The sequence below is a fragment of the Dromiciops gliroides genome, chromosome 2, assembly GCF_019393635.1.
Source record: "Dromiciops gliroides isolate mDroGli1 chromosome 2, mDroGli1.pri, whole genome shotgun sequence".
Classification (NCBI taxonomy): Eukaryota; Metazoa; Chordata; class Mammalia; order Microbiotheria; family Microbiotheriidae; genus Dromiciops; species Dromiciops gliroides.
Window position 1 is genome coordinate 576572953 of NC_057862.1, and position 72089 is coordinate 576645041.

Sequence of the window (72089 nt, forward strand, 5' to 3'; positions counted from 1 at the left end):
GGAGAATGAAGTATTCCAGGAGCAAACTATAGTAAAGAAAGAGATTTGAGGTGGAGGAGGATAGTTGAGTCTTCCACAGAGGAGAAAGGGAAAGGGGAGGAAAGTTGTACTTTAGAGCTTAAATACAGATTTGAGGCTCTTCCTGTCAAGGTAGATGTTCTGAAGAAGGAGAAGTTGCTTGTCCTCCCAAGAATGACATGGTAGGGTGACAGAATATATCAGTCATGAACATTATCTCCACATTATCAATTAATGCACAGAGAAAGAAGAGAAGGGTTAGTTAGTTGGTTCTTCCTTGTTCAGAACTACTGAGGCAGGTACTATTAGACTTCTAATAATAGAGAGATCTATTTTCTTCCTGGAGAAGATATCCAAAATATGAAAGAGAACTTTTCAAGACTTAGCATGAATGCCAACTATCTATTTATGATTATTCATATGGCTGCAAATGATTTTACCAAATGGAACCCAAAAAGTATTGTCAATGAGTATAAAATCTCAGGCAAGAAACTGAAAACTAGAGGGCTACATTGTTTTCTCTCTGTTGCCCTATGAAAGGAGAGATTCAGAAGATATACAGTAATTTAGGAATTGAACAACTGACTAAGAAGGTGATATCTGAGAATGGGGTTTGGCTTTCTGGATCACTACTTGAATATGCAGTTGACAGATTCTTGGGTAGAGATGTGAGTATACCTAATAAAGAATGGATTTTTTGGATATTTTGCAAATCTAATCAGAAGACCTTTAAACTAAGAAGGACACAGGATTGAGAAGACCACTTATACCCCCAAGTTAGACACTATAGAAAACATTCACAAATATTTTTTCTTTCTGCTTTTTTTTTTTTTGGTGGGGCAATGAGGGTTAAGTGACTTGCCCAGGGTCACACAGCTAGTAAGTGTCAAGTGTCTGGGTTGGGATTTGAACTCAGGTACTCCTGAATCCAGGGCTGGTGCTTTATCCACTGTGCCACCTAGCTACCCCACAAATATTTTAAAAAATAGCTATCTAGAAAGTCAGAAGAGACAAAACACAAGAAATAAGCCAGTAGTAAAATCTCCAACCCAAAATGTCTATACACAAATACCCAAGGTTTAGGCAACAAACAAAAGGAACTAGAAGCCCTAATGAAAGGGATGAAGTAATATTTTAAATTAAGATGGTATATTCATGTAAGAAAATATAGGAACCAGAAGAAGGAAGAATGACAAAGAGTATTTGGGTAAAGGTCAAAAGAAAGAAGAACAGAAGTAATATTGTAACTGGAATACACTACAGACCAGAGGAATAAAAAAGAAAAAATAGTATTTGTCTGAAGAAATGATGTGACTGTACTGAGAACTCATCAACTTTAAATCTTAAATGTATAGACAATGGAAGCAAGGAAGGCAATAGAAAATGAATATGAGTTGCTGTCCTATAAGAATAGTGTACTAAACTGAGGGGGGAAAAAGGAGGATTAAAAAGAATTAATACCTTTGCATAAGGTGGACAGTATAATTATAACTGATGACAAAGAGAATTGAGTTTCTCAACTAACTTTGTTTCTCTCTCTCTCTCTCTCTCTCTCTCTCTCTCTCTCTCTCTCTCTCTCTCTCTCTCTCTCTCTCTCTCTCTCTGCTAAGGAGAATGAATTTTGTACTAGAAATGACAGAAAAAAAATCTTGCCAGAATTGATACCCAAGATGGATGAGGAGATTGAGAAAATGTAGAGCTGTCCTTGATGAATTCAAATCATCTGGGAACTTAAAGAACTGGCAGGTGTGGTTGTTGAGTTACAGTTAATGATACTTGAAATATTATAAAAAATAGAAGAGGCATTGTAACATTAGAAAAGGATCTGTATCGTTGATTTTCACAAATGGAAGAAAATAGAGTCTGCAAACTTCCTAGAGAAAATCTAAAACAGGGATCATGGAAAAGATCGTTGTTGAACCCTGGGAAAGGGGAGCAGTGATTACAAAGAGATATCACAACTTCATCATAATTGGGAAATGCCTGACTAACCAACCACATTCCTTTTTTGACTGGATTACTAACTTAGCAGATGAGGGAAATGCTGTGGATATACTTTATCTAGATTTTAGCAAAGCCTTTACAAAGCATCTCATTCTATTCTTCTGAAGAAGGACAAGAGATGGGGATTCAGTGATAAAGTCAGACAGAATCAGTATCTTCAGGTTAAAAAACTAACTGGGGGAAGCTAGGTAGCACAGTGGATAAAGTACTGGCTCTGGATTCAGGAGGACCTGAGTTCAAATCCCAACCCAGACACTTGACACATACTAGCTTTGTGACTCTGGGCAAGTCACTTAACCCTCATTGCCCTGCCCCCCAAAAACAAAAAATAACCAACTGGTTGGAGAATTAGACATTTATTCTGAAACTTGTGACCTCTCAAATTTCTCCAAAATAGGAATAATGTGTGAGAGATAAAGTAATCCCAGCCATCTTCATGGTCTAGGACAGAGCTTCTTCAATTTTTTTTCACTCTCGACCTCTTTTCTCTTGAGAAATTTTTACACAATGCTGGGTATATAGGCATATAAAATAGGTATACATAACCTTTTACTATTGCCAAATTTGCAACCCCCACTTTCAGTTACTTGACCTCATATGGGGTAGTGACCCACAGTTTAAGAAACTTGGGTCTAGGATACCAAAAAACCCCACAGAGTCGGTAACAATTCAATGAACTAACAACCAAGAAAGCTAATTAATACCTAGCTACTAATGAGCTCACTCAGCACTCCCTTCCCCACTCTGCACCACACTCCAACAGCAGAACTTCATAAGCCTACCAACAACAGCTTGCAACAGAACATAACACTACCATTTCCTCCTCCCAGTGCAGTTTAAATCCAAAGAGCAGAAACTCATTTAGGTTTAGACTGTAGCACTGCAGCACAGGGGCACTGTGTGCCGCAACAGAACTCAGACAGAGCACAGAAGAACAGAAGGAACTTAGGAAGGACCTGGGGAACATGTGACTGTGTGGCACTCCACTAAGACTAAGGAAAAGAGCTGGGACCAATTCCATCTCCCCAGAAGTCACTTGGAACAGAGAATGAGGCTGGTGAACCATAAATTGCTAGCTTGGGAAAAGGCTAAGATAGCTTTGAGTTCCAGCCTGCAGGAGAGCATGAAACCGCAGCAGGATGTTCCTGAATAGATTACAAAAGAAATATTAATTGAAAAACCAGAATTTATGACTTATCCAGTAGGCATAAATTGTTGTTTATTTGTTTAGTCACATCTGACTCTTTATGACACTGTGGATCCATAGCACACCAATACTCTCTATGGGAATTTCTTGGCCAAGATACTGGAGTTGTTTGTCATTTCCTTCTCCAGTAGACATAAATAGCATATAAAATCTTAAATCCACAGTGGCAAGTCTCAGCAAAGAAACAAAAGAGAATAACTGACTGGGAATGCAAATGCTTGAAAGTGAAGGACAAACTGGAAGAAGACAAGCAAAAAAGTGGTAACATTAAAAGAAAACACCTCCATTGAAGGGAACCATTAATCTCAAACACAGGATGCATAGAGACAACATAAGGATTTTAAGTCTTCCAGAAGAACAAGACAAATCAAAAAACCTGAAACAACACAATAGCAGAATACAAAAAAAATTGCCCCAGAACTTCTTAACACAGAAAACAAAGTACCACTAGAAAGAATTCACATTGTCTCCAGAAAAAGCAACAAAAGTAACAACAACAAATAGATAATTTCAGGAACTCTGGACTCTTTGAAAACCACAATTAAAAAGACTGGACATTATAATTTATAAATTATAAATGAAAAAATGCCCAGATCAATTAGAACCAGAGGGAAGACTAAAAAGACAGAATCACTGATCACTTCCTGAAAGAAACCTCAAAGGGAAAAATCCCTGGAATGTCATAGCCAAAATCTATACCTTCTATCTCAAAGAAAAAAATTCTGTATTTAGTGAGAAAGAAAAAATTCAAGTACCATGGGTACACAATTAGGATTATAAAAGACCTGTCAGCTTCTACCAAAAATGATGGGGTATCTTGAGAACAATATTCTAAAAGGCAAAAGATATAGGCTTACAATAAAAAAAAAATCTTAACCTGAAAAGGTGAATATAATTCTACAGTGGAAAAAATGCTTGATAGAATAGAAGATTTCAAACATTTTCTGATGAAAAGACAAGAGCTGAGCAGAAACTTTAAAATACAGACATAAGAGTCTTGAGAAATCTAGAAAGGTAAGTTTATTCAAGCAATTGAAAGATGCTGTATGATTATAAAGGGCTAATAATCTAATGAGAGAAAAGAAAAGTTTACCTTAAGAACCTTAATTCTTCAAAGGGTATTAAAGAATTTGATTAAGAAAAACGTATCTTCAGCTTAGACACAGACACACACACAAACCACTAAACTGGACAAACTGGTTTACCCAACACCACCACTGATAGATATATAAGCCCCAAAAGTTATAGAAGTCTAAAGCCTAAAATTCTAGCTGTGATGTTTAAAATCTAATGTGTGGTCGCCTTAAATTAGAAAAGCTTTAGCACCAGTCTTTGGGCATTAAGCATTTATTATAGTATATTAGGGGTTAGCAAAGAGAGAAAGAGATCTTCATTTAGCTATCTAAGAGAGAGAGTGTGTTTCTCCAACAGCCAGTTCCTGAATGAAAAGACTGCACTCCTTCGCCGCTTCTCCCAGAAGCCCCCTGTGAAATAGGAAGCAAGGCTGTCCACATACACAGCTCCAAGCTAATTGGCTGGTAACTTTGATTGACATGACTACAGGCAGTTCTATAGATGTAACTTCTGGACACGGGGCAACTTCCGGATGCTGGGTAAATTCCAGAGGCCAATCCGACCTTCAAAACCCCAGAAAGGTCACCTCATGCTTTCTCCTCAGGCAGAGCTTCCCTGCAATGTCTTTCTCATCAGGTTGGTGGTGCTCTAATTCTCACAGAAGGAAAGGACTAGCATCCAAAAATATTTGCAGCAATTCTTTTATTATAGAAAATTACTGGAAACTAAGGGAGTACACATCATTTGGTGTATGGCTGAACAAATTATGTTATATGAATATAATAGAATATATTGGACCATAAAAAATAAGTCCATAAAACCTGGAAAGGCTTGTATGTACTGATATAGAACATAAAATTGTACAAAGTGAGAATTACTAAAAAAATAAATAAATAAACAGAAAGTAAAAGAAGGCAAACCTGACGTTTGAAGGTAGTTTAAATTCATAAAGGGAAGTACAAACTAAAGTTGTTTCAGGGTCTTCATGATCCTATTTGAATTTTTCTTGGCAAAAATACTGGAGGGGTTTGGCATTTCCTTCTCTAGCTCATTTTGCAGATGAGAAATATGAGACAAATTGGGTTAAATGACTTTCCCAGGGTCACACAGCTGGTAAGTATCTAACGTTGGATTTGAACTCAGGTCTTCCTCACTCCAGGCTCTATCCACCGTGCCACCTAGCTGTTCCACCAACTAAAGACTTTCCATTAAATAACCAGGAAATAACTTTTGTATGATGGGCATTGATTTCTTATACAAAAAGTCCTTTTCCAATACTTCATTGTTATATGGAGGTGACCCTAGGTTCTTGACCTCTATACCTACAGACCATAAGCAATGGCAGGTTCATTCTACTTGGAAGAACTTTATTTTTATTTTTATTTTATTTTTTTGGGTGGGGCAAGGAGGGTTAAGTGAGTTGCCAAGGGTTCCACAGCTAGTAAGTGTCAAGTGTCTGAGGCCGGATTTGAACTCAGGTCCTCTTGAATCTAGGGCTGGAGCTTTATCTATTGCACCACCTAGCTTCCCCCTTGGAAGGACTTTAAATATGCATCATAAAACTGCCTCAGACAGCAAATATTTGGTGTCCTGACTAAGTGTAGAGAGATGGCATCCAGGTCAGTACTGTATTACAATGTAAGCTTGGTTGCATTTAAGGGTATTAAAGAATAGGACTTAGCTGGCAAACATATGAACCAGGAAAGAGACAATGACTTTTTTCCTTTAGCATTTAGTTTTGTTCCAATGCCCTTCCCTCAGTGTTCAGGAGGTAGTTTAAAAAACAAAATTAAGCCTGAGGGCACAAACTAGCTAGTATTAACTCTTTGTGCCAAAGAAATTGAATATAGGTCAAAGAATATCCTTCTGGACAGTTGGTCAGTCAATAAACCTTTATTAAGCAACTACTCTGACATGCTGTACTGAGCACTAGGGATACATAAAGAGGCAAAAGAGAGTTACTATCCTTGAGAAACTCACAGTCTAATGGGGGAGATAGCAAACAAATATGTGCTAACTACTTGGATATAGGATAAATAGGAAATGAAGAGAGGGAAGGCACTAGAATTAAGATGGTTTGGGAAAGGCTTCCTGCAGAAGATGAGATTTTAGGTGGAACTTTAAGGAAGCCAAGGAAGCCAGTAGGAGATTGTGAGAAAACAATTATTAATAATGAATTTCTGGGGGCCCCACAGATCCCTTTTCTTTCCCCTTCCCCACTTCCCACACTTTCAGAAAGGTCAATTCTTAGGAGGAAGTTTTAATACTGTTTAGGGTAAACCCAATGTACAACAGGAATAGAGATAGACTCTTTTGTAGATAGATCCCAGTGAACTGATGGGATTAAACCACAAGTGGATAATGGACTTTGCCTTGAGCAATTTAGGGGGGTAGTCTTTTGGATACTTTCTCCTGATGTCATTTGTAGAGATGATTTTAATATGGACCACCCTCAAGTCATGTCAACCAATGGAATTGAATGATACTAACCAATTAGCTTTGATCAATGTATAGTGACCCTCCTCTATCCAAAGAGGATAAAAGCTGAGACCATTCAAGGGACACCATTCTTCTTGGCATTCTTGGCTTCCTGCACCTGCTGTCAGTTGGCACATGCTCTTACGACAGGGTAGGTTGGTAGGTCATGTGCTCTCTGAGAGACAACATGGCACTGGGGCTTCTCTGCTTGTGTTAACTGCCACGTAGTCAATTCTTTACTTATATTCAATATTAATTAATAAAAAAATACTGCCTAAACAGGTGCAATAGCATTATTATATAAATAGCCATTAATATACAAGTAGCAATAATTTTATAAAGTATTCTGTAGCCCCAAATAATTTAGCTAACACAAGATGAAGAGGGAGAATGCTGCAGGCATGGGGAGCAGCAGAGAAGAGGGCCAGATGGTGTTTCTTGCTCATGGAACAGCAAGGAGGCTAGTGTCAAAATTGATGAATATGTGGCAGAGAGCAAGGTGTAAAAAGTTTGGAAAGATAGAAGGGAGCTAGGTTATGAAAGGCTTTGAATGTCAAAATAGGGGATTTTATTGGATCTTGGAGGCAATAGGGAGTCACTAGATTTTATTGAGTAGGGAGGTGACAGGGATGAACCTGTGCTTTAGGAAAATCACTTTAGTGGCTGAATGAAGAATGGATTGAGGTATGGAGATCCATCAGCAGGCTATTACAATAGTCCAGGTGTGAAGTGATAAGGACCTACAGTGGATTGGTAGCATTGTTAAAGGAGTGGGACATAACAGAGAAATGTTAACAAAGGTGAACTCAACAGGTTTTGGCAATAGATTGGATATGGCTGGTGAGAGATAGTGAGGAGTTGGAGAGGAGCAGCCATTCCAAGCAGCTAAAGCTCAGGAAACAGCTCAACAAGGAGAAATTCCTGGTTAGAGACTATATTTCTATTATGTTTATTTTTAATTTTTTTTGCACAGGGCAATGAAGGTTAAGTGACTTGTCCAAGGTCACACAGTTAGTAAGTGTCAAGTGTCTGAGGCTGGCTTTGAACTCAGGTCCTCCTGAATCCAGGGCCAGTGCTTTATCCACTGTGCCACCTAGCTGCCCCCAGAGACTATTTTTCTTACAGAATTTACATATCCAGAACTAATTATGTATCTAGCAGAGAATATGGGGCACCTGAACCCAATGGAAATATCTAGCATAATGCCTGGCACATAGTAGACTCTTAATAACTTCTGTCTGTCTAATTATCTATCTATCTATCTATCTATCTATCTATCTATCTATCTATCTATCTATCTATCTATCATCTATGCATCCATCCATCCCTCTAATCTATCTATGGATCTGGAGGTCTAAATTGCTCTTTCCATGCATGTGGTCCTGCTCTATGTGTTCCTAGTGTGCATATGCATAGGGAATATTCACATATACATAGGGAATATATACATATGTATTAGACATAGATGGAGGGCATTGGTGTGAATCAGTTATGTTGAATTATCTCAAAAAATGAAGGGGTGAGAAAGAGAGATGTACAGGAAGAAGGGGGAAAGGAAGAAGTAGAATGGGGAAATTTTTCTCACATAAAAGAGACACACAAGGAAGAACTTTTCCTATGGAGAGGAAAATGGGGGGGCGTGGCAGACAATTCTTGAACCTCATTTTCATCAGAATTGATTCAAAGAAAGAAGAATATACACGCACCTATTCAATTGTAAAAAGCAATGTAACTTACAACATAGGGAAATAAGAGGGGAAGAGCATAAGAGATATGGCAGGGGGATAATAAAAGGGAGGGCAGATTAAAGGAGACAGTAGTTACAAGCAAAATAGACTTTTTTTCAGTGAGGCAATTGGGGTTTAGTGACTTGCCTAGGGTCACACAGCTAGTAAGTGTTAAGTGTATGAGGCCAGATTTGAACTCAGGTCCTCCTGACTCCAGGGCCGGTGCTCTATCCACTGCGCCACCTAGCCACCCCCAAAATAGACTTTTGAAGAGGGATGTGTTTGTGTGTATATGTGTGTGAGAGAGAGGCAGAAGATAATGAGATAGAGGGAAATGCATAGTTAGTAAACATAACTGTGAATGAGAATGGGATGAGCTCACCCTTAAAAATGAAGTAGATAGCAGAATGGATTAGAAACCAGAATCCAGCAATATGTTGTTTAGAAGACACACACTTGAAACCAAAAGATACACACAGAGTTAAAATAAAGGGCTGGAGCAGAATCTAATATGCTTCAGCTGAAGTAAAAAAGGCAGGTATAATAATCATGATCTCAGACAAAGGATAATCAAAAGTATACCTAATTGGGGGCAGCTAGGTGGCACAATGGATAGAGCACCGGCCCTGGATTCAGGAGGACCTGAGTTCAAAACTGGCCTCAGACACTTAACACTTACTAGCTGTGTGACCCTGGGCAAGTCACTTAACCCCAATTGCTTCACACCAAAAAAAAAAAGTATACTTGATTAAAAGAGATAATCAGGGAATCTACATTTTACTAAAAAGTACCATAAATGGTGAAGTGTTGTAAAAAAAAAATTTATAGGAAATTTTTCTGATAAAGACCTTATTTTTCAAATATATAATGGGTATAGAAGTTAGTAAAATTTATAAAAATAGCAACCAATCCCCAATTGATAAATGGTCAAAAGATTTGACCAAGCAGTTTTTGGAAAAAGAAATCCAAGTTATCTATAGTCATATAAAAATGTTCTAAATCATTGATGATTAGAAAAATGAAAATTAAAATAACTTTACCACCTCAGATTGGCTAACATGACAGAAAAGGAAAATGACAAATGTTGGAAGGGATGTGGGAAAATTGGAACATTAATGCACTGTTAGTAAAGTTGCAAACTGATCCTACAATTCTGGAGAACAATTTAGTACTATGCCCAAAGGATTATAGAACTGTGCACACCATTTGCTCCAGCAATACCACTATTAGGTCTGTATCCCAATGAGGATAAAAGGAAAAGGAAAAAGACATATATACAAAATATGCATAGCAGCTCTTTTTTGCGGTGGCAAACAATTGGAAATTGTGGCAATGTTTATCAATTAGTGAGTGGCTGAACAAGTTGTAGCATATGATTGTGATGGAGTACTATTGTGCTATAATTAATGACAAGGGGGATTGCATTGTGAAAACATGAGAAGACCTATATGAACTGATAAAAAAAATGAAGTGACCAGAACTTAGAGATCATTGCACACAATAAGACCAATATTGTAACAATGATCAACTCTGAAAGACTATGATCAATACAATGATCCAAGACAATTTGAAAGGACTCATGATGAAAAAATGTTATACACCTACAGAGAGAGAATAGATAAATTCTGAGTGCAAATTGAAGTATATTTTTCTCATTTTATTTTTCTTGCTTTTTTGTGATATGATTAATATGGAATTATGTTTTCCATTATTTCACAAGTATAATTGATATCATATTGCTTGTCTTCTTAGTTTATAGGGGAGGGGTGGGAGGGAGAAAGAGAATTTTGAACTAATTTTTTTCCCCAAAAAGAATGTTTAAAATAAATAAATGATAATTTAAAAAAAATATAGCCTACAGGGATTCTTACGTATGGATTAGTACCCTCCCCACCCCGATTCTATTTCAGTTTGACAACAATGATTTAAACCTTTTCTTTTCCCCACTCATAACTTGTTGAGTACTTCTCCGTTTAGATTTTTCAGGGTAAGTGGATAAAACACTGGCCCTGGATTCAGGAGGACCTCATTTCAAATACAGCCTCAGATACTTGACATGTACTAGCTGTGTGACCCTGGGCAAGTCACTTAATCCTCATTGCCCTGCCAAAAAAAAAAAAAAAAAGATGTTTTAAGGTATATCTGCTTAGTATTTTTTTGGGGGGGGGGCAGGGCAATGAGGGTTAAATGACTTGCCCAGGGTCACACAGCTAGTGTCAAGTGTCCGAAGCCAGATTTGAACTCAGGTCCTCCTGAATACAGGGCCAGTGCTTTATCCTCTGTGTCACTGCTTAGTATCTTTGTGACCTTAACTTCTCTAGTCCTGAACTTCCTTATATATAAAACAAAGTGGTAGCATTGAATGATCTTTTATATTCCTTGCTAGTTCTGAATTCTATGGTTCTTTGCTTTTTCTGCTTTATCACCTCAGAAACTTGTTTCTCAGGAGGATAATTTTATAATATGAGTATCAATGACTGAATTAATACCTAATAAAAAATTGAAACAATACCTTATGTGAAAATAAGTATTATAGCAATGATAATTTTACGTACCAGGCTGTTTGAACACCAGAGAAGGTGTTGGGAAAAGGGTACATTTTTAGTCCCTTTGATCAAAAAACCATAAGTGGCTTGAACCAAGGAAAAACACAGTGAATAAACTTCAGGACCCTACATATAGCATCATATAGGAGGGGTCTAACTAGCATTACAATTGGTTGATTCCATGACATAGTTAGATTTTCACACTCCCTCCCACTGTCACATATCTCCAAATCTAGGGCAGGCTTGGGGAACATGAGGCTCTCCTGTACTCATAGTTAATAACTTGCCTGGCTCTGATTTGTCCTAGATTTAAGATACCTTGTCATTTTCTGTTGGGTTCTAAGTGCAAGGTTCAACTACAGAGTAATCATTTATTTACCTAATGATCTGGGCGTAAAACCTACATTTGTTTTTTTCTCTTTGTAGGAGAAGGGGAAGATTTGAACCATGAAAATTTTCTCAGTCTATTTTGTATCTAGTCCTGCTCATGAAATTCTTCAAAAAGCTATAAGATAAATAATTCATTAATTTAACAAGATTACTCAGTCATTGTTAAAAATTTCTTAAATAATCCAATTGGAGCAGGATGACATATTAGATACACAACCAGTCTTAGAATTAAGAACTGGGTTCAGTCCCACCTCTGACAAATAATAGCTATGTAACTGGTCAAGTCATTTAACTTGTACTTTAGCCAACTCTATCAAACTAAAAATTACAGCAAAGTTACAATCTGCCTTGGTGCAAGGATTTTCCATAGCAGGATTTCTCTACCCAAATGAAATCATTGCTCCCAGAATTATCTCTCCCATTCTTTCCTCCAAAAGGAAATACTTAAAAAAAAATCTACCAGAGCTATTTTGTCACAGCAACAAAAGTAAATTATAATTAATGGGTATTGGCAGTGATGTAGACGTTACTACACTAACATTTTACCTCACTTAGAATTATTGAATTATAGAGTTGTAGACTGTTAGAGTTAGAAATGAGTTTAGAGATTATCTGATCTAAATTCTTCATTTTTCAGATGAGAAAAGCAGGCCTAGAGAAGTTAAGTGAATTGCCCCAAATCACAGAGCTCGTTAACTTGAAAACATACTGCAGTTACATTTGGCAATAGGTAACAGGGTGAGCTTAAATTATTTAAATTCACTATACTTTTCAAGTTACATTTTAGTCAGCTTTTATCTTTTCCCTGATAAGACTTTTGCTCTAATAATTAACGAATTAGAAAAGGAATTATATAAAGTTTAATTTCCTTTCCATACCCTCAGTCTAAGGCCAGTGTGAACAAGCAGAAAAGGCAGGAGACACAAGAAGCATTAATAATAAACTCCTGTGAAAACTGATAGAGAAGTGGAAGATACCAGATGAGATAATATGTGTAAGAGTGCTTTGGAAAACTTAAAGTACAATATAAATGCTTGTTGTTGCTATTGTAGATGTAGTAGAAAGAAGCTGGGGCAGGAGGCCTGTGTTCTTTTTACAGCACTGCAGCTTACTAGCTATGTGACTATGTACAAGACAGAACTTTTCTGAGCCTCAATTTCTTTATCGGACATATATTCACTCAAATAAACATTTCTCAAGGAAGGTGTTCTGCTAGATGACAGGGAGCACAATGGGAGAGAGAGAAGAAAGAGGAGGGGGAGTGGGAGGGGGAGAAGGAGAGAGACAGAGAGAAAGAGGAAAGGAGAGGAGAGAGAAACAAGAGAGAAAGAGAGGGCAAGAAGGAGAGAGAGAGAAAGGAGGGAGGAGAGAGAAAGAAGGGAGACAGGAGAGGGACAAGGGAGGTAGGTGAATAAAAGACAAAAAGTAGGGAAAGGGGAGAGAGACAGATTGAAATTTGGTTTTTCTCCTCTTTCCCCCCAGGTTAGTTGATGTAGTCAAAGGATGTAATCACAGATGAAAAAGTTTTAGTATGTTAATAAGGTGTTAACACCCTGTTGTTTCTTTATGAAGTGACTACCTCTCTGAATCAGAATGAAGATATGTCTTTTTTTGTTGTTGAGTCATTTAAGTTGTGTCCAACTCTTTGTGACCTCATATTGGGATTTTCTTGGCAGATAATGGAATGGTTTGCCATTTCCTTATCCAACTCATTTTACAGATGAGGAAACTAAGAATAACAGGATTAAATGACTTGTCTAGGATCATATAGTTAGTAAGTGTATGAGGTCAGATTTGAAATCAGAAAGAGGAGTCTTATTGACTCTAGGCCCAGCACTATATTCTAGCTACCTAGCTGCTAATGTCACTGGCCAAACAACAACAACAAAAAGAAAGAAAGAAAGAAAGAAAGAAAGAAAGAAAGAAAGAAAGAAAGAAAGAAAGAAAGAAAGAAAGAAAGAAAGAAAAAGAGGGGGACTGCAATCTTGAAGGGCTTTAAATAGCTAAGCCCTGGAGACTAAGTTTAGTAGTTTAAGTGTTCTAGAATTGAAAGTATTAGAAGACTCAAAAGAACCAGCCGTAGGGGAAGAACCTAGTTTTTTTAATCTCTTTGGGGTCGAGATTTCCCCACTTAGTCCACTAAAGTGGCATCTAGTAGAGCTACTAGGCCAAATGGAAATATCCTATCCATCACTTAGTAAGTTCAAGAAAAATTGAGGCACAGTAAATGGAGCAGAGACATGCATTCCAGATCGATAGGGATACAAAGAGGTGGTCACTCACAGGAGGAAGCAGCTTTGATGAGTGGGACTTCTGGCAAAGGAGCGAGCTAGCCTTTGCAATAGGGAACTGAGATTTGTGAGGGCTCAGCTAGAAGAGAAAGAACATTAAGATCCCCATAGTTTGAGAGTTGGAAGTTGTCTTGGCCTCCTGTATTCCAAACATGCGGGCTTTCCCACCTTGTGGGAAATACTTCAAAGGTATTATGTATTCATATGATAGGAAGCCCTAGGTTTGTGAGCAGAGGGTGGAGTGAGGTGTTTATTTTATATAGCTACCATTTTTACTATAATGTCTTACTAAATGATTTTTCTTTAAGCCATTCATGTTTATTGACTGACTACTAATTCAAAATATACTAGTGGGGATTTCTGATCTATGGGGAGCCTTTACCCATTGACCACCATAGAGTATGAGGTAGCAAGGGGCAGCTAGGTGGCGCAGTGGATAGAGCACCAGCCCTGGATTCAGGAGTACCTGAGTTCAAATTCGACCTCAGACACTTAACACTTACTAGCTGTGTGACCCTGGGCAAGTCACTTAACCCCAATTGCCTCACCAAAAAAAAAAAAAAGAGTATGAGGTAACAGCTACTACCTGGAGTTACGCTGTAACTTTCAAGTGCTGAGTTAGGGGGTAGGATAACTCAGAGCGGTGATAAACAAAGATGTTTAAAAATAGCAATTATTGATTATTAAGCTTAAAACATTAAAAATTTTAAAATACATAGTCTGATATTAGGGTTTGCAGTAAAAATAAGTAGAAAAACACAATGTATACAAACAAATATGAGATGAAGCAAAGTATGATAAAGGCAAAAAAAAAAAAGTCTAAACAAAGTGCTTTAAGATATTTGTGGAGAGGGTGATCTGAAAATGCTTCATAGAAGAAATGGCACCTGAACTGAGCCTTCAAGGAAGAAAAAAGATTTAGCCAGGGACATCTAAAGTGATTAGATTCTAGACATGGAGTAATGGTGGTGGTGGTGGTGATAGTGATGGTGGTGGTGATAGTGGTGGGAAGGCTTGTTATCTTTGAAAACGCACGAAGGTGAGAGAGGAAAGGACAAGATTAGAGAGCAATGTTCAGTGCAATTTAGCTGAATCACAGAAAAATGTGAAAGTGAATAGACAGAAATGTTAGAAGAGTTGGTTGGCTCTAGGTCTGTGGGGGGGTCTTCAAAGTCAGGCTAGGGAATTTGTGTTTTATCTGATAGGCAATGGGAAAAACCTAAAGACTGCCAATCTTGAGAGTAACATGATCAGACCTAGGCCTTAGGAAGAAGATTTAGGATGACCAGGGAAAAGATGAGAAAAATTTAGTTTAGTAGTACACTGGCTTATGTAAAAGACTAGAGCTAGAATGAGGGTTGGAGCTAGGATATTGGCAGAGTGAATGCAGCAGAAGCAAAACTTAGGGCTTAGCCAGTGATTAGGATGTGGGCAAAGGAAAGGTCCCAGATGATGCTGAGGCTGGGTGACTGGATGGATCATCAGCTGATATTTTCATGCTGGGAGGAGGGGGAGGTTTTTGACTGTAGAATTTGTGGCATTGCCAAGAAATCCAGATGGAGACATGCCACTGACAGTGAAAGATGTGGGACTGAAATGCATAGAGCTCATTCTGAACTGGATATATAGACTTGAGAGTCATCCGCATAGAAGTGACAGAGAAAGGAATGGGAATACATGCTATTGCCAAGAGAGAGATAATAGCTAAAAATGATCATATAACAGTTAACATTTATGTAGTGCTTACTATGTGACAGGTACTGTGTGCTAAGTATTTTACAATTATCTCATTTGATCCTCATAACAACCCTGAGACATAGGCATTTTAAATTTTTTCATTTCACCAATGAGAAATCTGAGACAAACCGGTTAAGTGATTTGCCCACAGTCACATAGCTAGTAAGTATCTGAGGCCAGATTTGAACTCAGGTATTCCTGTCTAGCCAAGGACATTGGTGCTAAATGAGGGAATGGAAGATAAAGTAGCAAAGGAAACTGATGAGTGGTCAGACAGTTAAAAGGAGAATCAAGAGAGAACAGTGTCACAGAAGCCAAATGAGGAAAGAATAACAAAAATTTTCCAGGATGAAAGCAGTGAAAAAAATTAATAGTTAATAATGTCAAATGCTGCATAAAGGTGAAAGAGCATGAAATCTGGCTATTATTAAATCAATACTAACCTTTTAGAGAGCAAGAGGCAACAAAGTGTTAGGGAAAGATTACATGGGATTGGAGAGTGAATGAGTGGTAATAAAGTGAAAGCAATAAGGATGGATTCTTCTTTTTAGAAATTCATAGTGAAAAGAAAGGGAGAAGTAGCACGAAGATCCAGTAGGATCAAGCAAGGTTTGTAGGGTTTTCCTCCAATAGGAGAGACCTGAGAATGTTTATAGTCAAAAACATACACACAGAGATACATAAGCACACAGAAAGACGGGGGAGAGGGGGAGAGAGAGAGAGATGGAAGGAGGGAGGGAGGGAGAGACAGAGACAGAGACAGAGACAGAGAGACAGAGAGAGAGAGAGTTAGTAACGGGCATAGAGGACAGCCAGTGAAAAGACTGAGCTGGGAAATAGAAGGCCACATTCAAGGAAAAGAAAGAAAGCTAGTGTCCTTGGAAAGGGGTGTGTGTGTGTGTGTGTGTGTATGTGTGTGTGTGTGCTTATGAAGGACTTTGAAAGCCAATTTCATAATTGGATATAATGAGGAGCCACTGGTGTTCATTGAATAGGGGAGTGAAATGGGTCAGAATGAAATTTTAAGAAATTGAAATGAGTTTGTCACCTGACTAGATGAAGGTTGGGAGTAGGGAGAGACAGCAAAGAAACCAACCAGCAGACTATTGCAAAGGTATAGACATGAGGTACTAAGGGCCTGTATCGGTGTAGTGGCAATATCAGAGAAGAGAAAGGGGGAATGTATATGCCAAATACTATGAAAATAACATGATTTGACCACTAATTGCATATGGAAGTAAGAGATGGTAAGGAATTATGGTTGATACCTAGGTTACAAGGCAGAGTGACTGGGAGGGTGTTGTTAACCAGAAAAGTAATAAGGAAATTAGGAAAGGGGAGGGTTTGAGGTGAACAATAATAAGTTCGGTTTTAGACATGTTGAGTTTAAGATGTCTATAGGACATCCAGATTGAAATTTCTAAGAAATGGAAATATGAGACTGCAGGTCAGGAGAGAAAATTGACAAACTGCTTGAAGATTGAAGGGAGGGATAGACAAGCAGATCTAAGTCATCTGCATAGGGATGAAAAGTAAAACCATGGAAGCAGATGAGATGATCAAGCGAAATAGTATAGAGGGAGAATAGAAGAGGTCCCAGTCCAGAGTCTTGGGGGACCCCCAACTGAAGTTAAAGAGTAACAAATGAGACAATGGAGTGGTCAGGTGGGTAGGAGGACAAACAGGAGAGAACAGTTTCAGGAACATCTAAAGAGAAGAGAGTTTAAAAGAGAACATGGTGATTGACAGTGCCAAAAACTGCAGGGAGGTCAAAAAGGATGAGGATTGAGAAAAGACCACTAGATCTGGTTACTAAGTGATTATTAGTGGCTGCAAAGAGCAGCTTCAGTTGAAGGTTGGAAGCCAGACTACAAAGAGTTCTGAAGAGAATGAAAGGAAAGGATGTGGAGGCATCTATTGTAAATGGCTTTTTCAAGGAGTTTATCTACCAAGGGGAAGAGAAATCTAGGATGACAGCTAGCAGGGATGAATGGATCAAATTGTTTTTTTTTGTGTGTGTGTGTGTGTTTTTTTTTTTTTGAGGATGGAGGAGATATGGATATGGATGAAGGCAGCAAAAAAGTCCCCAATAGAGAGAGAACAATTAAATATTAGTAAGAGAATAGGAATGGCAGAAGAGGCAATATCCTGGAGGCTACCTAATGGAATGGGATAATGTACATTCAGAGGGATTTGTATTGGCAAGGAGAAAGGTCATCTCTTCATGTGAAATAGATGTGAAAGAGATAGTGGCAAAGGGCATCTGAGGGATGTGAAATGAAGAACAGGGAACTCTGAGGATTTCATTTTTTTTTCTTTTAGTGAGGCAATTGGGGTTAAGTGACTTGCCTAGGATCACACAGCTAGTAAGTGTTATGTGTCTGAAGCTGGATTTGAACTCAGGTACTCCTGACTCCAAGGCCGGTGCTCTATCCACTGCGCCACCTAGCTGCCCCCTATTTCAGTTTTTTTTTTTAGTGAAACATGAGGCAGGTTTCTCAGTAGATAGTGTAGGGGGAGAGGAAGCTCAGAGTGACTTGAGGAGGAATGAAAAGTTTTGAAAAAGACACCATAGTGAGTGGGATAGTTAATCAGGGAGGTTTAAAAGGATTGCCTTGTCACAGTGAGGGCCCAGTTGAGATTGTGTAAAATAAAGTTGTAGTGGATCCAGTTCATCATATAGAGGATAAATTGGAGAGGGTAGAATTTGAAGGCATGGAGGTCAATTGGAAGGCTGTGACTGTAACCCAGGCAAGAAATAAAAGTCTGAACTGGAGTGGTGGCCCTATGAATAGAAAGAAGGTTGTAGATATGAGTAAGATCAAGGAGGTAGAGTCAACAACATTTGGCAACTGATTGGATATGAGGGATTGCTCTGTGGCAGTGAGAACTAGAAGTTAGCTACTGTCTGTTTGTACTTGAGCCTTTCAGCATTACTTAAACAATCTCTTTTACAGGGTTTTGGAGAAAGTGTTCTGTAGCTCCCAAAATAGCATATAAACACAAACATATATTATATCTAGCTTGTTTTATTGAATAATATATGTGGTTGTGACTGAAGAAAACAGTTCATTGATTTTCAGGATCCATATTTTGTATACTTTAAAGAAAAAAAACTTAACCTGTCATTTCATTGATGCTGGGAATGGCCAGTAAAGTAACTTCCATCACCAGTGATGATTGGCAAAAGCTTCCCAACTCATAGTCTGAGAAACCTGGTAAGTGATGTGCCCTGGGTCACACAGCCAGCATCTGTGAGATGTGGTACTTGAATCCTCCTGACTGTGGCCAGCTGTGCATCTCCAAAACCATGCTGTCCCTCTTAAAAATAAAAAACTGAATATTTTAATATTTGGTTCACATACTATGATTCAGAACAAAATTTGAAAAAGAGAATCTGTAATCAAACTTACAACTTATAAAGCACCTTCTCCCTCCTTCAATCTTCAAGCAGGTTGTCAATTTTCTTTCCAGTTTTCATGAGTTTTTCTAAGGTAGGTGGAATTGGAAGTAGTTTAAACATCATAGTATGTACTAAATGCAAAGCATCTAATTCATGAGACTTTAAGGGTCACTTTAAAAAACCAAGACTTGTAGAGAGCCAAGGAGTGGGTGTAGCTAGTCACTGTGCCAGGTGCCTTATTCAACATATGCCACAATCCATGGTTGGAACAGTTTATTTCAGTCTGTTTTGGGGTTTTTTTACTTCTCAACTTTAGTTCCAAAGGCTTTGGAACCAATTGTTTCCATGAACTTGTTCTTGCAAAGTATTTGTTTGTAACTAGTACACAACAGACTCTGGTTTGTGCTGTATTTTCCAGAGAAGCTGTTGAATGACTTTTATCTGCCAGACTTCTCAACTGTATCACAGGGTGATGCTGGCAGCATCACCGCTTGAGGGATTGTGTCTGACTGACTTGTCATAAGACAGGGAACACGCTCAGGATTTTTAAGAGATCAGCTTACACAAATCTTGTCAGGTCTTTATTTCTACCCCTCCTGAAGTTGGACTGTTGTGCCTCATCATGACGTGGAGGTGACACTGGGGTCTCCAAAGCTATGTCAGCAGAGTGTAAGGTCTAGCGAGTCCTATGAAGCTGGGAAGACATTAAAGTAAGAGACGCATATTGGACAGTAAATCTGTCTGCTGAAGACCAGATAGCCAAGTTTTGAGAAGCACATCACCTGTTGGTGCAGGGTGATGATCATTTTGGCCATAGCAGCTGGAAAAAATCATTTACTAAAAGTTTTGTGTTTTTTTTTCAAGTTGAAAGGGAATGTTTGTTCTCATGAAATCAGATCCTTAAAGCATTAAAGCAATTTAAAGTTTATTTCTATCTCCATATAAAACTCTTTCTTTTGGAGCTAGATCTTGATAGTTAAAGCAGGAGAAATGACAAGCAGAATGACTTCGGAAAGGCCTGGAGAGACTTGTATGAACTGATGTGTAGTAAAATGAGCAGAACCAAGAGAATGTTGTGCACAGAGACAGCAATACTGTTTGATGAAGAATTCTGAATGACTTAACTTTTCACAACAGTACAATGATCCAAGACAATCCCAAAGGACTATTGATGAAACATACTATCCACCTCCAAAGAAAGAACTGATATTGATGGAACAGGCCGAAGCATGCTATTTTCCACTTTCTTTTTCCCCCCCTTTTTAATCAAATTTCCTTGTACAAAATGACAAACATGGTAATGTCTTACATAATCATACGTGTATAACCCATCCCTGATTTTTTGCTGCCTCAGCGAGGGGTTAGGGGAGGGAGGGAAGGAGAGATAAAATTGGAACCCCAAACTATAAATAAAAATGTTTGTTATTATTTTTAAAAAAAGATAACTTTTAAATTCCATTTCAGATTAAACTGTATGGCTTTTTCTATACTCTACAAGGAACTGAAGTTGGCTAGTTGAAGGCCATGCCACACTGGACCCACCTGATTTCACCTGATCTTAGAAACTAAGCAGGGTCAGGCCTGGCTAGGCACTTGGAGCAGAAAATTTTTGGGAGTGCTATGGGCTTTGTTTAGATGTAAAATGGTGCAATTTAAAGAGCCAAAGAACCTGGGTTTGAATCCCTTATGCACCACTTACTGCCTGTATGATCTTGTCAGTGATTTACCTTGTTAAGCCTCACTGTTTTTTTTTTTTGGTGGGGCAATAAGGATTAAGTGACTTGCCCAGGGTACACACAGCTAGTAAGTGTCAAGTATCTCAGGCTGGCTTTGAACTCAGGTCCCTCTGAATCCAGGGCTGGTGCTTTATCCACTCTACTACTTAGCTGCCCCAAGCCGCACTTTTCTCAATGTAAATAAGGGAGTTGTACTTGATGACCTCATACACTACTGTCTCCAGGATCTCCTCCTAGCTGTCTGACCACTCCTTCTCTGTCTCTCCCCCCACCTAATCACATCCTGGGGACAGTTTTATTGCCTTTTAGGGAATAAACTACACCCATATTGCTAGAAGGAGAAATCCTGGTAGATCTTGGTCTCTCTGAAGACCATATGGTGTGGCTTCCTTTCCTACCTCTTGGCTCCTCAGACCTACTGAAAGACCTTTACTTTCCTTCAGTCTTCCTCTATCCAGGATCACTAAGTGTGCCTTTTCAAAACAACTGAAGGCCATGGGGAACCAGGCTTAGCATGTGTTGTGCCACTGTTCAATTAAGGCAACTGCTTCTTGCTATTCTTAAGACCCCAAGTACTTGACTGCCTCCGAATAGGTTTTGAATTTCTGCCTGAGAGAGGAAAAGTCAAAACAACAGAATTCTTTTCAGCCCCCATAGCCAAGTGAATACTATCTCCCACAGACTAGAATACTGGTGGGAAAAGATTTAGGGCCTTATTCCAAGGCAGAGCCCCAGAAAATTCACTCTCTCAGTGAGGAAGTCTTTTGTTTAAGTGCCATTTGGGGCTAGAAGACTTCTACTACCTGAGTTCTCATCACACAGTCTTCTGGAAGCTGATTTTGACTTTACTTCTTGACTTCACCTCAAATATCTCTTTGTCACAGTCCAGAAAGTGCTTTGTTGCTGACATTCTGCACTGCATCTGCTACCACAAGGTCTTGGAAGCCTGCCACTCTGCTACCAGAGTAGCTGTCATCCTTAGCTGTTCTCTGTCTCCACAGCTGCCATCCACTGAAATTCTACTCCAGTATAGTTTCTGTTCCTTCATGTGTTTTGGAGATATCTCTTGCTTTTTTAAGTGGTGACTTGTTCAGACCAACATGCCCCAGAGATAATCAACACATCTCCAACTCTCTTGTTAAATTTACCTCACAGCCTTGCTAGCTAATGTACAAAAGGGCTATTCAAGTAGCTGTAAGATTAGCAGATTCATTCTCAGTAGAAGGACACCAGCCCTTAAGCCAAGTCCAGGCCTTCTCTACTCATAGAATGTATTTTTGATTATTTTTCTCATGTTCCTCTTGCTCCAGAATGATCTTCCTTATAGACCTTCTGATTTCTGATCACCTGCCTAGGTTCTGGATTATACTATTTGATGTGGGGTGGAATTTGGGGTCAAACTGATTGTGAGTCATCCTAAAAGAATTACAAGACTCAGTGACTCAGTTTCCCAAGTTTTATTGCAATACTGTGAGTGACCACAGGAAGAGAACCAGAATAGTGGAAAGGTATCTCTCGAATAGTGAAAGAAAAGACAGTTATATTTATAGTATGGATAAATTGATTATCAGTCTCATTATAATAATCTCCATTTTAGGAGGTACAGGGGAGGGCCTATCCTACTCATTATAATATTCTCCACCTTGGGAGGTATAGGGGAGGGCTCATCCTAATTGGGAGTTCCTGGGGTCCTAAGCTAACCCCCGAGGCGGGTACCTTTTTCAGTGGAGGTGTGTTTTTGGAGTTTACACATCGTAAGGTGAAACTGGGGACAAATTTGGCCTTACTGCGCATATATCTTGTCTGGTTCCCATGGCTACTTTCAAAACAAATTCATTTTCTTTCATTTCTAGTCTGAATTCTATAGGCTGTCAATTCTTTATTGTTATTTGACCTGACCCTTTATGGTCTCATTATGAGTACTGATTTCTGTGGGTAAGAGAACCTAGCATCTTGACTTGTAAGTTATCCATTAACTGGGGTCTGACTCCCTTTTTGAGCTAAAATCTGAATTAAAGCTTGGGTCTTAAGTTTTTTCTATTAACCCCTTTTTTTTGCCTCCTACTTCATTACCCCCTTTTCATATGCCCCCGGAAAAAGGACAAAGATCATCTCTTCTGTTACTGCTTCCTGCTGAGTGGGGCGAAGTAGGGCCAACAGGGGGTTTATGAATTGAGGGAGATGTAGGAACCAGAGTTACAAATGCAAAGACCACAACACAAAACACAAATAATTTACAAACAGATCAAGGGACAACAGGGACCCTACTACCAGAATAAATCTAAGAGTTCCATGAAAAAACTGGATGAAGCAAGCAGTTGTGAACAGTTTCAGCATCCAGGTAACCTCTGTATGGCAACTCAACCTTCAGGAGGTTTTCTGAACCATATAGACTCCGTCTCAGTCCATGATCACATTTGCCAGAGAGTTTGAACATTCTTCCAATTCCTGTAACCCTAATGCAGTAGAATTAGAAACTTACTCTATTACCAATGTTAAATTTGTAAGCATAGCTTCATGTTCAAGATACCCAACAAAAGAATAGTAAGGGCAGCAGTTTTCCAGACCCACTAAAGAAAATTATCTCAAGTTCCTCTTCTAACTCTAGTATAAGAAGAGGCAGTAGCATTCTTACTCTGGAATCCAAATAGCCAAAAGTAACATATGGGGCTTAAACAGTTGGTAGTTAACACTAAAGATTTATAATCTCCTCCTTGTTATAGGGAGGGGGAAATACCTGGGGGGCACAATAGGGTGCAAAGGGACCAGGGCTATGGTTGGACTGGTGAATGGACCTGGCAGCTGATCTAGCAGCAAGGTCTGCTCTGTGATTCCCTTGTACTATGGAGTTGGTAGCTTGGTGCCCTTGGCAGTACGTAACAGAGATCTGACTGGGCAGATTTATGATAAAACCTAAAATGCATAACTCTGTTTCCTAGTTACCATCCTCCCTCTCAGCTGAATGGGAGGAATTTCACATTTCTTCCAAACAAAAAAGATACCCAGTTATTTAACCTTATCATAATACCATGTAAACATTAACAGGCAGATGACAAACCTGAATATTAATATACCTTGTTGTTTGACATATCAAGTGACCACACATTTAAACTGAAAACAGTAAGATCTTACATACTTGCATTGTGCTCATTCTTCTACTGACTACTTGTTCTGATTATAGAAATCTGCTATAAAAGAAAAAGCAGGGACATGATTATGAAGGCCAGGATAAAATATCCTTAGCTCTGTTTGATTTCAGGTAAAAGTTACAAGTGACCACCAGTCATACAATACTGCCAAATTCAGGGATAGCAGGTGAGGGAAACATTCCTGTTCAGTAGGAACTCATGAGCCAAAAAGGAGCCTACCTCGGATTGAGTCGAAATTGTCCTCTCAGCTTTTCCCAGATACCTCCACCTGTAAGCAGACATTCCCTCTTGGGCATTCTCGTCCAGTACTTGGATGACTGGTCTAACCTCCAAACATTTATACCTGAATTCAAAACTCAAAACAATATTATAAATACTGTCCCAAAATATTTTATCTTAAATGCAAACCTCTACTCCATGAGTTACAATGAGCAAAAAAGATTACCAGGGTAGCACACACACACACACACACACACACACACACACACACATGTTGCTTCGTTTTTCCTTCCTTCTTCTCAGGTTTAAACTTTATCCCTGGGGGCAGCTAGGTGGCACAGTGGAATAGAGCAGCGGCCTGGAGTCAGGAGTACCTGAGTTCAAATCTGGCCTCAGACATTTAACACTTACTAGCTGTGTGGACCCTGGGCAAGTCACTTAACCCCAACTACCTCACTAAAAAAAAAAGAAAAAACAAACAAAAAGAAAAAAACAAAATAAACTTTATCCTGGTGTAAAGACCAATTATTAGAAATTACTTCTGTACAATAAGCAACCTTATAAGTCCTCAGCAAAAGCATTCCTTGTAACTAGCTCTTTTCTGGCAAGTTTACAAATTTTAAAAAGTCTAGAAGGTCCTTTTCTGTGTAGTGATTTACCAGCTTTCAACACTTTCCTCTGTCTTAGAGGAAACAACTAATGTACCTGTTTTTGTTAAAACCATTAATTGCTTTGTTTCCAATATTTTAACACACACACACCAATCTTAAAATAACTTTAAACTTTAACAGTACTCTTTGGTTTCTTCCAGAATTCACAAACCTTGAAATGGCAGGTGAGCACTTAAAGTGTCCATTATACCTTAAATATACTACCTCCTTTTCTTTTTTCTTTTTCTCTGACTGTGGTCATTCACAGCATTGCAATAAACTTGGTAAACTGAGTCACTGAGTCTTGTAATTCTTTTGGATGACTCAAGATCAATTTGGACCCTAAATTCCATCCCACATCACTATTTACCTAACGTCCTGGCCTTATGCACCATTGTTTCTGATCTGCCCACCTGAATCTGACCTTGATATACACTGACTTTGCTATTTGTGTGTTCCCTGATTCTGCCTGATATACCCATCCCTTGACCCTTGCTTACTCTCATTCCTGGTATCTGATATCTGCCTGTCCTTCTAAACTTTTCTGCAAATCTGGGATCCTTACCATTAACCTATCTTTCATATCTATATACTATCCATGACCGTTGGTCTGAGGGGGTAGAAATAATACATATCTCTGCATAATCAATTCATAGATTGTGACACTTGGCCCCTCCCAAGTTCACAAAAATACTAGAAGGTTGATATTATATAATTCAAGAAGCTTTCTCCAAGAATTGATGAAATCTAAACCATTTAGAAAAAAGGCATCCATTCAAACAGGGTAGCTAGGTGGATAGAGTAGGCATAGTGGATAGAGTGCCAGGCCTGAAGTCAGGAAGATTCATTTTGTGAGTTTAAATCTAGCCTGAGACATTGTGTGACCCTGGAAAGTCACCTAACCCTGTTTGCCTCAGTTTCCTCATCTGTAAAATGACTTGGAGAAGAAATGGCAAACCACTCCAGTAACTTTACTAAGAAAATGCCAAATGGGGTCATGAATAGTTGCACAAGACTAAAACAACTGAACTTGTTCAAACAAACACAATTTATTTTCCCTCATGCTACAAACAGCAAATGTTTCTACATAAAGTAGACAAGTTATATAACCTTGTATTAATCTCTGATGAAGGAAGGAAACAAGATTTTATTGAGTACATAGTAGGCCTTGTGCTAAGCCCTGGAGATACAAATAAAACAAAAAGAAAGGCAGTCCCTGCCTTCAAGGGGCTGACATAATAATGGGAGAAGAAAACACACACACACAAAAGAAAATTGAAAAGGTGAAAGAGGGGTGGCTAGGTGGCGCAGTGGATAAAGCACTGGCCCTGGATTCAGGAGGACCTGAGTTCAAATCCGGCCTCAGACACTTGACACTTACTAGCTGTGTGACCCTGGGCAAGTCACTTAACCCCCATTGCCCCCCCCAAAAAAAACAACAAAAAAAAGAAAGGTGAAAGAATGAAGGAGCCCAGGCTGGGACGCATGGTTTGGAAGTCCAGGATCCAGGAACAGTGCTGGGAGTGAAATGAAGGCTAGCCTGGGTTCCTCCACAAAAATGGAGACTCCAGGAGGAATTTACCAATGGGAGAAGGGGGGTTGGCCTTTGCAGAGAGATATCCCATGTTGCAGGAGTAGTGGCGGATATTCCAGCTGGAGGTCCAGGATAAGACAGTGTGGTTTAGAAGTCTGGAAGACAGGAATAAGACCAAGAAAGGAATGAATCCCAACCTGGATATCTCTACAAAATGGAAGCTATAGGAATAGAGACCTGGATTTTCACTGATAACTGCATGATTTTGTGCATATAGGGCAGCCTTAATATCTCTACCTACAAAGATTGACAATATTGATGTAGCTCATATGAACTTTGAGGCATCTTTATCCCAAATCCCAGTCCTGCTGATGATTTTGGTCCCTAAACTAGGCTGGCTACATCTCCATCCATGGTTCTGGAGGCAGGCCTAATGAATCAGGGATATTCTTTAATGCCATTGACTCATGCCCCAACTGATGTATTCTTTCGGTTAGTTTTGTTGTTGTTGTTCAGCGGGTTCGGTTGTGTCTGACTCTTGTGACCCCATTTGGTGTTTTCTTGGCAAAGATACTGGAGTCCTTTTGCCATTTCCTTCTCAAGCTCATTTTACAGATGAAGAACTGAGGCAAACAGGGGTTAAGTGAGTTGCCCAGGGTCACACAGCTAGTACCTGAGACCAGATGTAACTTTGGTCTTTTAGTGCTCTATCCACTGTGTCATTAGCTGCCCTTTTACCCCCATGCCAGTCAATCAATAAACATTTATTAAGTATCCACTCTGTTCCAGGCACTGTGCTAGAACTCTAGCAAATGACAGTCTCTGCCCTCAGAGGACCCATAATCTAATGGAGGAAGATAATACTGGAAGAGAAGCTGAAAGGAGCAGGGGTGGTGTGGAGTTGGGAGGAGGAAGGGTCCCAAGAATAGAAGGGATCAGCAGAAGTTCAGAAGAGTACAACCAGATGGGAAATTATGAAATGGCTGTCCATTATGTCCTGAAATGGAAGGTCTGGGAGGAGCTCTGCACTGCCTACCTTCTACTTTCCTAATCAAAAGGACTACCCCATGGACAGAGGGTACTGATGAGATGTGACCCTCTTGATTGAGGGGATCTTGAAGAATGATGAGATTCCAGAAAATGAGATGAAGTCTACAGGAGTGCAGGCTGAGTGGAAATGATCATTTTAGTAACTTTTAGAAAGAGGTATTTGTTAAGGTGGTAGGGAAAGAATACATGATACAAGACATGTCTCCAAAAGTCTGTAACAATTCCCTCCCAAGTACATATACTTTTTAGGGTAAAGTGGGGCTCAAACTTAGAGAGCACCTGTGGCAAAACAGTAACTCACTGCTCTTAGTTGCCATAAATCCTTTGTTGTCATTCATGGGATGCTGGAGTAGTTCCCTTTAAGCTGGTGAAATATACATTCATCTGTCTTTGGCACCTGAAGATGAAAGCAGCCTTTAACCCTGGTATCCCAGAGGAATAATTCTAGGACATTGATGAGAGGTTAGGAAGTAAAAAATCCTCCATAGCCTTTGAAGATCACATGGTCCTACCAATCAAAGTGTCCAGGAGTAAGAAGAGCTCATGTTTCTCCCCCATCCCTACCCTAGGTGGTTCCTTCTCAGATGGGTTTTCAGCTGGAACTTCATGCTCACTCCAATTTCTGGAATGGATTTCCATTTCAGCTAACTGAAAGCTTTTCTATAGGACCTATAGACCTATAGAATGCCAAATGGAAATACCTCAGTTGGGTATCATTTCACTTTATCAGATGACTTTCAAAGACCTTTTTACACTTAGTTTTTGGATTTATTCATGTAGTGATTAAGATGTGTTCTCACCTAATTAGGTATCAGGCTAGAATGGGTTGAAGTGGTTTCCCCAATCCTTAAGGAATAAAAACTATTTTTGGTTTTTATTCCAAGATTGGACAGTATTTTGTTGTTGTTGTTGCCGCTTGTATTCTATTTTATCAGCTAAGTCTATGATTTGAATCTTATGATGATGAAGTCAGTTAAATAAATCACTTTTTTTTGATATTCATCCTCCCACCTCCCTTTCGCCCTTGTAGTGAAATACTCTAAATCAGAAGTGTCATATCATAGTTCTAGAGCAAGGGTTTTTAACTTGGGTCTGGGGATTTTTTTCCAATATCTTGATAACTATATACTATGTTTCAATATAATTGGTTTCCTTTGCAATCCTACGTATTTTACTTTATGCATCTAAAAACATCATCTTGAGAATTCTTCACCAGACTATCAAGGCATTCATGACACAAAAAAAGATTTAGAAACCTAGATCTAGATAGAATTTGAAGGGGCCTCAGAAGCCATCTAATCAAAACTCTTCATTGTATATAGACTAAGAAACTAGGACACAGAGCAGCTCAATGACTTATCCAAGGTCATATGGGAAATAAACATCACAGATGGCATTGGAATACAGATCTTCTGATGCCAGAGCCAATGCTTTATGCTCTGTGTGACCTTCTTTCTAGCCCTAGGATTTGAATTCTTAAATGTGCTGTTGATATGCAATGACCATGTGCAGAGGATTATGAAAATCAGAATAGAAGGCCTATTCACCTTACAAAGAAAACTCCTCTGAGATTTTCTGAAGGGTTGCCATATTTTAAGGCTAGTATTCTAACAATGAATTAGAGACTAATATTTATCAAACCAACTAGCTTTAGGGCTTCTCGTACCAGGAGTGTAGATTAAAGCATGGACCTAGCTTGAAAGGTAATGATAGGCAAGTAATAGGTTACACTGATATAGTATTTTGTAGTCACACACAAACACATATAAAAATTATACACACACATATACATATACATATATATGTATACATGTAGCATTTCATTTAATCTTCATATAAATGATTTTTGTTAACCTGCTTAGATTCTGGATCTTACTACTGGCCTAAATCCCTCTAAGATTATAATGGAGTATTATTATCCCGACTTTGCAGATGAGGAAATTCAAACTCAAGAGAAATTACATGACTTGCCCAGAGTCACACAAATGGTATATGCCAGACCTGTGATTCAAGTTGAGGTATTCTAAGTTCCAGTCTAGGTTACAAAAATTGTCTCTCAATTATAACATAATCATAATAGTGAAAGACAGGAAAAGTATCAGTAGGTAATTGAAAGCTATAGATAACATTGAAAAATTTATGTATAAGAACTCTACAGTTGTACCTACACCTGCTGAATCTTAAAATCCTGAGGGGAGGCAGGGAATGGAAGTAAGAATGGGGAATATTACTTTCCTGTTATTGTTGACCCATTATTATTGTTTCATTGTACAATATTCAGTAAATACTCAGTATTTATTGAACAATACCCAGTAAGTACTCAGTAAATACATCATACATCATTTACATTTATTTATTTTTACCTTTCCAGTAACTTGCTAAGAGTTCTGATATTCTTTATTGTCCTTTTTAAGAAGATAAAAAATAAATGTAGGATTCTAAAGTTAGAGTTAACTCAACCCCCTCGTCTTATAGATGAGAAACTGAAACCTAAAGGAGCAGTGATTTGTACAAGATCACACAGTTATTAAATGGCATTCAGGCTTGGAACCTAGAATCTCTGATGCCACCTCCAACATTTCCAGTATACCAACCACACTGCCTCTCAAAGAACAAGATGATGCCTAAAGTTTGAGTAAGTAGAAAGCTTTGTCTTGTGCTCTTAGGGTCTAATTTTAAAACTTGGCCAGTAAAAACATTCAGATCCCTGGATGATTCTAGGTTGATTTTCAAACATGTGCTATTTTAAGATTACATGCATGTTTTAAAATTATTTAAAGTAAGCATCTTTTTGTGCTTCACGAAAGTCACCCACTACCTTTAAGCTGCTCGTGAGCCTTATTTTTAACCTTCTTTTTAAAGATGAATTTGTGAAAGAATTCCAAATGGTGATTTCTTTTGGGATAACCATTAAGCATTGAAAAAAGTCAAATTGTAAAGGACACTGATTTTTTAGTGGGAGTAATACTATAGCTACATAGAATTACATTTATAAGCTCTTTGGAATTTGCAAAGCTCTTCACGTATGTCATGACAGTTGATCCTCACAACAATCCTAAGAGGTTGTTTGCTCTATCACACTTTCCTTACTAATACCTTAGTGGGCTGGCTCTCTCTTGTACCAATCCACTAAAAATATTCCATGATATAGATGACCCTCATTTTCTGCAATGTAAAAAATAATTGTTATTATTATCCTGATTTTACATATGAACAAATTGAGGCAGAGTTTAAATGACTTTCCCAAGATCATACAACTAGTGAGTGTCAGAGGCAGGATTTGAAAATACATCTTTCTATTTCCAATGTCAGCACTCTATCCACTAATAAGAGGAAACAAATGTTTTTCTCTCCTTTTTTTTGCAGAGGTGGAAAACCAGTGTTAGAAACACAGCTAACCACTCTTCGTGTTGCACAGCTCTAGTGTTGGCAGCTTGAGTGTCAGCAGCTCAAGTGTTGGCAGCCCTAGTGTTACTAGCAGGTCACTGTTCAAAAACTCCAAGCAAGCAGGAGTTGGTGAGTGAAGGCTTTATTCATCTTCAGAAGATGGGCACTCTTCTGAATGTGCCAGAGAGGGCACTGAAGTGAGGTCCCTCACCTCTATTTATACCCCTCAAGGGGTCCCCTCCAACCAATCACATTAAGGCCTTTTGATACCCCTCATTTACATTTCAGTTATTATAGTTATTACAGTTGCTATTTATACAGAAAAACAGTAACAGCCTAAGAAACCATCAGGTGATACCAGTTAACCAATCAGATTTTACAAACTATGATACCAGGCCTTAACCTATTCTGGGCAAGAGTGTCCCTCCCCCCAGAACAATACTGTGTTAACATACATAACTCTTCAAGAAAGAAAACCTGTCTTGGGGTTTGACTAATCAGATTGCTCCGTTTACCAACCAATCAGATTGTAATATGTTTGGAAATGAGTATGAGTAAAAAAGAAACATCAATAACAATTTTAAGGTGAGAAATATTTGATTTCTTTAAAAAATGTTCCTAAATTTTAAACATTTTTTGAACATCATAGAAAGCAAGGATGATCTCTATCATGGGAAGTTTTTAGTGGATTGGTGCAGGAAAGAGTCAGGCCACTGAGATGTCAGTAGGGAAAATGATAAAAAACCATACTACATATTGTTTTGTTGTTGTTCAGTCATTTATAAGTTGTGTCTGACTCTTCATCACCCCATTTGGGGTTTTCTTGGCAAAAGTATTGAAGTGGTTTGCTCATTCTACAGTTGAAGAAACTGAGGCAAACAAGGTGACCCCTGCCCAGGATCACAGAGCTACTAAGTGTCTGAGACCAGATTTTAACTCAGGAAAATGAGTCTTCCTGACTCCAGGCCTGGCACTCTATCCACTGCATCATCATTTGTCCCCCCAAAACCATATTGCATCCATCTACAGTGACATGTTGACTCCCTTCTGGCAAATTTGTGTGAAGGCAAGAACTGCTAAAAAGCATTTTTTAATGAAAATTTATGTTTAACCCAAACCCCTTTTGGGGCTGATCTCGGTACTTAAATCTTCTTCTTTTTTTGTGAGGCAATTGGGATTAAATGACTTGCCCAGGGTCACACAGCTAGTAGGTGTCAAGGGTCTGAGGTCAGATTTGAACTCAGGTCCTCCTGACTCCAGGGCCGGTGCTCTATCCACTGTGCCACCTAGCTGCCCCTTGAATCTTCTTTCTAATGTGTGCCTTCCTCACCTCTACCTTGGAGAATCCCTACCTTCCTTTAAAACAGAGTTCAGATCTTTCCCGATTTTCTCCTTTTGCTAGTGCTTTCTCCTCAGAAATGTCGTTTTTTTTTCTTTATATGCTTAATGTTTACTGGCTTCTGTACATGTCATGTCCTTTCCACCCCCTGCTTTCAGTAGAATGTACGTTTCTTGAGAGCTAAAACTGATTTGTTTCTGTCTTTGTAACCTCAACACCCCGTGTAGAGACCTGCTCATAGTAGACAATTTAAAAATGTTTGTTGATTTATTTAACTGGATTAAATCATGTGAAGGATCACATGTCCTAGGGAAATGCAACATCTCATATTCCTACTCCCTAATCCCAAATGGTGTGTGTGTGTGTGTGTGTGTGTGTGTGTGTGTTTTTACAAACCTATGTGTGTGTATTTGAGGAATAGGGCAGCAGATTAGAGAGTAAGTCTGAGGTAAAGGGCTGGAATAGTCAGTGAAAGCAGGTCAGGAACTATATTGTGGTAGTTCCATAGTATAAATACAGATAGCAAAAGCAAATAGCTAGAGATTAAAGGAACACCAAGTGCCTCAGTCAGAGGAGACAAAATCTTGAATAGTTTAAGGTGCTTATACTTGATATTCTAACCATTTAGTTCCTGTTCTCATCCTGTTCTTTACTAGAAGTTTCCTTGGAATACTGGCCAAAGGTATCTCATTCTTTTTCTGTAGGGTACAGACACTGCATCCCCTCTTGTGTGTGTGTGTTTTTTGTTTTGTTTTTGTTTTTGTTTTTTTTGCGGGGCAATGGGGGTTAAGTGACTTGCCCAGGGTCACACAGCTAGTAAGTGTCAAGTGTCTGAGGCCGGATTTGAACTCAGGTACTCCTGAATACAGGGCCAGTGCTTTACCCACTGTGCCACCTAGCCCCCCCACTGCATCCCCTCTTGATGCAAATCTCCCCAAAGCTCTTGTTCCAGAATGATTGGATTACTTCAGTGCTATTTATTTTGGGTTAAATTTAAAAGGCAATCCAAGAATCTTTTCTAATATGCAATTGGGTAATTGATTTACTTAAAATTTAATCCCACCCCCAACCTAGGAAGAGCAGATTGTCATAAGTATACTTACATCCCTTTGTATGAGTTGAAAGAACCCTACTATATCAAGGAAATTCATTCCTGTATTAAACTTTGCACAATGCCTTTGTATCCGAAAATATGAAGCAGCCCAGAGTGGATTAAAGTTAATAACTTACTGAATTTTTCATGTTTCAATACACTTCATTGGAGTCTTATCAACAATCTAATGGGGATTTTACTTGGTCTCAGACTGACTTGAAAACAGAGATATTATGTTCAGTATCTTATGCTGTCACATAAAGGAAAATGGAACCATCTCTAAATATATGAATTTACCCTCTTACCATATCTCTTTAGAGGGCTCATTTCAATATGTCTATGATAGCCACTTACCAAGGACAGGTCTGAGAACTGCAAAGACACCTTCCATTTTCTAATGTCTTCTCTAAGTGCTTTTTGGAAACACGGTATTGATATATATATCCTTATAAAACCCTATTCTGTGTGGTCCCATTGTCAGTTCCATTTAATAAATACCATGACCTGAATGTAAGAAGGTTGAAGATCTTTGATAGAACTTCATGTGGGAAAGTTCTGTCTAAAAACCAACAATATTTCTATTGTTTTATGCCTTACCACTGTTGTTGGTTTAAGTTTCCTCAGGGAAGGAAATGTTCTAATCCCCAAATACAATTGATGAAGCCAAAATATTTAGAATTGTAGTTCAAAATAATTTTTAAAAAACCAAGAGAATACAACTAGGCTTTGCGATCCTTTCAAAAATATCTTGTGATTGAATTTATTATAATCATATAAACATAAGACAAAGTCTTCTTGGTATGATTAAAAATAATAAGCTGACAGATCAAGCAGCTTTTATGATGCTGATTTCAGTGATAGCTGTGTTCTTCACTCTCTTTAACATCATGGTGCCATTTAGTTAAAGTAATATAGTATGGAGAGTCCCAGCCTCCCATATTCCAAGGTAGAATAGAGGTAGGGAGCAATTGGGAATGGAGAGAGGAGTTCAAAGTCCTGTGCCATCAGAAATATTCTCTGTAATGATCAATTACAGGAAATACATTCAGCCCTTGGTTATTAGCCAAAGGCAAAAGACAATACCAGCATTAAAGAAACTAGGAAAATATTTTCCTCTTAATACGTTGGAGAAAAAGAAAAGAAAAGAAATAAATGGGTCTACGCCTTAAGCCTTGTCCTAGAGGACTGAACAGATGATACAGCTTTGTTGGTGCTTTAATTACCTATGAGGAAGTGTCTTTTGCTACTACTGTACTTTACCACTGTGCGCTAATCTCTCTGTATGGATGTAGCAGGACATCTGTAATATCCTGCTTCACTGCTAAGGAAATTGAGACCAAGGGAGGTTAAGTGACTTTCTCCACAGTGAGTCACTAATGGTCATGATTAGAAGGAAGGCACATTCAATACCCCAAAGGGTGTTCCAAGCACTGGCATGTGTCATGTCCATTATAAGGTGTGAGCTGCGAGTTTAATTCTTAACATGACCTTTCTTGAAACATTCTTAGACATATAATTTTCTGAGTGCTTTTCTAATATCAGTTTTTCCCCCCAGCTTTTTTTTTTTTTTTTGTGGGGCAATGGGGGTTAAGTGACTTGCCCAGGGTCACACAGCTAGCAAGTGTCAAGTGTCTGAGGCCAGATTTGAACTCAGGTACTCCTGAATCCAGGGCCGGTGCTTTATCCACTGCGCCACCTAGCCGCCCCCTCCCCCCAGCTTTTTAAAGATGATGAATGAGGAAGGATAAGAATTATTTCCATTGACTGGGCCTTTCTTTGCAAGAGTTGAATTCCTAGGAAAATTATGCAATGTGTTTTCCCTTTCTCCCATGCATATGTAACATTATCCAAGTGAAATATGGTTAAGATGAACAAAGGCAGATTTGGAAGAGAAGAGTTGTGGCAAAGAAGCAGTGAAGCAAGTCTTATTTGCTTTGCCACAACAGTGAGGACAAGTATAGATCACATCTAAGTGTGGGCAGCTGGTGGCACAATGGATAGGGTGTCAGACCTGGAGTCAGGAGGACTCATCTTCCTGAGTTCAAACCTGGCCTCAGATACTTACTAGCTGTGTGACCCTGGACAAGTCACTTAACCCTATTTGCCTCAGTTTCCTCGTCTGTAAAATGGACTAGAGAAGGAAATGGCAAACCACTCCAGTATCTTTGCAAAGAAAACCCTAAAAAGGGGTCATGAAGGGTCGAATATAACTAAACAACCTAAGTCTGTGAAGTTTCTTCACTAAAGTTGTACTCCAAAGCTTCATCCTTAAGCATAATGATGATCTTGGGTTCTCAAAGGGCAGGACAGCAGAGCATAAAACCCTGGCATGTCCTACTAAATTGGAAAGGCTTCAGCCAGTGTCTTGGGTCAGGCAGGGTCATAACTGGAGTGGAACAACCAGGGCTTTGGAATTTCTGGTCTCTGAAATAGAGGTTGCTGACGATACTTATTCTCATTCAGGAGGTAGAAATAACTATACTTAGTAACTAGTTAGCAAGAATAATTAGGTAACATAGGAAATAACCAGATGGCAGCCTCTTCACCCCTATGACTCTTTCCTGCAGCTCAGGTGATCTCTACACTGATGTCCCCCCCCACCCCCTACTGCTCCCAACCTGTCTCTATCTTTCCTAGTAGTATCCTCACAGCATTCACCTCACTTCTACTAGACAGTGTCTTACAGTCTCTGCCCCTCCTCCCTAAGGCTTTGCATCATTTGGTCTAAGATTTTCCTGGGAGATCTTTCCCACTCAACTGAAATGTCTTTAAAGGTTGATCCGAGGGTACCTTTTGTAGTCCCTTGCCCAGGAACCAGAACTGCTAGCTGCAGTAGAATGTCATCTGAATACAGTCTAATTTTAGAAAGTCTCATGATCAAAATATTGGCAACTAGATGATAAAATTTTTTAATCATAGACACTCATATACTAAATTATGGAAGAATTATGATCTGCTCACCCCAGGATCAGATCCTGGAGGTCAGGGACCATATTTCACTATTTAGGTGACATCAAGTATCTTTTTTTTGAAGTGTTAACTTTATATCAATACTTATAGAAGTGTGTGAGCCTCGGACCTTTGTTCACACAGATGAGGAATCATCTGCAGTCATGAGCCTATATCATATGACATCTCCTTTCCTGTTGTATTCCGAAAGAGAACTGAACATTAATTTCATGAATCCAAGTTTCTAATGTGAACGAGCTACTCATTTTATGCGGGATAGCCTAGTACAAAGAGCTTCAACTTTGATGAAAAAAACAACAGAACTAAGAAACATACTGCTTTCCTTGGAAGGCATTAGAATAAAAACTGGACCTTGGCCCTTTTAAGCACTACTGATTACAAATGTAACCATTCATTCTTATGACTATTTGTTCTGGCACAACACAGCTACTTAATTATTCAGAGAAAGACTGAACCTTATGAGTCTTATTCAGGCTATATAAGCTGATTTCCATGGTTTTTAATAATGGGTTTTCAGAGTGTGCTTTCTGCAGCTCCAGTGGTATGATTCTTAGAATAGCACAAAGGTTATTCTTACTGTTCCCAAGCACCTCAGATGTCAACTTCAAATAATATCTTTCAGTGTGGCAGAATTGAAGTTTTCTTCCTCATCAATTACCTCATCAGTTCCAACATGTGAGAGTAATTAACCATAGAAGTCCCAGGTGACTGTACTGATATGCTTGAGGTGGATACAGCTTTAAAAACAGAGGTGTATTCCCCAGGTTTATTCTTGGGGCTTTAGGTGAGGGTCTTACCTTATAAGCAGGTGTTATTGAGTTTTTTCTTTCTCTTTTCCACCCTATAAGCAGTGCATGAAGTGAGGGATGGAGGGGATAAATAGGCTTTCCATTCCAACTGGAGAAATTAGGGTTAATTTATTAGCAGGCACAGAGTTATAAGGAGTCTTTCAGATTAGCTTCTCAGATAAGATAGTGGAGGTCAGGGACCATATCTTTTTTTTGTTTATTTGTTTGTTTATTTTTTGCAGGGCAATGAGGGTTAAGTGACTTGCCCAGGGTCACACAGCTAGTAAGTGTCAAGTGTCTGAGGCCAGATTTGAACTCAGGTTCTCCTGAATCCAGGGCCAGTGCTCTATCCACTGTGTCACCTAGCTGCCCCAGGGACCATATCTTATTCCCACAGTCTTTGTAGATGGTAAATATTCAATAAATGCCTGTTGAATGAATGAACAAGTCAATATTTGCTTAGAGTAGCAGGGTAGAATTTTATCCCAGTTTATCCTCACTGTCTTCTGTGTATGAGATCACACAGTTTCTAGAATCCCAGTGTCCTCATATTAATTTTGACGTCCTTATAGGTTATTTGTTTTCTATAGATTTAAAAAAAATACACACCCCAAATTTGACATTACTTTTTTCCCCCCCAGGGCAATGGGGGTTAAGTGACTTGCCCAGGGTCACACAGCTAGTAAGTGTCAAGTGTCTGAGGACAGATTTGAACTCAGGTACTCCTGAATCCAGGGCCAGTGCTTTATCCACTGCGCCACCTAGCTGCCCCCGACATTGCTTCTTTTGCCTTTATTTGTATTCCCAGCATTTATCACGGTGCCTGACACATAGTTTTGTTCTATCATTTTTCAGTCATGTCTGACTCTTTGTGACCCCATTTGGAATTTTCTTGACAAAGATACTGGAATGGTTTGCCATTTTCTTCTCCAGCTCATTTTATAGATGTGGAAACTGAGTAAAACGGAGTTAAATGACTTTCCCAGGGTCACATAGCTAATGTGTTAGGCCAGATTTGAACTCAGAAAGAGGAGTCTTCCTGAGTCCAGGATTGGCACTCTATCCACTAAACCACCTTGTTCTCTCTCTCTCCACTCCTGCGGTCATACTAGCTGACTGACTGGCCGAACTAAAAAGGTAGTAGGATCTCTGACAATTTTGCTGTGAAATTTTCAGAAAAAAAAGTCTTTGTGTGTTGCCAAACGAAATCATGTTTTTAAAAGATGCTAATTGGTTATACACATTTTTGCGTGTGTGCCAGAGCTTCAGTGACTGAGGGTCAAGAAGGACATGCTAGTCATGTGTGTTCTTATGTTGCCTGGCCTCACAGATCCAGAACTGTCTGGCATTCACAGGGCTTGGCACAAGTGTATTGGATAAACAAGTAGAATGCCAGGAGATGATGGGTAGACATCATGTGCACATTTTTGAACAAGGTCTAGACAACCAGTTATTTAGCTCTGTCCCTAAGGAAACACATGGAGCACTGGAATGGTGGCAGTCAGATTTGTCCTGGCTCTGTCACTTATTAACTGAGACTTAACTGTTATTATGTGTCTTTTTGAAATTACTTTCTTCATCTATAAAATGAGGGGGTTGGACTGGATGATTCAATTCAATAAGCATTTTTTGTGGCTACTATGGGTCAGATGCTGTGCGAGGCTCTGGGGAATGTGAAGACAAAAACAAGCATCCCTGTCTTCAAGAAGCTTGTGTTCTACTTGAGAGAAATGTGTACCTATCTAAGTAAATGGAAAACATATACAGAGTAAATATGAAGTGATTTTGCAGGTAGGAGAGTACTAACAAAGTAATTTGGGGGTAGGGGAAGAATAAGGAAAGGCCTTTTGTTTGTCCAGGAAGTAGATTCCAAGAGAGAGAGAGAGAGGTGAAGTAGAAGGGCACACAAGGTATATTTCCCCTTGCCTATGTAAGGGGAAATAAAATGTATGTACGAAGAACGATGAATAGGCCAGTCTGACCCATAGGTGGGGTGGAATTAGGGGATGGGGGAGGGAGTAATGTGAATGGTATTCTATGACTGGGGAAATGGTGAAGATGTCCTGAGCTAGGTGGATAGTCATAGAAATGGAGAATAGGGGACAGATATAAGAGATGGCGTTGAGGTAGAATCAAAAAAGAATTGGCAAGTGATTAGATTGTGAGGGAGAGTGGAAAACTGAGGAGGACTCAGATTGCAAACTTGATTTAGAAGGATGGTGGTAGGGGCAGCTAGGTGGCGCAGTGGATAGAGCACCAGCCCTGGAGTCAGGAGTACTTGAGTTCAAATCTGGCCTCAGACACTTAACACTTACTAGCTGTGTGACCCTGGGCAAGTCACTTAACCCCAACTACCTCACTAAAGAAGAAGAAGAAGAAGAAGAAGAAGAAGAAGAAGAAGAAGAAGAAGAAGAAGAAGAAGAAGAAGAAGAAGAAGGATGGTGGTACTTTGAGAAGGAATAGGGATATTAGGAAGAGGGTGGGTTTTAGGGAGAGGATAATTAGTTCCATTTTGAATGTAACATAAGTTCCCTTTCTAGTTCAAAAATTCCATTATTCTCTGGCAACAGAGAATATATTTCTGGAATGGAAAAAATAAGTCAATTGTAAATAGAATGTCAATGTATTATGCACCAATTTTAAAAATAATCATATAAGAATATTAAACACATATAAACAAGTTTAATATCTTTAAGTAATTTAGATACCTTCAAGTAAAACAGTCAGAGGGCCTCTAGAAGCACCAATCAGTCAAACCAAGCATTTATTAAGTGGCTTCTATGTTCTAAAGATACAAAGGAGAAAAAAAGAGTCCTTACCTTCAAAGAGAGCTCACAGTCTTTTTTTTTTTTTGCACTTATGTAAGGAATTAATTGTGATTTGGGATTTTCATAACCCTAGCTTTGCTTCAATACAGTCAGACTGAACAAAATGTAAGCTTAAAAGCCTAAGAGAAGATGGGTGTATACTTTGGGAGATAATTGAACAAACAAGAGGAACTCTGACCACAGGGAACATTTATTGAAACTAAGTAACCAAGCCCCCATGTGGGTCTAGCCAGATTATAATGGGGACAGCCCATGTGGGTGTGCTGAGCCAATTGGAGACTCAGCATGGCTAAGAACCGCCCCTCCCCTTCCTGTGGGGGAATCAGTTAGATTCAGTTGGATACAGTTAAAGAGGCAGTTAGAGAGGGTTCTGAGGGAAATGGGGAAGGAATAAAAGCAGACAATTAGGGGAGCTGTTGGTGTTTGACCTTCAGACAAAAAAGAAGAGACTACACAGCTAATTCTCCTTAGAGCTACAGATTTCGAGTGTGGTGAGTTTGTTTTGGTTTTTGAGGCAAACTAGCTCTTTGAAGCTAGCTGGGCTGGAGGCAGGTTCGGGTGCCTGGGGCCTTTTTACCCCAGAGATTTATACATTGTTTCTAGTTCTATTAATCTCACTTGTGTTTTAAACTTGTTACCATTTATAAACCTGTGTTTTGTGTTTTTGAAAGAGGCTGTTTCTTTTCTTACCCCAATATTAAGGTGAGACTCCCAATTAACTCTTCTCATACTAAATTTGGCCCTTACACTTAATAGTATTTTATTTTTTACAATTACATGTAAAGATAGTTTTCAACATTCATTTTTTAAAAATTATAAGTGCATTTTATTATTTTACAGTTACATGTAGAGATAGTTTTCAATATTTGTTTTTATAAGATTTCTAGTTTCACATTTTTCTCCCTCCCTCCCCAAGACAGAAAGTAATCTGATATAGGTTATATATGTACAATAACATTAAACATATTTCTGCATTAGTCATATTATAAGAGAAGAATCAGAGCAAAAAGGAAAAACCTCAAAAAAGAAAAACAATAGCACCCAAACCAAAAGAAATATTATGGTTCAATCTGCATCTATATTCCACAGTTTTTGTTTTTGTTTTTTGGTGGTTTTTGTTTTTTTTTTTTTATTTGGAGAACATTTTCCATCATGAGTCCTTTGGAACTATCTTGGACCATTGTATTGCTGATAAGAATCAAGTCTATCACAGTTGGTCAACATATAATGTTGATGATACTGTGTACAATGTTCTCCTGGTTCTGCTCATCTCACTCATCATCAGTTCATGCAAGTCCTTCCAAGTTTCTCTGAAATCCACCTGCTTATCGTTTCTTACAGCACAATAGAATTCCATTACATTCATATACCACAACTTGTTCAGCCATTCCCCAATTGATGGGCAGCCCCTCAGTTTCCAACTCCTTGCCACCACAAAAAGAGCAGCTATAAATATTTTTGTATCAACATTCATTTTTCTAAGATTTTGAGTTCCAAATTTTTCTCCCTCCTTCCTCTTCAAGACAACAAGCAATCTGATTTGTACATGTACAATCATGTCAAAGGTATTTCCACATTAGTCATGTTGTGAAAGAAGAATCAGAACAAAAAGGAAAAACCATGGGAACAAAAAACCAAAAAACAACAAAAAAGTGAAAATAGCATGCCTTGATCTGCATTCATACCCCATAGTTCTTTCTCTGGATGTGGATAGCATTTTCCATCATGAGTCATCTGGAATTGTCTTAGATCATTATATTGCTGAGAAGAGCTAAGTCTATCAGAGTTGAATATTGCATGTTACTGCACAATGTTCTCCTGGTTCTGAGTGCTCACAGTCTTATGGGAGAGACCACATGCAAAAAACACAAAAAACAAAAAACCCAAACAAACAAACAAACAAAATATAATTGGGACATACTGAGGGTAATTTCAGAGGGAAGGCACTTAGGTTAAGGAGGACTGAGAAAGGTCTCTTGCACAAAGTGTGGTCTAAGTTAAGTTTTGAAGGAAACCAGGGAAGCTAAGAGGCAGAGATGTTCAAGGATAGGGAACAGCCAGTGAAAATGCTTCCAATTAGGAAGTGAAGGGCACTGTACTGTGTGAAGAGGTTAGTGTTACTGATTCAGGCAGTATGTGTAAGGCACTAGGATGGAGGAACACTAGAGAGGTGGGAAGGGGTCAGGTTATGAAAGCTTTGAAAGCCAAACAGAGGATTTCACATTTGACAATAGGGAGCCACTGGAGTTTATTGAATTAGAGATGCATGGAAGTGGCTTCTAAGAGGCCAGGACTAGAAGAGGTGGCAGCTTAGCTCGTGGTCTACTAGCACACAAATCCCATCTTTCTATGAAGGCCCTCTCAACAATCCCAGCCCATAGGCGTTCCATCCTGGACTCCATAACACTTATTGTCTATCTGTACCATTCATTTGGCTGTGTCTGAGGCTGGATTTGAATTCAGGCCCTCTTGAATCCAGGGCTGGTGCTTTATCCACTGTGCCACCTAGCTGCCCTTATGTTTTTATATTTTTTATGTACATATTCTGCCTCACCAATCAAACTGTAAGTACCTTGAAGGCAGAAACCATGCTTTCTACTTCTTTGTGGAAAGGTCTAGTCTCTAGTGTCTGTCACAATACCTTGCTCCATGTTTTTGCTAATAAATGTAGCCCTTGGGGCAGCTAGGTGGTGCAGTGGATAGAGCACGGGGCCCTGAAGTCAAGAGGACCTCAGTTCAAATCCAACCTCAGACACTTACTAGCTGTGCAATCCCTGGGCAAGTCACTTAACCCTGATTGCTTAATAACACAAGAAGGAGCATGGGGGCTTTTGGGGGTACATTGTCTTTGTGATGGACCCTACATTTCCATTGTATACGTCATTGTTGCTTCTGGGTGTCTCTTTACAGAGATGGTCTTTGCTACAGTCTACAGGATTTCCCTTGTAGGCTGGTTCCCTGCTTCCATTTATATAAGTGTGGTGCCCAGAAAGGCTTCCTTTAACAAAGACAGGCTGCCCCATTTTATTCATGGTCACTGGGGATTTAGGCCACTAGATTTACCTAAGGATGGTAAACAAAAGCCAGCCAAAGGATAACGTTAAATTAATTTTTTTTGATTTCCTTGGTGACCGCATCTGCTCCTATGGGCTTAACTCTCATTTCTATTCTGATAACTCCCAGATCTATATATGGACCCCCGATCTCACTCCTGAAACTCAATCCTGTCTCATGATCTGCTTATTGGACACTTAAAACCAGATGTCCTGAAGACATTTCAAACTGAACATATCTAACACAGAATTTATTGCCCCCCACTTCTTATACCTCTTCCCCCCAAAAACCCCACCTCTTCCCTCTACTGAACTTCCCTTATTCTGTTGAGGGCACCACCATTCTTCCATTCTCCTCGACTCACAACTTTAGGAATATTCTTTTCAATTTATGTCCCCTAATCCCATTTATTCGATCAGTTGTGAAATCTTGTTATTTTTATATCTACAACACATCTTTTGTCTGACCCTTTTTCTCTACTCACATAATTACAGCCTAAATATGTAAATATTTTTAAAAAATAATCCTTCTTATTGTTGTTATAGTGCAGACAGAGATGGCAAGGCTTCTGTTAAGGAGTATTTCTGAACTTACTATTAAAAAGGCCCATATTCAAAACCTTTCAGGCTTGGTAGAAAGACCTTCCAAAATTTGGGCTCAGTACTCAAGGACCCGAAATCACCTGCCTGATTCTTTGCACCATTGACTTAATTCAACATATTTGAAGATAAAATGTTGTCATAATCTCTCAGTGTGGTGAGCATTTAAAAAAATTAAGTCCCCAGTGTCCAAATACATTTTATTATAACATCAAAGTTGTGTTTAATCCTCAGGACACTACCTTCAACAGCATCTGTACAACTTTTCAAACTTATGCATTGGCCTTTGCATTGGGCCTTTCTCAGAAACTGAAATACCATCCAAAATTTTTCAAATATCCTTGTTTTGTTTTGATTTTTTTTGTTCATTTGTTTTTACTGCTATGACCTGTTGAATCAGGGCTGCTGAATTTTATGCAAATTCAGAATAATTTCTTTCAAATATTAATTCATTTTGGAGGGCTTGAGAAACAGCACAAGCAAGACCTAGTCTCATGATCACTTTTCAGATATATTATTCATGCAACAAGTTTCTGATTTCAACACGTGACCCATTTCCTTGAATAACGTTAATGGGGAAGTCAGTTTACCCAGACCTAATCCTGTGATGAAGGGTTATGTCTTAAAAGTCAATGCAATGCCTTTGATCTTGTTTTTGTGCGTCACCACAGATTGTGAGAACTGTTACAAGTTCCTTCTTGACTTCCTGACTACTTGTCCACCTGGATCTATTTTCTCTTCTTTCCAAGGAGACTGAGCTCAATGTTGATATTGGTAGAAATATCTTTGTAGGATTCCTCTGGGGCTCTTCATAATATTTGTCCCTTCAGAAAGATGTCAGCATTTTCAAAGATGTCGACAGTCTGACTGCTGAGAATGGTGTTCATTCTCACTGTGGATAGACTGACAAGGCAACGACTCACTTTAAAGATGAGGAAATTGAAGCCCCTGGAGGTTAAGGTTACAAAGTTCATAAATATCAGATATTTAAGCCAGATTTTCTGATTCTAAATTTAATACTCCTATTACATCATTCTTCCTTCTAAAGAAAAAGTAAAATTAGGAAGCTCTTAGTGTGGAACATGCGGCAGGAATTTCAGCTTGGTATGGAGACTACTGGGGCAGAGTCTCTTTTGTGCCTTTCTCCCCAAACATGGTAATATTCTAGTGTGATTGCACATAACCAAGAAACATAGCAATAAATCAGCATTCTTATAAGACATAGGTCAAATACCATGTCTTCCAAGAATACTTTCTAAATGCTTCAGATTTATGCTACTTGAGGATAAGGTAAAGAAAATAGGAATGGAAGGGGCAGCTAGGTAGCGCAGTAGATAGAGCACCGGCCCTGGATTCAGGAGGATCTGAGTTCAAATCTGGCCTCAGACACTTGACACTTATTAGCTGTGTGACCCTGGGCAAGTCACTTAACCCTCATTGCCCTGCCAAAAAAAAAAAGAGAGAGAGAGAAAATAGGAATGGAAATAGAAGACAGGGGATGGCATAATAATTGTCCTCAAGTATTTAAAGGGCTATCATGAAGAAAGGAATAGATATAGGATCATAGATTATGGGAGGCACTATGGTATAGTGAATAGATACCTGAATCTGAAGCCAAGGACGTGGGTTCAAGTCCCACCACTGGAAAGGCTTTGCCTATGGGCTTTCTAAGCACTTTGCAAATATTATTTCATTTGATCCTCAAAACAACCCTGCAAGGTAGGCTGTGTTTATTATTCCCATTTTATAATTGAGGAAGCTGAGGTAAATGGTGGCTAAATGACTTGTCCTTGGTCACATAGCTACTAAAAGTCTGAAGTTGGATTTGAACTCATCTATTCCTGTCTCTGTGTCCAGCACTCTATCTACTATATCACCTAGTTTGCCTCCAGGGAGAGACATGCCCCTTCCTCCCCCCCCCCCCGCCCTTTCTGTGGGCATGACAATCATGGATAAAAGAGAGAAGAGCTATTATTTCAGTATATTTGTGTACAACACATATGGCAGAGGTATTACGATGGAACAGACACCATGTTTGGGAGTCTGAGGTCCTGAGTTCCAATCCTGACTATGCGATTCATTCCCTGGTCCTCAGTTTCTTCATCTATAAAATGAGCAGGTTGAACTAGATGGCTTCTGAGAAGCCTTCTTGCTTGAAATCTATGATCCTGTGACTTTGTGATGCAATCCAGCAGAAATGTCCATCAGGTCATATACAGCACATGCTCTTTCCCCCAAATTACATTTTTTTGGGGTGGGGGGTGAGGCAATTGGGTTTAAGTGACTTGCCAAGGGTCACACACCTAGTGTTAAGTGTCTGAGGCTGGATTTGAACCAGGTCCTCCTGACTCCAGGGCCAGTGCTCTTATCCACTGTGCCACCTAGCTGCCTGCCCCAAATTACATTTAATCAAGAGAAGAAACTTGATGATCACGACTGCAAAAATTTCCACTTTTGATAGGAGACAGTTGGGGGAGGGGGCAGGTTCCTTGAATTGGTCTGTAGAGAAATCTAACTCTCCCACACTGGAAAGAAAGCCCATGTTTACCTAGGTAAAAACAACTCCTTCTTTCTCTGAAAGCTACACATTGAATGACTGCCCTAAAGTAAGATGGAGGCATTTCACATGAGGCAGCTTTTTATAACTGAAAGACAAAGATGAATATCTTCTGAATGAGTTGCCAAAGGGCCCTTTGACATGGCATGAGACTTTGCCACACTCCTCCTCCATGGGGAAATATAGCATAGTAGTGATCACAGGGTTGCTTTGGTGACCCAGACTTGGCCAACTTCACAGGGATCAAGGTTAGAAATACAGAGCAAACAAAACAGCTCAGCTCTTTAAAGACTTGACCACACAGAGAAGAGGACTGGAACAGGCATGGGTCTCCCTCAAAACCTCTGGGAAGAAAAAAAAATTCTTAGAATTCTAGCAGTCCTGACACTTTTTAGCTATTTCTGTTCTCTGAAATTCACCCTGGATAGAAAACCATTTCCCCAGGATTTGATAAATTCTGTAACTGAAGCCTTTAGAAATGTAAGCTCCAAGTAGCTATATTCACCATTACTAAGACTGTGTTCCAGAGCATTTGCTCAGTGATTCCTCATCAAGGACACCTTAATATTAGGATATTTGTCCCCATGCTTGGAGTTATTCGCTTCCCTTGTCCTGTGAAAATGGCCTTGGACTGTTTTTTTTTCTTTTTTTAAATAAGTTTTTTGATATCTTCTGTTTCTTGCATTATTATAATTATCTCCACTATCACTCCCTTTCCCCCTCCCAGAGAGCCATCCCATATAATAAATGGTATTTTTGAAGAGGGGAAAAAATCAGTGCAACTATTTGATACACTGAAAAAGTCTGAAAACATACGCACATAACATCTGTGGACCTCCTATCTTCATGAAGGGGTAGATTGTGGGGGGGGGGTCTTCCCATATTTCTGTTAGAGTCATGCGTGAGCATTATTATTTTGTTATATTCACTTCTGATTTTTTGAAATGTGGTTTTTCTTTCCATTTCCATTGTTGTGATTGTATATATTATTTTCTTGGCTCTGCTTACTTCACTTTGCATCAGTTCATACATGTTAAAGCTAAAATTCTAGCTAGTCTGTCTAAAATATCTAATGAATGGTCGCCAATAAATTATAAGCTTTAGCAAGAGTTAGACTTTTAAGCATTTATTAAGGAGAATAAGAATTTGGTAAAGAGAGAAGAAAAGGCCTAGATTCCTATCTATTAAAGGGAGAGCACATTTCTAGTTCTGCTTTCCACCAGAGTCCAAAGGAAAGAGCCCCAGTCAGAGTGCCAGGTTCCTCCTTCTTCCTCCCACTAGCAAACGTCACTTTCTGACGCTAAAGAAAAGACGCATATTCTTGCCCTCAAAGACCTTCCTCTCATGGCGGAACTTTTCTACAGTAAGTCTCCAGCAGGTGGCATCATTCCAATCGTTACACACATATCATTACATGCATATACATATAATACATTTTGTTACAGCATAGTAACAATATTCCATTACCACAGTTTGTTCAGCCATTCCCCGATTGATAGGAATCTTCTTTATTTCTAATTCTTTATTATCACAAAAATGATGCTATAAATATCTTGGGACTTTCTTCTTATTAATAGCTTCCTTAGGGTTTAAGCTTAGTAATGGAATCTCTGGTTCAGAGGGTATGGGCATTTTAATCACTTTATTCGTATAATTCCAAATTTCTTTTCAGAATTATACCATTTCTGGGGCAGCTAGATGGTGCAGTGGATAGAGCACTGGCCCTGGAGTCAGGAGGACCTGAGTTCAGGTCTGGCCTCAGACACTTAACACTTACTAGCTGTGTGACCCTAGGCAAGTCACTTAATCCCAATTGCCTCACCAAAAAAAAAAAAAGAATTACACCATTTCATAGCTCCACCAACAGTATATTAGTATGCCTATCCTTCTATATAACCCATCCAACATTTACTTTTGCCATTTTTTGTCATGTTTCCTAATTTGCTGGTGAGAGGTAAGACTTAAAAGTCATTTTGGTTTGTAATTCTCTTCAAGAAGTTGTAGCATACATAGTCACCATACCCTGGTAAACCATTTCAGCAGACAGACAGACAGGTTGAGCAGCAGACAGGTTGAGAGTAACTGAGGGCTCTAAAACCCTTCAGTGAATTCATGGGGTATCTACACAAAGCATGTGAAGACTTGCCCTGACAGAATGGGTATATGGGAACATTGATTAGTTATAAGGACATGATCCTGAAGAGATGGGTTGAATACTTCCATAGTGTTCTCCAAAGATCATCTTCAATTAGTGCTGAAGCCAATGACTGTATACCTCAGTTTGAAGTCAATTCCTCTCTAGCTGAATTTCCAACTGAAGAAGAGGTTTTAAATGCCATTCAACTCCTCTCATGCAGCAAAGCACCTGGTGCTGATTCTATTCCAGCTGAATTTACAAGGCAAGGGCTCCACTGCTCATACAAAACCTGACTGGAATTTCCCAGATTTCCCCCCAGGAGTTCAAGGATGCCTCCATTATCCATTTCTTTAAAGGTAAAAGAATTGAGATTGTTCTGTGACAATTGCAGGAGGGTCTTTTTAGTCATTTCTGGCAAGATTCTTGCTAGCATTCTCCTTAATAGGTTGATCCTTCACTTGGAAGATGGCCATCTACTTAGAACCAGGGCTGAGGAATGGTTAATATAGTGTTTGCGGCTCATCAACTCCAGGAGAAATGCCAGGAACTGAACAGAGGGCTATATACAGCATTCATTGACCTGATCAAGGTCTTTGATACTACCAATTGTGAGGGCTTGTGGAAAATTTGGATGTTCTTCAATATGTCAATTTCAGGATGGCATGCTTGCCCAGGTTCTGGATAATGGACAATGCTCCCAAGTTTTCCCAGTCACTAATGGAGTGAAGCTTGTGTTCTGTGTCCTTGCTCCCATGTTTTTTAGAATAATGTTTTCAGTGATGCTGTCAGATGCCTTGAATGAGATTTAAAATGGCATGAAGGTCAGCTCCCACACTGATGGTAAATTATTTAACTTGAAAAGACTACAAGCCAAGACCAAAGTGAAGGGAGAATTGGTGCATGGTTTTTTGTTCACAGATAATTGTGCACTCAATGCAGCTTCTGAAGCTGAGATGTAACAAAGTATGGATTAATTCTCTGCTGCTTGTGTTAATTTTGGCCCCATGATTAACACCAAGAAAACACAATTTCTCCCCCAGCCAGCACTATACATATATGAAACCAGCAAATGTTACAGCAAATGGAGAAAATTTGAACACTATGGATAAGTTAACTTACCTTGGCAGTATACTTTCCAGGGATGCATACATAGATGATGAGGTGGACACATGCATTGCCAGAGCTTGCTCAGTGTTTAGGAAGAGGCAAAGGAAAGTGTGAGAGAGAAGCAGCATTAGACTTCCTATCAAACTGAAGGGCTAGAGATGTTGTGCTGACCTTATTGTTGTATGTCGGTAAATCCTAGACATCATGCCAGTGCCAGGGAAGCTCAATTGCTTCCAATTTAATTGTCTTAGGAAGATTCTGAAAATCACCTGGGGAGATAAGGTACTGTACACTGAAGTCCTTTCTCAATGTAAACTGCCAAGCATTCATACTCTACTGCAAAGAACACAAGTCTGATGGGCTGGCCATGTTGTTCAAATGCCAAATGAATGTTTGCCTAAAAGACCATTTTATAGTGAACTCACACAAGGCAAACACTGACATAGAGGTCAGAAGAAAGAATACAATGGCCTACCTCCCTCAAAGAAGGTGCTGTGCTCTTTGAGTGAAGCAGAATTGCAGTAGCTCAAAAGAAATATGAGATGCAAAAATATAGACATCTCTACTCTAAATGTTATTTGTGCCAGACCTGTGGTAGAACCTTCCAAGCTCATATTGGTCTTATCAGCCACAGTCAGACATACTATACCTTTACTCCAACATAGTGATGTCATTTTGGTCCTCTTCAAGAATGAAGGACAACAACCATTTCTCTTATTAGTAATTTAGAGGGATTTCCCCCCCAGGTAATTGTGGATACCTTAGAATTCTTTTTTTTTCTGAGAATTGTTTGTTCGTATAATTTTACTACTTATCCATTGGGGAATGGCCAAATCCCCAGTTGGATGAATTCCCCAATCAACTTGATGGGGCATACAGTACACAGTACATTGGTAGTTTGGAGGCATCTGAGAGGCACTTCTCTATGGTGTATTAGCATGTCCACTGGTGCCTTCCTGAGAGTACTCAGAGAATTACTGAGTGAGTTCTAGAGAACAAGGCAACCTTCAAGATGGTTTATTTGCTAGGTCTCAACAGGTTAGAGTCTTATCAGAGGAGCTTCTTTTCCCTCATCTATAAAGTGAGTTCAACCAGATTAGTCTCTTTTGGAATTCCTTTCACATTTTCCTATTGAGAAGATAAGCTGACATATAGCAGAATGGATCTGTATTCTGGGGATTTGGGAAGGAGGAGAGGAGTATAATGAAAACTGTGCCTATGTGTGGTCTTTTATCATCTCTTCTCCTTGCTTCTCAGAAACTGAAATTGGTTGGGGTAGTGACACATGGAAGTTGCATATACTTGCATTATAGGTGAAAACCCAAGAGTGGGCATTTCTAGCTTAAGAGATGGTAGTAGCTAAGATGCTGAGAGATTCCATATAGGAGCATATAGTAGAAGCAGATATGTGCATGTCCCACTCATTATGAGAGGGCAGTTCCAACCTTGGAAGTTGTCATGTGAATAAGCTCAAATTTGAGTTTTCAACTTCAAGAGCTCCTAATTTAACATTAAGAAACTTCTGCTGGCCCCAGGACAGGGCTGGGCCACTGCATCCTCTCCCTTCCCCATTAAATGATACATCTGCTCTGGACTTAAACAGGTGGACCATGTCAGGTTCAATCCTGAGAGAACTTGGCTTCTAATTAGAGGGATTTTTCTCCCTTTTCTTATATTCTTTGACTTTTTACATTCTCCCACTCTTGAGCTTCAGGAGAAAATTATTATTTCTTGCAGAGGGGAGTTTAAAAGTTACTCATTGAATAATATGAATCAGATATGGGACAGGTATTTTTTTCCTATGTGCAAAAGACATAGTACTCATCGAAAGACTTAAAACATGATACAGTAATTTAACATATACCAATAGTTATGCTCTTCTAAGAAGTTGATTTTTAAATATCTTCAGGTATTATAGCAGTTTGTAGGGCTGATGCAAACAGTAAACTGACAAGACAAACCAAATTTGCCTTCTATAGAGCATGCGTCCTGAGTACCTTACCGTATGGCAGTGAAACATGGACTACATACACTAGACAAGAGAAGAAGCTTAACAGCTTCCACATGTGCTGCCTTCGGCAAATCCTTGGCATATCTTGGTCAGATCACCAACACAGAAGTGCTCCAATGTGTGCAACTTCTGAGCAGCTACACACTACTGAAACAAAGATGGCTGTGCTGGCTCGGTCATGTGCACTGCATGCAAGATGGGCGCATTCCTAAAGACCTACTCTATGGCGAGTTAACCTTAGGCCAAAGACCTGCTGGACATCCCCAGCTTCGCTACAGAGATGTATGCAAGTGTGACTTGAGGGCTCTGGGAATAGACACCGGCAGCTGGGAGGAGATGGCCAAGGGCCGTGCCCGATGGAGTTCAGTACTCAGGAGCAGCTTGTGCGTAGCTGAGATGGGCCTCCAAGCTCTGGAGGAAGAAAAACGAATGAGACACAGGAACTTACAGGCAACAGAGTGCGCAGTTTTCCGATGTCCTTGTTGCGGCAGGAGCACATGCTGATCCATGGTCCTCCGGGACTGGTGGAAGCCTACCTGGGGCTGATGATTGGGCATCTTACATTTCACCTTGTCTTGATCAAAATCCATTCTTCTGGGAAGGTCTGGGACAATTCTCTCATTAACGAACATGTTTTTCTTTCTTTTTCTTTTTTTTTAAAGTGAGGCAATTGGGGTCAAGTGACTTGCCCAGGGTCACACAGCTAGTAAGTGTTAAGTGTCTAAGGCTGGACTTGAACTCAGGTACTCCTGACTCCAGGGCCAGTGCTCTATCCACTGCGCCATCTAGCTGCTCCGAGCATGTTTTTCAAGAGGATTGGGGACTTATACTTTTCTCAGGTCACCAGTCAGATCCAACCAGAATGTCAAACTGAACTCCAAGTTCAATTTTTATCAGCTAATAGAGTTTAAGGGCTGAGTGCCTTCTGTGTTTTCTTCAGTCTTTCTGGGCTCCTATGAGTCCCTTTTCATCATCTACATTTCCTGTAGAGTGAAATAAACACTTCCCCATACCACATTTGAATTTATTACTAAAAGTAATGTGCTTCTATAGGAGCTGGGAATCATTTTTACCCATATTTGGGGGAAACTGTGACATGAACTTTATTGGAAGATTTTCCTGTAGTAATTCCAGGTTGGGGGGGAGGGGTAATAAGTCAAAAAGAAAATATAACCGAGGGGGGGGCAGTTTTAGTCTTAATACTTGAACCCAGTCCATGTAATTCCAGAGTGTTGGGGATCCCTAGATTGTATGTGACAAATATAACCAAAAAAACAATGCAAAGGTCCAATAGTGGCTTTGTATTTTCTAGGTAAACTAAGTGGTACCGTGGAGAGTATGCTTATGCTTTCGGTAAGGAAGACCCAAGTTCAAATTTAGCATTAGACACATTAGTTATGTAGTCCTGGGTAAGTCATGTGATTGTGGTCTGCCTCAGTTTCCTCAACTGTAAAATGTAGAAAATAATAGCACCTACTTCTCAGGATCATAATTGCACTGTGCCTGATGGATAGTAAGTGCTATATAAATGTTAGCTATTATTACTTATTTCCTTTCTTCCTTCAACTACAAATTCTTGGATGTTGTGATTAAATAGAAAGCATTTCAGTATTATATAAAAGTAAAATTATGTGCAAAACATAGAATTTTCTTGAAACAATGGGAATAAAATTTTAAAATGTCTAGTATTAAGCCCCACTCATAATTGGCACTTTGTCTTTTTTGATAGTATGCAGTAGTGAAGTGGGTTACCAATTCATCCAGCCTTTGATGAATGATTTCATTCATTTTTATATTCATGTTTTCTAAGGTCATTTATGTTTTCCATTTTTAAAAAAATCACTAAGTTATTGAGTTTCATTGTCTTTTATTCTTCCATGTGTATTTTGTTCTATTCATATATCTCTCTATTTTTGAACCAATGGCGTGAGGATAATTATGCATGTATTGGCAAAAAAGTGATGAAACCAGGATATAAATCCTTAATTAACATCACAATTGTTTTAGCCCTGTATTAAAGAAGGGTATAGCCAGTATAACTTATGGACTCTTTTGCAAATAACTTAAGTAGGGGGATATCCACTTTTGTTAAGAAGTTATTATAACTGAAATTAATCTGACAATTTTTATATTACACCTTCTCAATTTATTCTCCACAGGGGATTATAGTTTGATTTGGTTATTGGCAAAGCTATTTAAAATTGTGTTAAGCTCTTCTTCTTAGTGCCATCTTGTCGATTTCCGCTGTGCCATGAGAGCCAAGTGGAGGAAGAAGCGAATGCGTAGGCTGAAACACAAGAGGAGAAAGATGAGGCAGAGGTCCAAGTAATCAGACTGTGCTGAGCACTGAGGCCACAGGAGCAGAGATGGAATGACCCTTCGTGACATTCTCAGGAAGGAAGAAATCATCTGAAAACTTCACTCTCCCTACAAAGCACTATGCTGCTAGCTCCACCATCTGACAAAGGACTCTGACCACCATTTGACACCTCCCTGACAAAAGAACATGCCACCTCTTAATGCAGATTCCACCTACCTACTTCTTGATTTTGTGCCGTGGGACTATCATTCCGGACTGATTGTTCATTGTGGCTTAGTGTATCGCACCTGTACAATAAATCCTTGCAACTTTCTTGTTTGAAAAAAAAAAATTGTGTTAAGATCAATTTTGTAGGAAACCTTCCAGCAGCATGGAGAACCAGGCAATCCCCAGTATTCTCCAGGTATCTAATTCCAAATTCCATTCACACCTGAGAGACTTCTCTATAACCATACATGAAACTTTCCAAAAAACTAAAGGGGCAGTCCCCTTTAGGAGGTGGACATTACAAATAGTGTATGTAGTAGGAAAAGGAAAACAGGAAAATGTCCATTTAAGTCTTTGGAAGTCTTTTCTCAGATGATTCTTGAGATGTCATCTGGGTGTAGTTCTGGATTCTGGTTCTAGATTGTGGGCTTGGTCTCTGGTGTGGTTGTAGAAAAGTCTCTCAGGTGTTTCAGATGCTGATGATCACCTAGAAAGTCCCAGTTGGAAAGTTCATCTGTGAAATTTGCATAATAGCAATGGCCATCTTCAGAGCAGAATTGGGAGGAATAATTTAAAATGAGTTTTTCTAAATATTTCCTTTTCTTTCTTTCTTCCTTTTTTTTGGGGGGGGGCAGGACAATGAGGGTTCAGTGACTTGCCCAGGGTCACACAGCTAGTAAGTGTCATGTGTCTGAGGTCTGATTTGAACTCAGGTCCTCCTGAATCCAGAGCTGGTTCTCTATCCACTGCACCACCAAGCTGTCCCCTAAATATTTTCTAAATGCTACAACCAAAGATTAACTCAAAGTTTACATGTATGCTGAAGTGCTTTGTATAATTAGGTACTCAAGAAATACTTTAAAAATTATCTAGTAGTTGGGGCAAATGGGATCATGAAGTATTATATCTATGCCATATAAACTCACATTGGACGGATGGATCCTTTGTTTCATTAACACTGTATGGATTTTTGTTAGGATTATTTTCATATCTGATCTGTTATGTTCTTCTGGGAGAACTATGATCCTTAGGGTTTTTTTTAATGTTTCCTGCCTTTGAGATCAGTATGCTTTGCTTCCACAGTGAGCATATTTTCTTTTATGTTATTGTTTTTTGTTTGTCTTCTGCTAAATTGTCTTTTCTTTCACTTCTGTTTATTTATACTTCCAATTCATTGTTCTTTCCTTTTGTTTCTTTGGCGAGACTTGCCACTGCTGACTCTAATTTTTCTATTCTGTCCATTATTTTTGCTGGGCAGGCCATACATTTTGCTCTCATAATTCTCCTTTCTCTTTTAAACAGCTCAGGAACAGTGTGCTATCTAGTTCCATGATCTCCTCAAATTCCAGTTTCAGCTTTATCGAGTTTGGATCATTTTTCTTTGTTTTACAGTATTTATTCTTAGATGCTTAAACTCATTTACCAGATCATATTTCTTTCAGCTGTTTATGTTTTCCCTATTGACTTATCTGCTTATGTTAAAGGTCTTTACATTTTGTTTTTTTTCCTGAAATCTTTGGTAATTTTTCCCCTTTTGTTCCCTTCTTATTTCTTGCTATTCCCTGTTGTTTCTGACACTCTGACTTCTTCCCCTCTGATGGTTATTTGCTTGGATCTCAAAGCATCTCATCTTCCTTCCATCACAATACACCAATTTAGGTCTCTACCTCAACTGACTTTTGAGTAAACAGAACTGTTTGGGGTATTAAGCTGGAGGCCAAAGACTTTTCCTCAGACTTAATGGAGTACCTACACACACTGCTGTGCCTTGTCCCAATATTCTGTCCTGCTCCCTGTGTTCCTCAGTTCTTTGGCCCAGCACAGCAGTTCAGAGAGCTACCATGCTGGTTTTATGGTGTTGGTTTTTATAGTTTGGGTCTCTCAGCCACTGGGAGGAGGGATGGGTGGAATGTGGTATTGAGCTCCATTTTCAGCTTAGACAAATGCCCTATTTCTTTCCCTCTGTTCCTGGCTTTACTAGAGAGATCTTTTGTAGCACAGAATACTATTCACCTTGGCTTTTGGTTATGTGACCCTAGAAGCTTCCACAATCTGGAACTCTGTAGAACCTGCTTGCTATTTGTTCTGAACTGAACAGACTTCTGCACCTTGGAGCTGAGACCTCCAATACACTGATAAGAGTGAGTGGAGACCAGGTGTGTGGTTGCCTTTTGTTGGGAGCCAGTGTGGGTCAGCTAATACAGCTTGGCTATTGGTAATGAGGATATAGGGTAGGGATGCTTATTGAGTTCATTTCAGAAGTCACTTCTTTAGTTTGTTGGGGTTCTTTTGTTTATTTTGTTTTTTACATTATTTTGGATTTTGGATGTCCTTGATGATGGAGATGGTTTAAATTTCTTTATCTTCAGGGCCTAATATCTGTTTTGAAAAAGTTTCAGAGGTCAAAGGAATCAGAGAAAATGTCTAGTCCTCCATCTTGTTAATCATATGACCCAGGACTTTTCATGATAGGTATTCAATAGTTGTCAGTTTTTCTTTTTGGTGAGGCAATTGGGGTTAAGTGACTTGCCCAGGGTCACACAGCTAATGTGTTAAGTGTCTGAGGCCAGATTTGAACTCAGGTCCTCTGACTCCAGGACTGATGCTCTATCCACTGCACCACCTAGCTGCCCCCAATAGTTGTCAAATTTTTACAGACTGCAGCAATGCATTACAGTTTCTATGGCTTCTTTTTATTGTTTTAAATTATGGAATAAAACATGAATTTCCTTATTGTTGTACAGTAAAAATATGATTGCACATGAAACTGCAAATCTATGCACAACTTGCTATTCCTTTCAAATGTACCACAAAATTATTATGTAAATTTCTTTTTCCCCTTTTTCTTCCCTCTCCCATCCGTTCTAGAGATATCTACCATTAGACACAAATAGCTATCTATGTATGTATATCTATATCTATATCTATCTATAAATAAAATTGTTCTAGATACACTTCTATTTATCAGTTCTTTCTCTGGATGTAGTGTCTTTTATCATATGTCCTTTATAGTTAATTTGTGTATTTATAATAGCCAAAATGACTTATTCATTCAAAGTCATTCTTTTTTTTTTCTTTTTCTTTCTTTCTTTCTCTTTTTGTTTTGTGGGGCAATGAGGGTTAAGTGACTTGCCCAGGGTCACACACCTAGTAAGTGTCAAGTGTCTGAGGCCGGATTTGAACTCAGGTCCTCCTGAATCCGGGGCTGGTGCCCCGGAAAAAACAAATTAAGACCATTGGAACATTAAGGATTAGGGAAGAAGGAAGAAATGAAGGAAAATCCCACTGCCCTCTCCCTCCCAGGACAGACCTGCTTGGACAGAAACCTAGGCTAAGTTCGCTTCAGATGAAATGTATGAATCTTGCACAAGCTAGCAGCACTATCTGTACCACCTCTTCATAAAGCACGCTTAGATTATGCATTTTATAAGGGCAGGTACAGGGCATTATTTTTCCATCTCCTCCAGTGCCTAACATGGTGCTGTGCACAGAATAAATGATTTGTGAGTGGTTGCTGAATGAGCAGCCTTGCTGCCCTTATGAAACCCAAAGTAGTATGAAACCTCAATTTTATAAGGCCTGAGTGTATTTATTTCTATTTGTTCCAATCACTAACATCTTGGATTGGCCATATTATTCCAAATCCTCCTAAGGATGTTCTCATCAATATATGAGGATTTTTAGAATTTGTTACTAATCCCTTTAGATTTCTGTCAGTTTTTCTAACCAGAATTTTTATGGGGACTTGACTTCTTCATTCTCTCTCTCTCTCTCTCTCTCTCTCTCTCTCTCTCTCTCTCTCTCTCTCTCTCTCTCTCTCTCTCTCTCTCTCTCTCTGGAGACAGAGTAGGAAGCACATTCTGCTCATCTAAATGACCTTCATGCAGAGGCTGATTATGAGTCTCATTTCCTAAATTTACTATTCAGATTTTCTAACTTCCTAATTTCTTTTCAAACTCCTGCTGTTAAGACCTATGTCTTTTGAGAAGACAACCAGAAAATAATTTTATATTTTGAATTGGTTACGATCCAGTTTCTGTTCCTAAAAGAAGAGAATCCTATTTACAATTTTTATTACCTGTTCTGTAGTTTTATTCTTGAGGAGCCTTCCTTCCTTTTCATTAGGGGAGCCAACAGACTGTTCTTATCATGGTTCTTGTACATCAAGCACAACCAGACTGTTTTTCTCACCCTAAAATACTCCTCCGCCATACTGGCCCCATTCACATTGAGGAGTTCCTCTTGGGACCTTTATTTTGGGGCCAATCTTAGTTCCCCTTATTGCTCTGCTTCTGATTTTCAGGACTTTGCCATCATGCCCTGTGTGCATGTTCCCCCCACCCCACCTTCAGCTCTCTTTTGTATGTTGTCAACTCCCATTAGAAAGTCAACTTCTCAAAGGCAGGGGCTAGCCTTCTTTCAGCTTTTCTTTGTATCCTCAGGGTTTAGCTCAGTGCCTGGTGTTTAGTAAGCTTGTTAAATGCTTGTTATGTTGCCTTGTCTTGCTTTTAGTCTATTATCCCTTGTGGTTGTTCACTTGTTTCAGTGGGGTCTAACTCTTCGTGATCCCATTTGAGATTTTCTTGGCAAAGATCCTGTAGTGGTTTGTCATTTCCTTCTCCCGATCATTTAACAGATGAGGAAACTGAGGCAAACAAAGTTAAGTAACTTGCCCAGGGACACACAGCTAGCAAATATCTGAGGCTGGATTTGAACTCAGGCCTGGCTCTCTATTCAATGCTCCACCTAGCTGCCTACTATCCTTTGTCTTTCAGTAAACCTTCCCAAACTGCTAATCAATTGGAAAGGAAATGAATTCTAGAGTTTGCCACACATATACACCTGAGAAATAAAACTGATTAATTAATTCCATTAGGATTATGTAGCTGTTTGTCAAATATTCCCTGTGCCCTCTTGGAAACCCTCTCCATTCCAAGCTGGGAATTACTGTTCTCCATTGTCTAAAGGCAGTAGGCTTTCAAGGATGGCTTGTGTGTGGCTGCACCAGGCAGATCAGGTCACCTTGAGGTGTTTCAGAAGTTCTGCCTGCCCACCCAAAAGGGTTTTTATTTCTATCCTGCTTTGGTGCTCAAGGTCTCCATTGTTATCCTGCTTCTAAGAGTCAAGACCTATTCCCAAGGAAAATCCTGTTCAAAATGTTACCTGGAAAAGGATAAAGCAATTGACTTTTAACTTTTTTTTTTTTTGGTGAGGCAATTGGGGTTGTGACTTGCCTAGGGTCACACAGCTAGCAAGTGTTAAGTGTCTGAGGCTGGATTTGAACTCAGGTCCTCCTGGCTTCAGGGCTAGAGCTCTATCCACTGTGCCACCTAGCTGCCCCAGCAATTGACTTTTTAATAAGGAGTAGTTTATCTGGAGAGCTTTCTAACTCCTAGTAAAGAACTGTCCTGAGGGAAGAGAGATAAACCAGATAAGGCTTGTTTCAGGTTTTTAGCCCTGTAAAGTTTCAGTTATCATTTCCCTTTTCTCTGTAATTAAGCCTTCTAATTATACAGATCTTTCTACTCTAGGGGAATAAAATCCTTTCCTATTTAGGCTCTAACCTTTATTGGGCTTCTGACAAAAATTGTCAAGTTACTTCCCTTAACGATGTGACTGGTTTTCTCCTGACACTCCCTAGAGTGGGTTCTGTCCCACCATTTATCTTTCTCACCTTGGATTTGTCAACCCGATAATCAATATAACAGAATTAAGGTCTTTAATCGGGGCAGAGGAGTTATAACTCAGAGTATCACAAAGCAGACGCTAGGAATACCCAAAGATGAGAACTTGGGGCAGGGTTTATATGGGGTAACAGAACTGAGAGAGTTATGAGACTGCCTTTGGGAAGAGTAAGCTTCTCACAGTTTCACAAGGTAAGTTTTTTGTTTTTTGTTTTTTTACAGGGCAATGAGGGTTAAGTGATTTGCCCAGGGTCACACAGCTAGTAAGTGTCAAGTGTCTGACCCCAGATTTGAACTCCGGTCCTTCTGAATCCAGGTGCTTTATCCACTTCACCACCTAGCTGCCCCTAGTAAATTGTTTTATATAACAAGCAAAAGTACATAAAGAAAGCTTGGGAATCACTGGAAGGGAGAGTTTTGGGAGATCTACAAAATAATCAGAAGCTAGAATTGACAAAGCCTGGTGAGCCTCAGGCAATTCATTATCAGGAATGGAGAATAGGTGAGGCTCAGTCAGTGCTTACTAAATTGTGTTAGGCTCTTAGAGGCAGGGTCTAGAGCTGAGATTTAAAATTAACTGTCATGGATGTTCTTGCCCTCCCTCAAAAATACCCCTGTCCCTTTTTTCCTATCTGCTTTTATTTTTCTAACAACCCTCTTAAACTTTTTATAACTCCTGTTCTTCCTGTTGTTGTGGGAGGAGCTTAATGTTATGGGATGAGCTCTAACCTGGTTTGGGAGGGCTAACTCACCCAAGGAATTGGAGGCTCACAACAAATCTTGTAAAATAGATTTATTAGGAGAGAGGAATACATGGCTGGGAGGCAGAGTTAAGATAGAGACTGCCTCTCCAAGTAAGGAAAGAGTTGATCTTAAATATATTTACAGACAAAGAAAGCTATGTGTTGAGTGAGGGGATTACAAAAATACTGGTGAGGGGGTACCTGGAGATTAAATAATAGACTATCAGTGATATATGCAGCACGAATCCTGCTGATGTACAAGGGGTCCATATCTCAAATGTACAGAACTTGCATATTGTCTTTTTTCCTTGCAGCCCTCAGTATGCTTGTCAGTGCTTACACCATACCAAAGTCTTCGTGATCCTGCTACATGGAATTCCTGAGGTGGGACACAGAGCTGTTTTTCACTTCTGGATTCTTTGGTTTTAGAGGTTGGGGTTTTTGGGTTTCTTGGTGTCATGAGTTCCACTACAGTTGGTCAACTTGCCTCCGGTCTCTCCCCACTCTAATCCATTCTCCATTCATCTGCCAAAGTGATTTTCCCTAAAGCATAGATTTGACCATGTCAACACCCTACTCTTTATTGAGTGGCTCTTTACCCAGTGGTTCCCTATTACCTCCGGGATCAAATATAAAATCTACTATTTAGCATTCAAAGCTCTTCATGACCTTGGGGGCGGGGAGGGCACTACCTTTACAATCTTCTTACACCTAGTACCTTGCCCTCTCCCCCTCATCCCCACTATTCTTTCCACTTCACCAAGTACCTGGCCCAATTGTAGTTTTCTATCTTCACCCAAGTCTTTATAATTCCCAAATATCCCTATTTGGAGATCCACAATTCATTGCAGGTCAAAGACAGTTTTGAGTTTACTAAAGAAAAACCCCAAGATTTTACATATGATATGAGATAATTTTTTTCTTTCTAAATAGAGATAGTAATGGGTATTTACCAGTAATTTCCAAAAAGGGACTTTCTGTGTGCCTGAGGCAAAAGTGGTGGAGATTTTAGATGTTTTTGGTGGTTTTGAATGATCATTCATTACCATGTCTGGGATTTTTTTTCCGGGTTTTTGGCTTATTTAAAAATTATAATGATTTAGATGTTACTTGGTTTGCTATATAGAATAATAAGTTAATATAAAGAAAAACTATTTCACATTCCAAGTAAATCCAATAAGTGCTTTAGGAACATTTTAGAGGGTCAGAAAATTATATATATATATGTACCTTGCAACAAATTTATAATAATTCCCCAAATAAATATAAATCTCAAAAGTAGTTTTCAAAAAATACGTAAGTGGCTTACAAAATAATTCAAACATTGTAATGATTAAAAACTCCTGATCCTTAGAAAAGCATAATAATGACACATAATAAATTCAAGATAAATTAAGAAAGATCTGCCTGGGGCCTTTCTCTGTGACATGACCTTTTTTCGGAATGCAGATATAGATCACAGGAACTCCCTCCTAATTTGCCCTAAATGAATCCTGTTGAGAGAGAGGGACTAGCCAATAAGGAGTCAGTTCTAGGATATGAATGTTTAGTGAGGCATGTATAATGAAACATGAGTGGATATGACTACTTCTAGTATATTACCCAGTTGGTGAAGAAATGGATTTTTGATTGCCTACTAACACAGAACTAGGTGTGCAGCAAAAAGGGAGTAAATGGCCAAAGCCTCTCTCTCTCTCTTTTTTTTAAACTCCTGGTTGCCCTCACTGAGTGAGGCAGAAGTAAGGAAAACTCTTTCAAGCCTCCAAATGAGAAGAGAGATTGTAGCAATGTTTGACACTGTTGATCACCCTCTCCTCATTGATACTCTCATCTCTCTAGGTTTTAGGGATGCCTCTCTCTCCTGGTTCTCCTCCTGGCTATCTGTCCACTCCTCATTCTCCTTTGCTGGCTCAACCAGGTCATACTCCTCTAATCATATGTATCCCTCATGGTTCTATCCTGGGTCCCCTTCTCTTTACTCTCTATAGTACTTGTAAACCAAGGCAAACTTAAATAGAGTTTAGATCTCTCATTCTCGAAAGGGGAAGACCAGAGAACACAAAGGCCAGTTCTCTAGAGAACATAAAGGCCAGTTCTTGATATTTAAATCCCCTTCTTCCTAAAACAGAAGGAAAGCCAGAGAAAGGCAATGCCTATAAAAATTAAAAGAAAGGTTTTATTAAGCAAGGAAGAAAATCTAGCATGATCATGGTGCTATTCAGCCTATTGCCAAATAGGACACCATGCAATAGATTGCAAGGGTTTTTATACAAAGACAAGCAAGAAATCTATAGGACAGGTGGATGTAGAAAGGCCTACTCCCAAAGAGAGGGGAACTATATGAGAAATTCCAGGGGTGTAGGATGTGACCTTTGATAAACAGAGGTGATAGGAACTTCAATTCAAGGCTTGTTTATGCAGATTTCTTTGAAAAGAAAGGATTTTTTTCAAAGTTAGAGAACAGCTGAAGATTAGGTCCATATCCATAGTCACATATCCTAAAGTTGGGTAAGTCTTTGATTGATTTTGGGGTTACTGATTCCCTGCATGTCCAGCTGGGTTTATTCTTGCTCATGCAAAGGGGCAAAAGGTTATTAGTGAAGACAAGCACACACACTTATGTATTACTCTGCTGATAGAATGCAAACTCCTCTAGGAAAAGGACTATCACATTTTTGTCTATTAACACCAATGTCTGGGGATAGCACAGTGTCTGGTACATAGCAGCCACTTAATAAATGCTTATTGTTTGTTTAATTGATTCTTCATATTTGTAATTTCTTACTGCATAGTAATGGTGCATTTCATTCAAGTTCCATTATTTGTTTTATCATTTCCCAAACAATGAGCACTTATTTCCCAGTTCTTTACTACCACAAAAGTACAGCAATGAAAATATTGATATATGTATCCTTTCTGCCACCCTTGGCAAAAGTATGTGTTAGGTTCTACAGGTCAAAGTGTATGAACATTTTAATCACTTTTAAAACAAAATTTTAAATTTCTTTCCAGACTGGTTGGCTATATTTCTTTATCCCTTCCAAACTTGACTATTTCTATCTTTTGTCATTTTTTGCCAATTTGGTGGGTATGAAATAATTTACATTTCCCTTATTAATGGTTTGGAAACCATTGAACTCGGTGGTTTCACACAGTTGTTAATAGGATTCAATTATTTTTGAGAATTTGAAAATTCCTAAAATCTCACATTTTTACTTTAACACAGAAGCCTTAGGTCTTCATTTGAAAGTCTGTGATAATTAATAGTTACCTTTTTGGTGAGTGGAACATTTTGCTAGAAGACATCCATTTAAATAATTGTATTTTTTTGTTTGTTTTTGGTGGGGCAATGAGGGTTAAGTGACTTACCCAGGGTCACACAGCTAGTAAGTGTCAAGTGTCTGAGGCTGGATTTGAACTCAGGTCCTCCTGAATCCAGGGCCAGTGCTTTATCCACTGTGCCACCTAGCTGCTCCTAAATGATTCTATTTTAAAAGGCTCCTGCAATTTTTCCCCCTATTTTTCCTTCTGTGTCCTGACATAAAATTCCCTCTTTTTTTTGTTTTTGTTTTTGTTTTTTTGTTTTTTAGTTTTTTAGTTTTTGCAGGCAATGGGGGTTAAGTGACTTGCCCAGAGTCACACAGCTAGTAAGTGTCAAGTGTCTGAGGACAGATTTGAACTCAGGTACTCCTGAATCCCGGGCCGGTGCTTTAACCACTACGCCATCTAGCTGCCCCCCCCCCTTTTTTTAACACCAGTATTTTTAAGGGTTACTATAGGACTAGGAAGCCTGAAATAGCACCATCTCCAAAGATTCAAAATTATAGGTGACCTAAAAGGAAAAGAGAAACACACACATAGTGAGTTCAATTGACTAGTGTCTACAAGAAGTGGTATTGATGTCATCTATAAAATGCATGAGCAGAGAGAGGGTGGACCTTTCAATAAATTTTTCTTTGAACCAACCCCTGAAGCGAATGTAACAAGAAGAAGAGATGGTAGACTGATAATCTGAGTTCTGAGTTTGTATGCAAGGAATGTCAAATCATCTAGAACAAACTCTCCAGAACACTGGGTGGAACCTTTCTGCAAGATCTATGGAATAACAGGATAAGAATCACCAATGGGAAGGCAAGCGAGGATGTACTTTAATCTGCACCACTGAAGAGAACATTCACCTTGATAATGATACTGATGAATGAATTGAAACATTTAAATATGTGTTGGAATAATAAATATAGAAATTTATTTAAAGCTATAAATGGTTTTTAAAACCTATCTATAAAGCTATTGTTGATATTAAGGTATTTGTAATAAGGATATCATCTGGATAACTGGAGAAATGAAGCTTATGTACTCAAGTGCAGCTATAGCAACTCTTCCTTTCATATGTCAAGATCATTTAATTCCCTGCCATACTTTTATTAATTGTTGAATTAATTGCTTCATGCTAAGCTTTAAAAAAAAAAAGAGTAATTTTTATTGAATCAAGATCTGGCCTGCCTCCTGTTAGGTAAAAATGGAATTGAATCAAATAAGATCCATTGTACCTCCCTGGGATCCTAGAAATACCACTGAAAGAGAAATGATAATTAGAAGAAAAGTTTTAATGAAGCAAAAACTCAGGCATTGGAAGCTATTTTTTTCCTCAAGCAGATTTATTAAATGGACTGGCAAAGGACTATTAGGAGAAATCTTTGCTTGGGCCTTACTCGGATTAATAAAGCAAACTTAGGAAAATTAAGACAAAAAAGGAGTTTATTGTAGCACATGAAATCAGCAGCCTTGGGCACTACCTGGATCTGAATTCAAACTGTAAGTTATTTTTATAAACAGTAATAAACAAATTCCCTATAAGGGAAAGACAATCCTGCTAGGTACAATGAGGAGATAGGGCTTATGTAACCTCAGCTCCTTCCTAAGTATTTTGATTGGTACTTGTAATCATGAGGAGATGGAGTTAGGGTGCATGTGCACCATTGTCTTGGGCAGCTAGGTGGAGAATCACACTAGCTGTGTGATTCTGGAACAAGTCACTTTACCCTGTTTGCCTCAGTTTCCTCATCTGTAAAATGATAGGGAGAATGAAATGGCAAACCATCTTTGCCAAGAAAATCCCATACAGGGGTCACAAAGAGTCAGACATGACTGATGACAAAAGCAGATTTTGATAACAGGCCTCATTATAATTTTCTATCTAAGAAAATTATTATTATTCTGTCAATACACTGGATGATCACTATGATTTAGGCATTATATGAGACATTAAAAATTTAAGTTAAGATTCTCTGCCCTTATGTTGCCTATCTAGTTGATCAGATAGGAGAGACAGACAGAAAGACAGACAGATAGATGATAGAGATATAAACACATATATGTTTCTCTGTGTGTGTGTGTGTGTGTGTGTGTGTGTCTAACCAGTTTATTTATTTAGAGAAATCCTCATGAGAAAACTCCTTCTAACAAATAGCTTGGCACCTGCCCTGTAATTTATACTTTTAGATTATTGCCTGGGGCACCAAGAGGTTTGCCCAGGGTCACATAAGTGAACACAAGTTATGATTCCTTCCCTTACAAAGTTTCCAGTCTAGTAGGGAAGATTAGAGATATACTTAGAACAAAATGTATGATTGTAAGAAGTGAAACAAAAGAGAAAATCAGAACCAGAATAATTGTGCAATGACAGGATAGCAAAGTTCTCACATTTGGAGTACCAACAGCAAGCTAATACTTATAGATAGTCTAAAAGATGAGCAGTATTTAGTCTCTCTTCTCACATTTTCCATTGCTCTGTCCTCATGACTGCAGGAATGGGTCTGCAGAAGACTTAGGGACATTCTCTGTTTTTGTTGTTTCATGGATTGCCATAATCAAATAATTCCTTATCAATTGGCTTGTCTCCTAATGATGAACGTGTCAGTGCTTACCTAGGCTTGTTTGCAGGAAACAGGTATTTAATCAGTTGCCAGGATCATACTTGTAGTGTTTTCAGCATGATAGAACCTACCTGACCTGATGGCATAGCTTTGGCATAGCTTTCAAGAGCCCAGGGTCACCTTCATACCAGGATGAGGAATGGGACTGAGTGGAGGTACTGCTGAATATTAACTACACACACACACACACACACACACACACACACACACACTACTACTACTGCTGCTAACTACTTACTACTAACTACTTACTACTTACTACTTATTACTAACAACTTACTACTACTACTATTACTTATTATTTACTCTTCCTCCTCCTCCTCCTCCCACCATGCCACCACCACCAAAAACACTCAGAAGCCACAGATTCCCATTTGGATTTGAAGAGGGGTCTGGATTGTTGAATGAATGTTTTGATGAAGCTTTTGTACATGGGGGATATTTTCACCTTCCTGGGCTCAGCTTTGGGAAACCTGTCCTATTTCCGAAGTTTTACTTCTTTGGTGAACAATGGCCACATCACATTAAAGCAGGAATAAAACTAGTAAGAAGAGACCTTTCTGATACCTGTGTTACTCTCTCAGCATAATGAGCTTTTCAGCCATGTGGTAACAAAATAGGAACGACTTTTTGACGTAAAGTATATTCAACTAAGAGATGAAAAGAATAGAGGACTGAATGTATTCTTAAAGTTATTCCATTTTTTTTTTTGGTAACACCCATTGCTTTAACACATCTGATTCGAAAGTCCTAGTAATTCATTTCCCTTGCTGTCTGTTCCCAAGGTGGAAATGTGAATTTTGCAACTTCTCTGAAGTAAACACATGGGGATAGGGCTAATGTTTCTAAGCAATTTTGTAATAGCTAGACAGCTGCCTGCCCTGCTCTTCCAGAGTGTTGTTCTGGCTCACAACCATGACTGATTCCTCGACCAAAAGAACAGCTTGTATGTTTTGTAGCAAGCACATCATGCTCTCTGAAGAAGGTGGAAAACGAATTTGAAAGTAATGATTTTCTGTTTCGCAACTACAAAAAGGTTCTCTTCTCCTACATGGTGGCTTATATTTAATAGTCATACTAAATAACAGTGCAACATAAATGATTTAAGAAAAATGCACACATTTCATCTCAGTCAGGACAAGTTCTCCATTAGAGAAAAACTGCAACCAAGCAAATATGCAATCATCACAGTGATTTTCACATCAACAACATTCTTCAAAAGTGACCAGAGTAGGCAGCTAGATGGTGCGGTGGATAGAGCACCGGCCCTGGAGTCAGGAGGACCTGAGTTCAAATCCGGCCTCAGACACTTAACACTTACTAGCTGTGTGACCCTGGGCAAGTCACTTAACCCCAATTGCCTCACTAAAAAAAAAAAAAGTGACCAGAAACTGAAGAAAAACAAGACTGTAATAAGTCATTTGCTTTTTAAATGGATTGATCAGGCTTCCTTAATTGAAACGTCAGCAGGTGTTCTGATGCATGTATGAAAGACCCATAGATTATAAGACCTGAGAAATAAACATGATGGCTTGGCTTTATGAATCATACAAGCCTTATTCCTATTACTAGGGGAAAGGCATCCATACTTTTCATGTATAATTTTTTTATTTCTCACTATATTCACATGAACTGGATTACCCAATCAGTAGTCATGGAGAAGATAGTGACTGACAAGCATCCAGCCCTTCACCCCTTTCTGTTACATCTTTAATGCTGTGTCTGAAAAGCTGTCTGAAATTATTCATCATTCGTTGTCTCATTACCCTCATCCCACTGACTAGCTCTATTTTGGTAGACTTAGACTAATTAACATTCACTCAGTTCCCAGGATCAGAACTGAGCAAGCAGTTTAATTAGATACATAAAAACATAAGAAATAAAAGATAGAGACAGATGTATTGCAGAATGCAACATTCCAGTCCCTTCACAGGTCAAACTTTTAATGCAAGATAGATACATACATAGATAGGTTGATAGATAAAATAATAAATAAACAAGTGAATGATTGAATGAATGAATGAATGAAGTTAGAGTGTCAGTCTCCTAGCTACAACATCCTAGCCACACAGGGAATGGAACACAGAAAGTCAATATTTGCTTATAAATGTCCTAACTCCTACTTCTCACAGAATGGGATTTAGGGAGACAGGAAGTTTAAATTCAAAATAGGTGGCCACACAGAAACTGGGGAGTGCTAGATGAGGTCAACGATTTTTCTGATTACACCTATATGGACAAACAAGAAGACAGAATCTCATTTCCTGTGTCCCCTCTTGACTCTACTGTGTAAAATCTGGCCTATGCCCCTGTCTGTCTTTGAAGGCTCCCTCTTTGGGAAGGGATGCTAATTAAAGGCTCCTTGGGTCAATACCACTGGAACCATTACTATCACAAATCTAATGCTAACATGAAAGGAGGGACCAGAATGGCTATATAATCATCCTAAATGCCATTATGTCACTCCTTTGAAACTCCTTATAACTATAAAACTCTTACAACTGATACCAATATGCGATCTGAGCCATGATGAAAACAAAGCCAACTATAAATCATTCTGTCTTGTAACATAAATTATTATCCTTCCTGTGAAAATACTATCCTTAATGGATTTGTTCTCTACACATACAGCATTGACCAGAGTTATTTTTTCTATTTCATAGATGGAGAAATTGAGACATAAAGAAGAAAAATTTCTCTGTCCATATGCCTTCACAGAGACCTATTCCTATTTATTTTGTAGCCAATTTATCCCCCCTGCCTGCCAATATTCTTAAGTAGGTAAAAACCAGGATAAAATGATAATCAAGTATTATATAGTACTGAAGAAGGGAAGCCCCCACCGGATAAACTGTTTTAGGTACATGTGGAAAGTAATAATCTTAGGGATTTACTTCACTGATCTGGTTCCTTTTTGTTTGTTTGTTTTTCTTTTTACTGGATGATTGCATGTATATGGACCTCAGATTCTTTTAAAAAGTTGATTAAAAAAACAAAACACCAATTCACTACTATATTGAGTTCCCAATCTTAGATTTTAAGGTAGTTGCATCAACTCACCAACTCTAGGGACCACTATCTTCTTACCATTTGGAAATTACTAACTTTTTTTTTTTTTAATTTTCTTTTTAGTGAGGTAGTTGGGGTTAAGTGACTTGCCCAGGGTCACACAGCTAGTAAGTATTAAGTGTCTGAGGCCGGATTTGAACTCAGGTACTCCTGACTCCATGGCCAGTGCTTTATCCACTGCGCCACCTAGCTGCCCCCGAAATTACTAACTTTTAAAAATGGGGTAGGGTAGAATGTGTGGGAAATAATTATTAATGACTGATACCTTGGGGTGATTCAGAGCTATCCCCTTTCTTCCAAAGCCCTGACTTTTGGAGGTCCAGTTATCCTTGAAAATAGGATTCAATTGAATCTCATCTTGGTCAAATTCATCCCAAGCTTTCAAGGAATCTTGGGTGGAGACAGATCTGTTTGTTTAGATAGCAGAAGGCTTCTCTGATGCAGGGGAGGGGTCAGTCCAAGGAGGAGGTCACTTGGGGCTCCCCATTGAAGAGGATGACATTCTTTGAATTGATAGCCTAAGGCTGGAAAGAATCTCTCTGTGCAGGAGTCAATTCATGCCCACCACCATGGTGTCTTTGAGGCAAAGACCAAGGACTGAGAGAGACTATCCTTTTATTAATAATCAGTTGATCTGAGGCAGCTAGGTGGTGCAATGGATAGAGCACCGGCCCTGGATTCAGGAGGACCTGAGTTCAAATTTGGCCTCAGACACTTAACACTTACTAGCTGTGTGACCCTGGGCAAGTCACTTAATCCCAATTGCCTCAAAAAAAAAAACAATCTGTTGACCTTATTAATAAAATGATTAAATTACCCAGAAACTGTGTCTCTCATAATTTTAATCCTCACAAGTGTAAAGGAAACACTTGAGAGAGATAAGAAGGCCTTTCCTTTTTCAGTGGGAAGAGAGGGAAAAAGCAAAGGAGTCCAGAGTAACTCTGTTTCTCTCTAAGCCCTCTCTTCTTTCCATCCAGCTTGAGCATCTAACCTTTTATCTCTTGGACTTCACCAGTGCTTCTATGGTGTGGACAACTGGTATTAGTGAATCCAAGTTACAGCTTTGCCAGTACCCTAACTAGAGCCTTGTGCCAGAATTGTTGATTTGGAACTTTGCCTATGTATGAAATTCTCATAGGGCCCATTAGCTGCTTTGCTACAAGTACTAGGAAACTATCTCAACATAAAAATTCCATTGTTTTTGAGACATTCCTTGCTAGCTGAACTTTGTGGGGTTGCTTAGGTATTTAAGACATAGGTTACACTGAATTAAAGAAGAATGGACTATTTTTGTGAAAATAAAAAATACCTTCATAGATTTTTATTTTTTAAATTTATATTGTTTTTTACTGAAAGAACACTAAATTTAGAGTTAGGGGATCTGAATTCAAATCCTGCATACAACTTATTTTCTATGTAACTTTGTGAACTTGTGTGAACCAATCTGATCTACTATTTCCTTAGCTACAAAATGAGGGAGTTAAATTCAATGACCTCTAAGATCCCTTTCAACTCTGAATCTATGATTTTATAATCTGGAGGCACAGAATCATAGAATTAGATTTAACCCTGATCCCTCTCCTTATCTTTTGAATCACCACCGTTCCATTGTCTGACATCTCTAAATGGATGCCTCTAGGCATCCTAAAGTCTACACTCCAACACAAACTCATTATCTTTCCTATAAGCCCCACCCTCTTCTGAATTCCCTTATTGCTGTTGTCAACTCTACCAATCCTTTTAGGATGGTACTAAGAACTTGGACTGGCAGTGTAGAAGTCATCCTCAGCTCCTCTCTCTATATTATCCTCCATATTCAATCAATTGTCAAGTCTTATCAATTCTATTTCCACAATATATCACCCATCTTTATCCTTCTCTACACATTAAGGTTTCACCTTAGTTAAAGTCCCTATCACTTCTTTCGAACTTCTTGTTAAGTCATTTTTCAGTTGTGTCTGACTCTCTCTGTGACCCCATTTGGAGTTTTCTTAGTAGAGATACTGGAATGATTGGCCATTTCCTTCTCCAGCTCATTTTACACATGAAGAACTGAGGAAAACAGGGTTAAGTGACTTGCCCAGGGTCACACAGCTAGTTTATGAGGTCAGATTTGAACTCATGAAGATGAATCTTCTTGATTCCAAGACCAGTGCTCCATCCACCTTGCCATCTAGCTTCCCAATACTCTTTTTTTGTTTGTTTGTTTTTGTTTTTGTTTTTTTAAATTTTTAGTGAGGCAATTGGGGTTAAGTGACTTGCCCAGGGTCACAGAGCTAGTAAGTGTTAAGTGTCTGAGGCCGGATTTGAACTCAAGTACTCCTGACTCCAGGGCCGGTGCTCTATCCACTGTGCCACCTAGCTGCCCCCCCAATACTCTTTCCAATACTATTTCAATAACCTCCCAATTATCCTCCTTGAATCCAAGCTTGTCTCTCTTCAAGTCAGCTGCCAATGTGATATTACTCAAGCTCATGTAATTCCCCTGTTCAAGAAGCCCCACTGACTTCCACTTACTTCTAGGATAAGATATGAACCTCTGTGTTTGGTACTTAAAGGTCTCCAAATCTGGCTACATACAGTCTACCTTTCCAGGGTTTCCTTCATAATTTTATATTTTAGCCAAACTGGTCTATTTGCTATTCCTCATGAATGAGAAATATTCTGTCTTTCATTTCTGTGCCTTTGTACAGGCTATTTCACATATCTGAAATGAAACCCCCAGTTTTCTAAAGCCTCTCTTCAAGTGTGGTCCCTTACAGGAGGCCTCGTACATGAGATCTGGCCTGCTCCCACCCAACCCCTACAAGATAGGGCCCTCTCCCATCATCAAATGATTTTGTATTGACTTTGTATGTGTGTTCCAATTAACCTTAGAAGGCATGAACAGCTTCAATCAATCAAAAGAATAAACTGAGTGCTAATGAATTTTCATGTAACCTCATCAAAATATGTAGACATCCTTTAAGCAATTTGAAAGGATTGTGGAATTTTGGGCCATTGTAGAAAAAGCAGATGATGCTACACAGGAGATGTTCAATGACTGA